This window comes from Pipistrellus hanaki (genome assembly GCF_964339955.1).
Source record: "Pipistrellus hanaki genome assembly, chromosome: 8".
In the NCBI taxonomy this organism is placed as follows: Eukaryota; Metazoa; Chordata; class Mammalia; order Chiroptera; family Vespertilionidae; genus Pipistrellus; species Pipistrellus hanaki.
This window is the reverse complement of record NC_140510.1, coordinates 1,746,003-1,818,091: the sequence shown is the minus strand read 5'-3', so window position 1 is coordinate 1,818,091 and position 72,089 is coordinate 1,746,003.

The window sequence follows — 72,089 nt, the reverse complement described above, 5'->3', positions numbered from 1 at the left end:
CTAAGAACTGACTGGAGAATCTCTTTGAGCTGTTCTAAACAAGTTCTCATCTGTTTACAGTCTTTTTCTCTGAATTATCCATGTTTTCATGTAGTTTCCTATATTCTGCCTTCTGGTCCAAGTATAAGCTTTGCCAACTTTATCAAACAACTTCCTACACACCGTTATGTACTGAGGCAGCTCGGGAACATTGTCTCTCAACTGTGTTATAGAGTGCAGTACTACATTTCAGTGAAGTGTAAGGCTTTCCAAAGCTGCCGAACGTGTTTCTTTCTCTATTTCAATGGTATTCTGCCTTGTATAACACACATTTACCACTCTAGTCTCCTTTAAATAAAGAATATAGGATTCATACAGTGTTTCATGTCATCTTAACTCGAATTAAGGATTTCCCGGACATTAGCTACCTTTTCTACACTAAGAACTGACTTGGAGAATCTCTTTGAGCTGTTCTAAACAAGTTCTCATCTGTTTACAGTCATTTTCTCTGAATTATCCATGTTTTCACTTAGTTTCCTATATTCTGCCTTCTGGTCCAAGTATAAGCTTTGCCCACTTTATCAAACGACTTCCTACACACTGTTATGTACTGAGGCAGCTCGGGAACATTGTCTCTCAACTGTGTTATAGAGTGTAGTACTACATTTCAGTGAAGTGTAAGGCTTTCCAAAGCGGCCGAACGTGTTTCTTTCTCTATTTCAATGGTATTCTGCCTTGTATAACACACATTTACCACTCTAGTCCCCTTTAAGTAAAGAATATAGGATTCATACAGTGTTTCATGGGATCTTTACTCGAATTAAGGATTTCCCGGATCTTAGCTACCTTTTCTACACTAAGAACTGACTTGGAGAATCTCTTTGAGCTGTTCTAAACAAGTTCTCATCTGTTTACAGTCATTTTCTCTGAATTATCCATGTTATCATGTAGTTTCCTATATTCTGCCTTCTGGTCCAAGTATAAGCTTTGCCCACTTTATCAACCAACTTCCTACACACTGTTATGAACTGAGGCAGCTCGGGAGCATTGTCTCTCAACTGTGTTATAGAGTGCAGTACTACATTTCAGTGAAGTGTAAGGCTTTCCAAAGCTGCCGAACGTGTTTCTTTCTCTATTTCAATGGTATTCTGCCTTGTATAACACACATTTACCACTCTAGTCTCCTTTAAATAAAGAATATAGGATTCATACAGTGTTTCATGTCATCTTAACTCGAATTAAGGATTTCCCCGAAATTAGCTACCTTTTCTACACTAAGAACTGACTTGGAGAATCTCTTTGAGCTGTTCTAAACAAGTTCTCATCTGTTTACAGTCATTTTCTCTGAATTATCCATGTTTTCACTTAGTTTCCTATATTCTGCCTTCTGGTCCAAGTATAAGCTTTGCCCACTTTATCAAACGACTTCCTACACACTGTTATGTACTGAGGCAGCTCGGGAACATTGTCTCTCAACTGTGTTATAGAGTGTAGTACTACATTTCAGTGAAGTGTAAGGCTTTCCAAAGCAGCCGAACGTGTTTCTTTCTCTATTTCAATGGTATTCTGCCTTGTATAACACACATTTACCACTCTAGTCCCCTTTAAGTAAAGAATATAGGATTCATACAGTGTTTCATGGGATCTTAACTCGAATTAAGGATTTCCCGGATCTTAGCTACCTTTTCTACACTAAGAACTGACTTGGAGAATCTCTTTGAGCTGTTCTAAACAAGTTTTCATCTGTTTACAGTCATTTTCTCTGAATTATCCATGTTTTAATGTAGTTTCCTATATTCTGCCTTCTGGTCCAAGTATAAGCATTGCCCACTTTATCAAACAACTTCCTACACACTGTTCTGAACTGAGGCAGCTCGGGAACATTGTCTCTCAACTGTGTTATAGAGTGTAGTACTACATTTCAGTGAAGTGTAAGGCTTTCCAAAGCGGCCGAACGTGTTTCTTTCTCTATTTCAATGGTATTCTGCCTTGTATAACACACATTTACCACTCTAGTCCCCTTTAAGTAAAGAATATAGGATTCATACAGTGTTTCATGGGATCTTAACTCGAATTAAGGATTTTCCGGATCTTAGCTACCTTTTCTACACTAAGAACTGACTTGGAGAATCTCTTTGAGCTGTTCTAAACAAGTTCTCATCTGTTTACAGTCATATTCTCTGAATTATCCATGTTTTCACGTAGTTTCCTACATTCATTCTTCTGGTCCAAGTATAAGCTTTGCCCACTTTATCAAACAACTTCCTTCACACTGTTATGAACTGAGGCAGATCGGGAACATTGTCTCTCAACTGTGTTATAGAGTGTAGTACTACATTTCAGTGAAGTGTAAGGCTTTCCAAAGCTGCCGAACGTGTTTCTTTCTCTATTTCAATGGTATTCTGCCTTGTATAACACACATTTACCACTCTAGTCCGGTTTAAGTAAAGAATATAGGATTCATACAGTGTTTCATGGGATCTTAACTCGAATTAAGGATTTCCCGGATCTTAGCTACCTTTTCTACACTAAGAACTGACTTGGAGAATCTCTTTGAGCTGTTCTAAACAAGTTCTCAACTGTTTACAGTCATTTTCTCTGAATTATCCATGTTTTAATGTAGTTTCCTATATTCTGCCTTCTGGTCCAAGTATAAGCTTTGCCCACTTTATCAAACAACTTCCTACAAACTGTTATGAACTGAGGCAGCTCGGGAACATTGTCTCTCAACTGTGTTATAGAGTGTAGTACTACATTTCAGTGAAGTGTAAGGCTTTCCAAAGCTGCCGAACGTGTTTCTTTCTTTATTTCAATGGTATTATGCCTTGTATAACACACACTCACCACTCTAGTCTCCTTTAAGTAAAGAATATAGGAATCATACAGTGTTTCATGTCATCTTAACTCGAATTAAGGATTTCCCGGACATTAGCTACCTTTTCTACACTAAGAACTGACTTGGAGAATCTCTTTGAGCTGTTCTAAACAAGTTTTCATCTGTTTACAGTCATTTTCTCTGAATTATCCATGTTTTCACTTAGTTTCCTATATTCTGCCTTCTGGTCCAAGTATAAGCTTTGCCCACTTTATCAAACAACTTCCTACACACTGTTATGTACTGAGGCAGCTCGGGAACATTGTCTCTCAACTGTGTTATAGAGTGTAGTACTACATTTCAGTGAAGTGTAAGGCTTTCCAAAGCGGCCGAACGTGTTTCTTTCTCTATTTCAATGGTATTCTGCCTTGTATAACACACATTTACCACTCTAGTCCCCTTTAAGTAAAGAATATAGGATTCATACAGTGTTTCATGGGATCTTCACTCGAATTAAGGATTTCCCGGATCTTAGCTACCTTTTCTACACTAAGAACTTACTTGGAGAATCTCTTTGAGCTGTTCTAAACAAGTTCTCATCTGTTTACAGTCATTTTCTCTGAATTATCCATGTTTTAATGTAGTTTCCTATATTCTGCCTTCTGGTCCAAGTATAAGCTTTGCCCACTTTATCAAACAACTTCCTACACACTGTTCTGAACTGAGGCAGTTCGGGAACATTGTCTCTCAACTGTGTTATAGAGTGTAGTACTACATTTCAGTGAAGTGTAAGGCTTTCCAAAGCTGCCGAACGTGTTTCTTTCTCTATTTCAATGGTATTCTGCCTTGTATAACACACATTTACCACTCTAGTCTCCTTTAAGTAAAGAATATAGGATTCATACAGTGTTTCATGTGATCTTAACTCGAATTAAGGATTTCCCGGATCTTAGCTACCTTTTCTACACTAAAAACTGACCGGAGAATCTGTTTAAGCTGTTCTAAACAAGTTTTCATCTGTTTACAGTCATTTTCTCTGAATTATAAATGTTTTAATGTAGTTTCCTATATTCTGCCTTCTGGTGCAAGTATAAGCTTTGCCCACTTTATCAAACAACTTCCTACACACTGTTATGAACTGAGGCAGCTCGGGAACATTGTCTCTCAACTGTGTTATAGAGTGTAGTACTACATTTCAGTGAAGTGTAAGGCTTTCCAAAGCGGCCGAACGTGTTTCTTTCTCTATTTCAATGGTATTCTGCCTTGTATAACACACATTTACCACTCTAGTCCCCTTTAAGTAAAGAATATAGGATTCATACAGTGTTTCATGGGATCTTAACTCGAATTAAGGATTTCCCGGATCTTAGCTACCTTTTCTACACTAAGAACTGACTTGGAGAATCTCTTTGAGCTGTTCTAAACGAGTTCTCATCTGTTTACAGTCATTTTCTCTGAATTATCCATGTTTTCACGTAGTTTCCTACATTCATTCTTCTGGTCCAAGTATAAGCTTTGCCCACTTTATCAAACAACTTCCTTCACACTGTTATGAACTGAGGCAGATCGGGAACATTGTCTCTCAACTGTGTTATAGAGTGTAGTACTACATTTCAGTGAAGTGTAAGGCTTTCCAAAGCTGCCGATCGTGTTTCTTTCTCTATTTCAATGGTATTCTGCCTTGTATAGCACACATTTACCACTCTAGTCCGGTTTAAGTAAAGAATATAGGATTCATACAGTGTTTCATGGGATCTTAACTCGAATTAAGGATTTCCCGGATCTTAGCTACCTTTTCTACACTAAGAACTGACTTGGAGAATTCTTTGAGCTGTTCTAAACAAGTTCTCATCTGTTTACAGTCATTTTCTCTGAATTATCCATGTTTTAATGTAGTTTCCTATATTCTGCCTTCTGGTCCAAGTATAAGCTTTGCCCACTTTATCAAACAACTTCCTACACACTGTTATGAACTGACGCAGCTCGGGAACATTGTCTCTCAACTGTGTTATAGAGTGTAGTACTACATTTCAGTGAAGTGTAAGGCTTTCCAAAGCTGCCGAACGTGTTTCTTTCTCTATTTCAATGGTATTATGCCTTGTATAACACACACTCACCACTCTAGTCTCCTTTAAGTAAAGAATATAGGAATCATACAGTGTTTCATGTCATCTTAACTCGAATTAAGGATTTCCCGGACATTAGCTACCTTTTCTACACTAAGAACTGACTTGGAGAATCTCTTTGAGCTGTTCTAAACAAGTTCTCATCTGTTTACAGTCATTTTCTCTGAATTATCCATGTTTTCACTTAGTTTCCTATATTCTGCCTTCTGGTCCAAGTATAAGCTTTGCCCACTTTATCAACCAACTTCCTACACACTGTTATGAACTGAGGCAGCTCGGGAGCATTGTCTCTCAACTGTGTTATAGAGTGCAGTACTACATTTCAGTGAAGTGTAAGGCTTTCCAAAGCTGCCGAACGTGTTTCTTTCTCTATTTCAATGGTATTCTGCCTTGTATAACACACATTTACCACTCTAGTCTCCTTTAAATAAAGAATATAGGATTCATACAGTGTTTCATGTCATCTTAACTCGAATTAAGGATTTCCCGGACATTAGCTACCTTTTCTACACTAAGAACTGACTTGGAGAATCTCTTTGAGCTGTTGTAAACAAGTTCTCATCTGTTTACAGTCATTTTCTCTGAATTATCCATGTTTTCACTTAGTTTCCTATATTCTGCCTTCTGGTCCAAGTATAAGCTTTGCCCACTTTAGCAAACGACTTCCTACACACTGTTATGTACTGAGGCAGCTCGGGAACATTGTCTCTCAACTGTGTTATAGAGTGCAGTACTACATTTCAGTGAAGTGTAAGGCTTTCCAAAGCTGCGGAACGTGTTTCTTTCTCTATTTCATTGGTATTCTGTCTTGTATAACACACATTTACCACTCTAGTCTCCTTTAAGTAAAGAATATAGGATTCATACAGTGTTTCATGTGATCTTAACTGGAATTAAGGATTTCCCGGATCTTAGCTACCTTTTCTACACTAAAAACTGACTGGAGAATCTATTTGAGCTGTTCTAAACAAGTTTTCATCTGTTTACAGTCATTTTCTCTGAATTATCCATGTTTTAATGTAGTTTCCTATATTCTGCCTTCTGGTCCAAGTATAAGCTTTGCCCACTTTATCAAACAACTTCCTACACACTGTTCTGAACTGAGGCAGCTCGGGAACATTGTCTCTCAACTGTGTTATAGAGTGTAGTACTACATTTCAGTGAAGTGTAAGGCTTTCCAAAGCTGCCGAACGTGTTTCTTTCTCTATTTCAATGGTATTCTGCCTTGTATAACACACATTTACCACTCTAGTCTCCTTTAAGTAAAGAATATAGGATTCATACAGTGTTTCATGTGATCTTAACTCGAATTAAGGATTTCCCGGATCTTAGCTACCTTTACTACACTAAGAACTGACTTCAGAATCTCTTTGAGCTGTTCTAAACAAGTTCTCATCTGTTTACAGTCTTTTTCTCTGAATTATCCATGTTTTCATGTAGTTTCCTATATTCTGCCTTCTGGTCCAAGTATAAGCTTTGCCCACTTTATCAAACAACTTCCTACACACCGTTATGTACTGAGGCAGCTCGGGAACATTGTCTCTCAACTGTGTTATAGAGTGCAGTACTACATTTCAGTGAAGTGTAAGGCTTTCCAAAGCTGCCGAACGTGTTTCTTTCTCTATTTCATTGGTATTCTGTCTTGTATAACACACATTTACCACTCTAGTCTCCTTTAAGTAAAGAATATAGGATTCATACAGTGTTTCATGTGATCTTAACTCGAATTAAGGATTTCCCGGATCTTAGCTACCTTTTCTACACTAAAAACTGACTGGAGAATCTATTTGAGCTGTTCTAAACAAGTTTTCATCTGTTTACAGTCATTTTCTCTGAATTATCCATGTTTTAATGTAGTTTCCTATATTCTGCCTTCTGGTCCAAGTATAAGCTTTGCCCACTTTATCAAACAACTTCCTACACACTGTTCTGAACTGAGGCAGCTCGGGAACATTGTCTCTCAACTGTGTTATAGACTGTAGTACTACATTTCAGTGAAGTGTAAGGCTTTCCAAAGCTGCCGAACGTGTTTCTTTCTCTATTTCAATGGTATTCTGCCTTGTATAACACACATTTACCACTCTAGTCTCCTTTAAGTAAAGAATATAGGATTCATACAGTGTTTCATGTCATCTTAACTCGAATTAAGGATTTCCCGGACATTAGCTACCTTTTCTACACTAAGAACTGACTTGGAGAATCTCTTTGAGCTGTTCTAAACAAGTTCTCATCTGTTTACAGTCATTTTCTCTGAATTATCCATGTTTTCACTTAGTTTCCTATATTCTCCCTTCTGGTCGAAGTATAAGCTTTGCCCACTTTATCAAACAACTTCCTACACACTGTTATGTACTGAGGCAGCTCGGGAACATTGTCTCTCAACTGTGTTATAGAGTGTAGTACTACATTTCAGTGAAGTGTAAGGCTTTCCAAAGCTGCCGAACGTGTTTCTTTCTCTATTTCAATGGTATTCTGCCTTGTATAACACACATTTACCACTCTAGTCTCCTTTAAATAAAGAATATAGGATTCATACAGTGTTTCATGTCATCTTAACTCGAATTAAGGATTTCCCGGACATTAGCTACCTTTTCTACACTAAGAACTGACTTGGAGAATCTCTTTGAGCTGTTCTAAACAAGTTCTCATCTGTTTACAGTCATTTTCTCTGAATTATCCATGTTTTCACTTAGTTTCCTATATTCTGCCTTCTGGTCCAAGTATAAGCTTTGCCCACTTTATCAAACGACTTCCTACACACTGTTATGTACTGAGGCAGCTCGGGAACATTGTCTCTCAACTGTGTTATAGAGTGTAGTACTACATTTCAGTGAAGTGTAAGGCTTTCCAAAGCGGCCGAACGTGTTTCTTTCTCTATTTCAATGGTATTCTGCCTTGTATAACACACATTTAAAACTCTAGTCCCCTTTAAGTAAAGAATATAGGATTCATACAGTGTTTCATGGGATCTTTACTCGAATTAAGGATTTCCCGGATCTTAGCTACCTTTTCTACACTAAGAACTGACTTGGAGAATCTCTTTCAGCTGTTCTAAACAAGTTCTCATCTGTTTACAGTCATTTTCTCTGAATTATCCATGTTATCATGTAGTTTCCTATATTCTGCCTTCTGGTCCAAGTATAAGCTTTGCCCACTTTATCAACCAACTTCCTACACACTGTTATGAACTGAGGCAGCTCGGGAGCATTGTCTCTCAACTGTGTTATAGAGTGCAGTACTACATTTCAGTGAAGTGTAAGGCTTTCCAAAGCTGCCGAACGTGTTTCTTTCTCTATTTCAATGGTATTCTGCCTTGTATAACACACATTTACCACTCTAGTCTCCTTTAAATAAAGAATATAGGATTCATACAGTGTTTCATGTCATCTTAACTCGAATTAAGGATTTCCCCGAAATTAGCTACCTTTTCTACACTAAGAACTGACTTGGAGAATCTCTTTGAGCTGTTCTAAACAAGTTCTCATCTGTTTACAGTCATTTTCTCTGAATTATCCATGTTTTCACTTAGTTTCCTATATTCTGCCTTCTGGTCCAAGTATAAGCTTTGCCCACTTTATCAAACGACTTCCTACACACTGTTATGTACTGAGGCAGCTCGGGAACATTGTCTCTCAACTGTGTTATAGAGTGTAGTACTACATTTCAGTGAAGTGTAAGGCTTTCCAAAGCAGCCGAACGTGTTTCTTTCTCTATTTCAATGGTATTCTGCCTTGTATAACACACATTTACCACTCTAGTCCCCTTTAAGTAAAGAATATAGGATTCATACAGTGTTTCATGGGATCTTAACTCGAATTAAGGATTTTCCGGATCTTAGCTACCTTTTCTACACTAAGAACTGACTTGGAGAATCTCTTTGAGCTGTTCTAAACAAGTTCTCATCTGTTTACAGTCATATTCTCTGAATTATCCATGTTTTCACGTAGTTTCCTACATTCATTCTTCTGGTCCAAGTATAAGCTTTGCCCACTTTATCAAACAACTTCCTTCACACTGTTATGAACTGAGGCAGATCGGGAACATTGTCTCTCAACTGTGTTATAGAGTGTAGTACTACATTTCAGTGAAGTGTAAGGCTTTCCAAAGCTGCCGAACGTGTTTCTTTCTCTATTTCAATGGTATTCTGCCTTGTATAACACACATTTACCACTCTAGTCCGGTTTAAGTAAAGAATATAGGATTCATACAGTGTTTCATGGGATCTTAACTCGAATTAAGGATTTCCCGGATCTTAGCTACCTTTTCTACACTAAAAACTGACCGGAGAATCTATTTGAGCTGTTCTAAACAAGTTTCAATCTGTTTACAGTCATTTTCTCTGAATTATCCATGTTTTAATGTAGTTTCCTATATTCTGCCTTCTGGTCCAAGTATAAGCTTTGCCCACTTTATCAAACAACTTCCTACACACTGTTCTGAACTGAGGCAGCTCGGGAACATTGTCTCTCAACTGTGTTATAGAGTGTAGTACTACATTTCAGTGAAGTGTAAGGCTTTCCAAAGCTGCCGAACGTGTTTCTTTTTCTATTTCAATGGTATTATGCCTTGTATAACACACACTCACCACTCTAGTCTCCTTGAAGTAAAGAATATAGGATTCATACAGTGTTTCATGTGATCTTAACTCGAATTAAGGATTTCCGGGATCTTAGCTACCTTTACTACACTAAGAACTGACTGGAGAATCTCTTTGAGCTGTTCTAAACAAGTTCTCATCTGTTTACAGTCTTTTTCTCTGAATTATCCATGTTTTCATGTAGTTTCCTATATTCTGCCTTCTGGTCCAAGTATAAGCTTTGCCAACTTTATCAAACAACTTCCTACACACCGTTATGTACTGAGGCAGCTCGGGAACATTGTCTCTCAACTGTGTTATAGAGTGCAGTACTACATTTCAGTGAAGTGTAAGGCTTTCCAAAGCTGCCGAACGTGTTTCTTTCTCTATTTCAATGGTATTCTGCCTTGTATAACACACATTTACCACTCTAGTCTCCTTTAAATAAAGAATATAGGATTCATACAGTGTTTCATGTCATCTTAACTCGAATTAAGGATTTCCCGGACATTAGCTACCTTTTCTACACTAAGAACTGACTTGGAGAATCTCTTTGAGCTGTTCTAAACAAGTTCTCATCTGTTTACAGTCATTTTCTCTGAATTATCCATGTTTTCACTTAGTTTCCTATATTCTGCCTTCTGGTCCAAGTATAAGCTTTGCCCACTTTATCAAACGACTTCCTACACACTGTTATGTACTGAGGCAGCTCGGGAACATTGTCTCTCAACTGTGTTATAGAGTGTAGTACTACATTTCAGTGAAGTGTAAGGCTTTCCAAAGCGGCCGAACGTGTTTCTTTCTCTATTTCAATGGTATTCTGCCTTGTATAACACACATTTACCACTCTAGTCCCCTTTAAGTAAAGAATATAGGATTCATACAGTGTTTCATGGGATCTTTACTCGAATTAAGGATTTCCCGGATCTTAGCTACCTTTTCTACACTAAGAACTGACTTGGAGAATCTCTTTCAGCTGTTCTAAACAAGTTCTCATCTGTTTACAGTCATTTTCTCTGAATTATCCATGTTATCATGTAGTTTCCTATATTCTGCCTTCTGGTCCAAGTATAAGCTTTGCCCACTTTATCAACCAACTTCCTACACACTGTTATGAACTGAGGCAGCTCGGGAGCATTGTCTCTCAACTGTGTTATAGAGTGCAGTACTACATTTCAGTGAAGTGTAAGGCTTTCCAAAGCTGCCGAACGTGTTTCTTTCTCTATTTCAATGGTATTCTGCCTTGTATAACACACATTTACCACTCTAGTCTCCTTTAAATAAAGAATATAGGATTCATACAGTGTTTCATGTCATCTTAACTCGAATTAAGGATTTCCCCGAAATTAGCTACCTTTTCTACACTAAGAACTGACTTGGAGAATCTCTTTGAGCTGTTCTAAACAAGTTCTCATCTGTTTACAGTCATTTTCTCTGAATTATCCATGTTTTCACTTAGTTTCCTATATTCTGCCTTCTGGTCCAAGTATAAGCTTTGCCCACTTTATCAAACGACTTCCTACACACTGTTATGTACTGAGGCAGCTCGGGAACATTGTCTCTCAACTGTGTTATAGAGTGTAGTACTACATTTCAGTGAAGTGTAAGGCTTTCCAAAGCAGCCGAACGTGTTTCTTTCTCTATTTCAATGGTATTCTGCCTTGTATAACACACATTTACCACTCTAGTCCCCTTTAAGTAAAGAATATAGGATTCATACAGTGTTTCATGGGATCTTAACTCGAATTAAGGATTTCCCGGATCTTAGCTACCTTTTCTACACTAAGAACTGACTTGGAGAATCTCTTTGAGCTGTTCTAAACAAGTTTTCATCTGTTTACAGTCATTTTCTCTGAATTATCCATGTTTTAATGTAGTTTCCTATATTCTGCCTTCTGGTCCAAGTATAAGCATTGCCCACTTTATCAAACAACTTCCTACACACTGTTCTGAACTGAGGCAGCTCGGGAACATTGTCTCTCAACTGTGTTATAGAGTGTAGTACTACATTTCAGTGAAGTGTAAGGCTTTCCAAAGCGGCCGAACGTGTTTCTTTCTCTATTTCAATGGTATTCTGCCTTGTATAACACACATTTACCACTCTAGTCCCCTTTAAGTAAAGAATATAGGATTCATACAGTGTTTCATGGGATCTTAACTCGAATTAAGGATTTTCCGGATCTTAGCTACCTTTTCTACACTAAGAACTGACTTGGAGAATCTCTTTGAGCTGTTCTAAACAAGTTCTCATCTGTTTACAGTCATATTCTCTGAATTATCCATGTTTTCACGTAGTTTCCTACATTCATTCTTCTGGTCCAAGTATAAGCTTTGCCCACTTTATCAAACAACTTCCTTCACACTGTTATGAACTGAGGCAGATCGGGAACATTGTCTCTCAACTGTGTTATAGAGTGTAGTACTACATTTCAGTGAAGTGTAAGGCTTTCCAAAGCTGCCGAACGTGTTTCTTTCTCTATTTCAATGGTATTCTGCCTTGTATAACACACATTTACCACTCTAGTCCGGTTTAAGTAAAGAATATAGGATTCATACAGTGTTTCATGGGATCTTAACTCGAATTAAGGATTTCCCGGATCTTAGCTACCTTTTCTACACTAAGAACTGACTTGGAGAATCTCTTTGAGCTGTTCTAAACAAGTTCTCAACTGTTTACAGTCATTTTCTCTGAATTATCCATGTTTTAATGTAGTTTCCTATATTCTGCCTTCTGGTCCAAGTATAAGCTTTGCCCACTTTATCAAACAACTTCCTACAAACTGTTATGAACTGAGGCAGCTCGGGAACATTGTCTCTCAACTGTGTTATAGAGTGTAGTACTACATTTCAGTGAAGTGTAAGGCTTTCCAAAGCTGCCGAACGTGTTTCTTTCTTTATTTCAATGGTATTATGCCTTGTATAACACACACTCACCACTCTAGTCTCCTTTAAGTAAAGAATATAGGAATCATACAGTGTTTCATGTCATCTTAACTCGAATTAAGGATTTCCCGGACATTAGCTACCTTTTCTACACTAAGAACTGACTTGGAGAATCTCTTTGAGCTGTTCTAAACAAGTTTTCATCTGTTTACAGTCATTTTCTCTGAATTATCCATGTTTTCACTTAGTTTCCTATATTCTGCCTTCTGGTCCAAGTATAAGCTTTGCCCACTTTATCAAACAACTTCCTACACACTGTTATGTACTGAGGCAGCTCGGGAACATTGTCTCTCAACTGTGTTATAGAGTGTAGTACTACATTTCAGTGAAGTGTAAGGCTTTCCAAAGCGGCCGAACGTGTTTCTTTCTCTATTTCAATGGTATTCTGCCTTGTATAACACACATTTACCACTCTAGTCCCCTTTAAGTAAAGAATATAGGATTCATACAGTGTTTCATGGGATCTTCACTCGAATTAAGGATTTCCCGGATCTTAGCTACCTTTTCTACACTAAGAACTTACTTGGAGAATCTCTTTGAGCTGTTCTAAACAAGTTCTCATCTGTTTACAGTCATTTTCTCTGAATTATCCATGTTTTAATGTAGTTTCCTATATTCTGCCTTCTGGTCCAAGTATAAGCTTTGCCCACTTTATCAAACAACTTCCTACACACTGTTCTGAACTGAGGCAGTTCGGGAACATTGTCTCTCAACTGTGTTATAGAGTGTAGTACTACATTTCAGTGAAGTGTAAGGCTTTCCAAAGCTGCCGAACGTGTTTCTTTCTCTATTTCAATGGTATTCTGCCTTGTATAACACACATTTACCACTCTAGTCTCCTTTAAGTAAAGAATATAGGATTCATACAGTGTTTCATGTGATCTTAACTCGAATTAAGGATTTCCCGGATCTTAGCTACCTTTTCTACACTAAAAACTGACCGGAGAATCTGTTTAAGCTGTTCTAAACAAGTTTTCATCTGTTTACAGTCATTTTCTCTGAATTATAAATGTTTTAATGTAGTTTCCTATATTCTGCCTTCTGGTGCAAGTATAAGCTTTGCCCACTTTATCAAACAACTTCCTACACACTGTTATGAACTGAGGCAGCTCGGGAACATTGTCTCTCAACTGTGTTATAGAGTGTAGTACTACATTTCAGTGAAGTGTAAGGCTTTCCAAAGCGGCCGAACGTGTTTCTTTCTCTATTTCAATGGTATTCTGCCTTGTATAACACACATTTACCACTCTAGTCCCCTTTAAGTAAAGAATATAGGATTCATACAGTGTTTCATGGGATCTTAACTCGAATTAAGGATTTCCCGGATCTTAGCTACCTTTTCTACACTAAGAACTGACTTGGAGAATCTCTTTGAGCTGTTCTAAACGAGTTCTCATCTGTTTACAGTCATTTTCTCTGAATTATCCATGTTTTCACGTAGTTTCCTACATTCATTCTTCTGGTCCAAGTATAAGCTTTGCCCACTTTATCAAACAACTTCCTTCACACTGTTATGAACTGAGGCAGATCGGGAACATTGTCTCTCAACTGTGTTATAGAGTGTAGTACTACATTTCAGTGAAGTGTAAGGCTTTCCAAAGCTGCCGATCGTGTTTCTTTCTCTATTTCAATGGTATTCTGCCTTGTATAACACACATTTACCACTCTAGTCCGGTTTAAGTAAAGAATATAGGATTCATACAGTGTTTCATGGGATCTTAACTCGAATTAAGGATTTCCCGGATCTTAGCTACCTTTTCTACACTAAGAACTGACTTGGAGAATTCTTTGAGCTGTTCTAAACAAGTTCTCATCTGTTTACAGTCATTTTCTCTGAATTATCCATGTTTTAATGTAGTTTCCTATATTCTGCCTTCTGGTCCAAGTATAAGCTTTGCCCACTTTATCAAACAACTTCCTACACACTGTTATGAACTGACGCAGCTCGGGAACATTGTCTCTCAACTGTGTTATAGAGTGTAGTACTACATTTCAGTGAAGTGTAAGGCTTTCCAAAGCTGCCGAACGTGTTTCTTTCTCTATTTCAATGGTATTATGCCTTGTATAACACACACTCACCACTCTAGTCTCCTTTAAGTAAAGAATATAGGAATCATACAGTGTTTCATGTCATCTTAACTCGAATTAAGGATTTCCCGGACATTAGCTACCTTTTCTACACTAAGAACTGACTTGGAGAATCTCTTTGAGCTGTTCTAAACAAGTTCTCATCTGTTTACAGTCATTTTCTCTGAATTATCCATGTTTTCACTTAGTTTCCTATATTCTGCCTTCTGGTCCAAGTATAAGCTTTGCCCACTTTATCAACCAACTTCCTACACACTGTTATGAACTGAGGCAGCTCGGGAGCATTGTCTCTCAACTGTGTTATAGAGTGCAGTACTACATTTCAGTGAAGTGTAAGGCTTTCCAAAGCTGCCGAACGTGTTTCTTTCTCTATTTCAATGGTATTCTGCCTTGTATAACACACATTTACCACTCTAGTCTCCTTTAAATAAAGAATATAGGATTCATACAGTGTTTCATGTCATCTTAACTCGAATTAAGGATTTCCCGGACATTAGCTACCTTTTCTACACTAAGAACTGACTTGGAGAATCTCTTTGAGCTGTTGTAAACAAGTTCTCATCTGTTTACAGTCATTTTCTCTGAATTATCCATGTTTTCACTTAGTTTCCTATATTCTGCCTTCTGGTCCAAGTATAAGCTTTGCCCACTTTAGCAAACGAATTCCTACACACTGTTATGTACTGAGGCAGCTCGGGAACATTGTCTCTCAACTGTGTTATAGAGTGCAGTACTACATTTCAGTGAAGTGTAAGGCTTTCCAAAGCTGCGGAACGTGTTTCTTTCTCTATTTCATTGGTATTCTGTCTTGTATAACACACATTTACCACTCTAGTCTCCTTTAAGTAAAGAATATAGGATTCATACAGTGTTTCATGTGATCTTAACTGGAATTAAGGATTTCCCGGATCTTAGCTACCTTTTCTACACTAAAAACTGACTGGAGAATCTATTTGAGCTGTTCTAAACAAGTTTTCATCTGTTTACAGTCATTTTCTCTGAATTATCCATGTTTTAATGTAGTTTCCTATATTCTGCCTTCTGGTCCAAGTATAAGCTTTGCCCACTTTATCAAACAACTTCCTACACACTGTTCTGAACTGAGGCAGCTCGGGAACATTGTCTCTCAACTGTGTTATAGAGTGTAGTACTACATTTCAGTGAAGTGTAAGGCTTTCCAAAGCTGCCGAACGTGTTTCTTTCTCTATTTCAATGGTATTCTGCCTTGTATAACACACATTTACCACTCTAGTCTCCTTTAAGTAAAGAATATAGGATTCATACAGTGTTTCATGTGATCTTAACTCGAATTAAGGATTTCCCGGATCTTAGCTACCTTTACTACACTAAGAACTGACTTCAGAATTTCTTTGAGCTGTTCTAAACAAGTTCTCATCTGTTTACAGTCTTTTTCTCTGAATTATCCATGTTTTCATGTAGTTTCCTATATTCTGCCTTCTGGTCCAAGTATAAGCTTTGCCCACTTTATCAAACAACTTCCTACACACCGTTATGTACTGAGGCAGCTCGGGAACATTGTCTCTCAACTGTGTTATAGAGTGCAGTACTACATTTCAGTGAAGTGTAAGGCTTTCCAAAGCTGCCGAACGTGTTTCTTTCTCTATTTCATTGGTATTCTGTCTTGTATAACACACATTTACCACTCTAGTCTCCTTTAAGTAAAGAATATAGGATTCATACAGTGTTTCATGTGATCTTAACTCGAATTAAGGATTTCCCGGATCTTAGCTACCTTTTCTACACTAAAAACTGACTGGAGAATCTATTTGAGCTGTTCTAAACAAGTTTTCATCTGTTTACAGTCATTTTCTCTGAATTATCCATGTTTTAATGTAGTTTCCTATATTCTGCCTTCTGGTCCAAGTATAAGCTTTGCCCACTTTATCAAACAACTTCCTACACACTGTTCTGAACTGAGGCAGCTCGGGAACATTGTCTCTCAACTGTGTTATAGACTGTAGTACTACATTTCAGTGAAGTGTAAGGCTTTCCAAAGCTGCCGAACGTGTTTCTTTCTCTATTTCAATGGTATTCTGCCTTGTATAACACACATTTACCACTCTAGTCTCCTTTAAGTAAAGAATATAGGATTCATACAGTGTTTCATGTCATCTTAACTCGAATTAAGGATTTCCCGGACATTAGCTACCTTTTCTACACTAAGAACTGACTTGGAGAATCTCTTTGAGCTGTTCTAAACAAGTTCTCATCTGTTTACAGTCATTTTCTCTGAATTATCCATGTTTTCACTTAGTTTCCTATATTCTCCCTTCTGGTCGAAGTATAAGCTTTGCCCACTTTATCAAACAACTTCCTACACACTGTTATGTACTGAGGCAGCTCGGGAACATTGTCTCTCAACTGTGTTATAGAGTGTAGTACTACATTTCAGTGAAGTGTAAGGCTTTCCAAAGCTGCCGAACGTGTTTCTTTCTCTATTTCAATGGTATTCTGCCTTGTATAACACACATTTACCACTCTAGTCTCCTTTAAGTAAAGAATATAGGATTCATACAGTGTTTCATGTGATCTTAACTCGAATTAAGGATTTCCCGGATCTTAGCTACCTTTACTACACTAAAAACTGACCGGAGAATCTATTTGAGCTGTTCTAAACAAGTTCTCATCTGTTTACAGTCATTTTCTCTGAATTATCCATGTTTTAATGTAGTTTCCTATATTCTGCCTTCTGGTCCAAGTATAAGCTTTGCCCACTTTATCAAACAACTTCCTACACACTGTTATGAACTGAGGCAGCTCGGGAACATTGTCTCTCAACTGTGTTATAGAGTGTAGTACTACATTTCAGTGAAGTGTAAGGCTTTCCAAAGCTGCCGAACGTGTTTCTTTCTCTATTTCAATGGTATTCTGCCTTGTATAATACACATTTACCACTCTAGTCTCCTTTAAGTAAAGAATATAGGATTCATACAGTGTTTCATGACATCTTAATTCGAATTAAGGATTTCCCGGATCTTAGCTACGTTTTCTACACTAAGAACTGACTTGGAGAATCTCTTTAAGCTTTTCTAAACAAGTTCTCATCTGTTTACAGTCATTTTCTCTGAATTATCCATGTTTTCATGTAGTTTCCTATATTCTGCCTTCTGGTCCAAGTATAAGCTTTGCCCACTTTATCAACCAACTTCCTACACACTGTTATGAACTGAGGCAGCTCGGGAACATTGTCTCTCAACTGTGTTATAGAGTGTAGTACTACATTTCAGTGAAGTGTAAGGCTTTCCAAAGCTGCCGAACGTGTTTCTTTCTCTATTTCAATGGTATTCTGCCTTGTATAATACACATTTACCACTCTAGTCTCCTTTAAGTAAAGAATATAGGATTCACACAGTGTTTCATGTGATCTTAACTCGAATTAAGGATTTCCCAGATCTTAGCTACCTTTTCTACACTAAAAACTGACCGGAGAATCTATTTGAGCTGTTCTAAACAAGTTTTCATCTGTTTACAGACATTTTCTCTGAATTATCCATGTTTTAATGTAGTTTCCTATATTCTGCCTTCTGGTCCAAGTATAAGCTTTGCCCACTTTATCAAACAACTTCCTACACACTGTTCTGAACTGAGGCAGCTCGGGAACATTGTCTCTCAACTGCGTTATAGAGTGTAGTACTACATTTCAGTGAAGTGTAAGGCTTTCCAAAGCTGCCGAACGTGTTTCTTTCTCTATTTCAATTGTATTCTGCCTTGTATAACACACATTTACCACTCTAGTCTCCTTTAAGTAAATAATATAGAATTCATACAGTGTTTCTTGTGATCTTAACTCGAATTAAGGATTTCCCGGATCTAAGCCACCTTTACTGCACTAAGAACTGACCGGAGAATCTCTTTGATCTGTTCTAAACAAGTTCTCATCTGTTTACAGTCATTTTCTATGAATTATCCATGTTTTAATGTAGTTTCCTATATTCTGCCTTCTGGTCCAAGTATAAGCTTTGCCCACTTTATCAAACAACTTCCTACACACTGTTATGAACTGAGGCAGCTCGGGAACTTTGTCTCTCAACTGTGTTATAGAGTGTAGTACTACATTTCAGTGAAGTGTAAGGCTTCCAAAGCTGCCGAACGTGTTTCTTTCTCTATTTCAATGGTATTCTGCCTTGGATAACACACATTTACCACTCTAGTCTCCTTTAAGTAAAGAATATAGGATTCATACAGTGTTTCATGTGATCTTAACTCGAATTAAGGATTTCCCGGATCTTAGCTACCTTTACTACACTAAAAACTGACCGGAGAATCTATTTGAGCTGTTCTAAACAAGTTCTCATCTGTTTACAGTCATTTTCTCTGAATTATCCATGTTTTAATGTAGTTTCCTATATTCTGCCTTCTGGTCCAAGTATAAGCTTTGCCCACTTTATCAAAGAACTTCCTACACACTGTTATGAACTGAGGCAGCTCGGGAACATTGTCTCTCAACTGTGTTATAGAGTGTAGTACTACATTTCAGTGAAGTGTAAGGCTTTCCAAAGCTGCCGAACGTGTTTCTTTCTCTATTTCAATGGTATTCTGCCTTGTATAATACACATTTACCACTCTAGTCTCCTTTAAGTAAAGAATATAGGATTCATACAGTGTTTCATGTCATCTTAACTCGAATTAAGGATTTCCCGGATCTTAGCTACGTTTTCTACACTAAGAACTGACTTGGAGAATCTCTTTAAGCTGTTCTAAACAAGTTCTCATCTGTTTACAGACATTTTCTCTGAATTATCCATGTTTTCATGTAGTTTCCTATATTCTGCCTTCTGGTCCAAGTATAAGCTTTGCCCACTTTATCAAACAACTTCCTACACACTGTTATGAACTGAGGCAGCTCGGGAACATTGTCTCTCAACTTTGTTATAGAGTGTAGTACTACATTTCAGTGAAGTGTAAGGCTTTCCAAAGCTGCTGAACGTGTTTCTTTCTCTATTTCAATGGTATTATGCCTTGTATAACACACACTCACCACTCTAGTCTCCTTGAAGTAAAGAATATAGGATTCATACAGTGTTTCATGTGATCTTAACTCGAATTAAGGATTTCCCGGATATTAGCTACCTTTACTACACTAAAAACTGACCGGAGAATCTATTTGAGCTGTTCTAAACAAGTTCTCATCTGTTTACAGTCATTTTCTCTGAATTATCCATGTTTTCATGTAGTTTCCTATATTCTGCCTTCTGGTCCAAGTATAAGCTTTGCCCACTTTATCAAACAACGTCCTACACACTGTTATGAACTGAGGCAGCTCGGGAACATTGTCTCTCAACTGTGTTATAGAGTGTAGTACTACATTTCAGTGAAGTGTAAGGCTTTCCAAAGCTGCCGAACGTGTTTCTTTCTCTATTTCAATGGTATTCTGCCTTGTATAATACACATTTACCACTCTAGTCTCCTTTAAGTAAAGAATATAGGATTCATACAGTGTTTCATGACATCTTAATTCGAATTAAGGATTTCCCGGATCTTAGCTACGTTTTCTACACTAAGAACTGACTTGGAGAATCTCTTTAAGCTTTTCTAAACAAGTTCTCATCTGTTTACAGTCATTTTCTCTGAATTATCCATGTTTTCATGTAGTTTCCTATATTCTGCCGTCTGGTCCAAGTATAAGCTTTGCCCACTTTATCAACCAACTTCCTACACACTGTTATGAACTGAGGCAGCTCGGGAACATTGTCTCTCAACTGTGTTATAGAGTGTAGTACTACATTTCAGTGAAGTGTAAGGCTTTCCAAAGCTGCCGAACGTGTTTCTTTCTCTATTTCAATGGTATTCTGCCTTGTATAACACACATTTACCACTCTAGTCTCCTTTAAGTAAAGAATATAGGATTCACACAGTGTTTCATGTGATCTTAACTCGAATTAAGGATTTCCCAGATCTTAGCTACCTTTTCTACACTAAAAACTGACCGGAGAATCTATTTGAGCTGTTCTAAACAAGTTTTCATCTGTTTACAGACATTTTCTCTGAATTATCCATGTTTTAATGTAGTTTCCTATATTCTGCCTTCTGGTCCAAGTATAAGCTTTGCCTACTTTATCAAACAACTTCCTACACACTGTTATGAACTGAGGCAGCTCGGGAACATTGTCTCTCAACTTTGTTATAGAGTGTAGTACTACATTTCAGTGAAGTGTAAGGCTTTCCAAAGCTGCTGAACGTGTTTCTTTCTCTATTTCAATGGTATTATGCCTTGTATAACACACACTCACCACTCTAGTCTCCTTGAAGTAAAGAATATAGGATTCATACAGTGTTTCATGTGATCTTAACTCGAATTAAGGATTTCCCGGATCTTAGCTACCTTTACTACACTAAAAACTGACCGGAGAATCTATTTGAGCTGTTCTAAACAAGTTCTCATCTGTTTACAGTCATTTTCTCTGAATTATCCATGTTTTCATGTAGTTTCCTATATTCTGCCTTCTGGTCCAAGTATAAGCTTTGCCCACTTTATCAAACAACTTCCTACACACTGTTATGAACTGAGGCAGCTCGGGAACATTGTCTCTCAACTGTGTTATAGAGTGTAGTACTACATTTCAGTGAAGTGTAAGGCTTTCCAAAGCTGCCGAACGTGTTTCTTTCTCTATTTCAATGGTATTCTGCCTTGTATAATACACATTTACCACTCTAGTCTCCTTTAAGTAAAGAATATAGGATTCATACAGTGTTTCATGACATCTTAATTCGAATTAAGGATTTCCCGGATCTTAGCTACCTTTTCTACACTAAAAACTGACCGGAGAATCTATTTGAGCTGTTCTAAACAAGTTTTCATCTGTTTACAGACATTTTCTCTGAATTATCCATGTTTTAATGTAGTTTCCTATATTCTGCCTTCTGGTCCAAGTATAAGCTTTGCCCACTTTATCAAACAACTTCCTACACACTGTTCTGAACTGAGGCAGCTCGGGAACATTGTCTCTCAACTGCGTTATAGAGTGTAGTACTACATTTCAGTGAAGTGTAAGGCTTTCCAAAGCTGCCGAACGTGTTTCTTTCTCTATTTCAATTGTATTCTGCCTTGTATAACACACATTTACCACTCTAGTCTCCTTTAAGTAAATAATATAGGATTCATACAGTGTTTCATGTGATCTTAACTCGAATTAAGGATTTCCCGGATCTAAGCCACCTTTACTGCACTAAGAACTGACCGGAGAATCTCTTTGAGCTGTTCTAAACAAGTTCTCATCTGTTTACAGTCATTTTCTATGAATTATCCATGTTTTAATGTAGTTTCCTATATTCTGCCTTCTGGTCCAAGTATAAGCTTTGCCCACTTTATCAAACAACTTCCTACACACTGTTATGAACTGAGGCAGCTCGGGAACTTTGTCTCTCAACTGTGTTATAGAGTGTAGTACTACATTTCAGTGAAGTGTAAGGCTTCCAAAGCTGCCGAACGTGTTTCTTTCTCTATTTCAATGGTATTCTGCCTTGTATAACACACATTTACCACTCTAGTCTCCTTTAAGTAAAGAATATAGGATTCATACAGTGTTTCATGTGATCTTAACTCGAATTAAGGATTTCCCGGATCTTAGCTACCTTTACTACACTAAAAACTGACCGGAGAATCTATTTTAGCTGTTCTAAACAAGTTCTCATCTGTTTACAGTCATTTTCTCTGAATTATCCATGTTTTAATGTAGTTTCCTATATTCTGCCTTCTGGTCCAAGTATAAGCTTTGCCCACTTTATCAAACAACTTCCTACACACTGTTATGAACTGAGGCAGCTCGGGAACATTGTCTCTCAACTGTGTTATAGAGTGTAGTACTACATTTCAGTGAAGTGTAAGGCTTTCCAAAGCTGCCGAACGTGTTTCTTTCTCTATTTCAATGGTATTCTGCCTTGTATAATACACATTTACCACTCTAGTCTCCTTTAAGTAAAGAATATAGGATTCATACAGTGTTTCATGTCATCTTAACTCGAATTAAGGATTTCCCGGATCTTAGCTACATTTTCTACACTAAGAACTGACTTGGAGAATCTCTTTAAGCTGTTCTAAACAAGTTCTCATCTGTTTACAGACATTTTCTCTGAATTATCCATGTTTTCATGTAGTTTCCTATATTCTGCCTTCTGGTCCAAGTATAAGCTTTGCCCACTTTATCAAACAACTTCCTACACACTGTTATGAACTGAGGCAGCTCGGGAACATTGTCTCTCAACTTTGTTATAGAGTGTAGTACTACATTTCAGTGAAGTGTAAGGCTTTCCAAAGCTGCTGAACGTGTTTCTTTCTCTATTTCAATGGTATTATGCCTTGTATAACAAACACTCACCACTCTAGTCTCCTTGAAGTAAAGAATATAGGATTCATACAGTGTTTCATGTGATCTTAACTCGAATTAAGGATTTCCCGAATCTTAGCTACCTTTACTACACTAAGAACTGACTGCAGAATCTCTTTGAGCTGTTCTAAACAAGTTCTCATCTGTTTACAGTCTTTTTCTCTGAATTATCCATGTTTTCATGTAGTTTCCTATATTCTGCCTTCTGGTCCAAGTATAAGCTTTGCCCACTTTATCAAACAACTTCCTACACACCGTTATGTACTGAGGCAGCTCGGGAACATTGTCTCTCAACTGTGTTATAGAGTGCAGTACTACATTTCAGTGAAGTGTAAGGCTTTCCAAAGCTGCCGAACGTGTTTCTTTCTCTATTTCAATGGTATTCTGCCTTGTATAACACACATTTACCACTCTAGTCTTCTTTAAGTAAAGAATATAGGATTCATACAGTGTTTCATGTCATCTTAACTCGAATTAAGGATTTCCCGGACATTAGCTACCTTTTCTACACTAAGAACTGACTTGGAGAATCTCTTTGAGCTGTTCTAAACAAGTTCTCATCTGTTTACAGTCATTTTCTCTGAATTATTCATGTTTTCACTTAGTTTCCTATATTCTGCCTTCTGGTCCAAGTATAAGCTTTGCCCACTTTATCAAACAACTTCCTACACACTGTTATGTACTGGGGCAGCTCGGGAGCATTGTCTCTCAACTGTGTTATAGAGTGTAGTACTACATTTCAGTGAAGTGTAAGGCTTTCCAAAGCTGCCGAACGTGTTTCTTTCTCTATTTCAATGGTATTCTGCCTTGTATAACACACATTTACCACTCTAGTCTCCTTTAAGTAAAGAATATAGGATTCATACAGTGTTTCATGTGATCTTAACTCGAATTAAGGATTTCCCGGATCTTAGCTACCTTTTCAACACTAAAAACTGACCGGAGAATCTATTTGATCTGTTCTAAACAAGTTTTCATCTGTTTACAGTCATTTTCTCTGAATTATCCATGTTTTAATGTAGTTTCCTATATTCTGCCTTCTGGTCCAAGTATAAGCTTTGCCCACTTTATCAAACAACTTCCTACACACTGTTATGAACTGAGGCAGCTCGGGAACATGTCTCTCAACTGTGTTATAGAGTGTAGTACTACATTTCAGTGAAGTGTAAGGCTTTCCAAAGCTGCCGAACGTGTTTCTTTCTCTATTTCAATGGTATTCTGCCTTGTATAACACACATTTACCACTCTAGTCTCCTTTAAGTAAAGAATATATGATTCATACAGTGTTTCATGTGATCTTAACTCGAATTAAGGATTTCCCAGATCTTAGCTACCTTTTCTACACTAAAAACTGACCAGAGAATCTATTTGAGCTGTTCTAAACAAGTTTTCATCTGTTTACAGTCATTTTCTCTGAATTATCCATGTTTTCATGTAGTTTCCTATATTCTGCCTTCTGGTCCAAGTATAAGCTTTGCCCACTTTATCAAACAACTTCCAACACACTGTTCTGAACTGAGGCAGCTCGGGAACATTGTCTCTCAACTGCGTTATAGAGTGTAGTACTACATTTCAATGAAGTGTAAGGCTTTCCAAAGCTGCCGAACGTGTTTCTTTCTCTATTTCAATTGTATTCTGCCTTGTATAACACACATTTACCACTCTAGTCTCCTTTAAGTAAATAATATAGGATTCATACAGTGTTTCATGTGATCTTAACTCGAATTAAGGATTTCCCGGATCTAAGCCACTTTTACTGCACTAAGAACTGACCGGAGAATCTCTTTGAGCTGTTCTAAACAAGTTCTCATCAGTTTACAGTCATTTTCTCTGAATTATCCATGTTTTCACTTAGTTTCCTATATTCTGCCTTCTGGTCCAAGTATAAGCTTTGCCCACTTTATCAAACAATTTCCTACACACTGTTATGTACTGAGGCAGCTCGGGAACATTGTCTCTCAACTGTGTTATAGAGTGTAGTACTACATTTCAGTGAAGTGTAAGGCTTTCCAAAGCGGCCGAACGTGTTTCTTTCTCTATTTCAATGGTATTCTGCCTTGTATAACACACATTTACCACTCTAGTCCCCTTTAAGTAAATAATATAGGATTCATACAGTGTTTCATGGGATCTTAACTCGAATTAAGGATTTCCCGGATCTTAGCTAGCTTTTCTACACTAAGAACTGACTTGGAGAATCTCTTTGAGCTGGTCTATACAAGTTCTCATCTGTTTACAGTCATTTTCTCTGAATTATCCATGTTATCATGTAGTTTCCTATATTCTGCCTTCTGGTCCAAGTATAAGCTTTGCCCACTTTATCAACCAACTTCCTACACACTGTTATGAACTGAGGCAGCTCGGGAACATTGTCTCTCAACTGTGTTATAGAGTGTAGTACTACATTTCAGTGAAGTGTAAGGCTTTCCAAAGCTGCAGAACGTGTTTCTTTCTCTATTTCAATGGTATTCTGCCTTGTATAACACACATTTACCACTCTAGTCTCCTTTAAGTAAAGAATATAGGATTCATACAGTGTTTCACGTGATCTTAACTCGAATTAAGGATTTCCCGGATCTTAGCTACCTTTTCTACACTAAAAACTGACCGGAGAATCTATTTGAGCTGTTCTAAACAAGTTTTCATCTGTTTACAGTCATTTTCTCTGAATTATCCATGTTTTAATGTAGTTTCCTATATTCTGCCTTCTGGTCCAAGTATAAGCTTTGCCCACTTTATCAAACAACTTCCTACACACTGTTCTGAACTGAGGCAGCTCGGGAACATTGTCTCTCAACTGTGTTATAGAGTGTAGTACTACATTTCAGTGAAGTGTAAGGCTTGCCAAAGCTGCCGAACGTGTTTCTTTCTCTATTTCAATTCTATTCTGCCTTGTATAACACACATTTACCACTCTAGTCTCCTTTAAATAAAGAATATAGGATTCATACAGTGTTTCATTTCATCTTAACTCGAATTAAGGATTTCCCGGATCTTAGCTACATTTTCTACACTAAGAACTGACTTGGAGAATCTCTTTGAGCTGTTCTAAACAAGTTCTCATCTGTTTGCAGTCATTTTCTCTGAATTATCCATGTTTTCATATCGTTTCCTATATTCTGCCTTCTGGTCCAAGTATAAGCTTTGCCCACTTTATCAAACAACTTCCTACACACTGTTATGAACTGAGGCAGCTCGGGAACATTGTTTCTCAACTGTGTTATAGAGTGTAGTACTACATTTCAGTGAAGTGTAAGGCTTTCCAAAGCTGCCGAACGTGTTTCTTTCTCTATTTCACTGGTATTCTGCCTTGTATAACACACATTTACCACTCGAGTCTCCATTAAGTAAAGAATATAGCATTCATACAGTGTTTCATGTGATCTTAACTCGAATTAAGGATTTCCCGGATCTTAGCTACCTTTTCTACACTAAGAACTGACTTGGAGAATCTCTTTGAGCTGTTCTAATCAAGTTCTCATCTGTTTACAGTCATTTTCACTGAATTATTCATGTTTTCATGTAGTTTCCTATATTCTGCCTTCTGGTCCAAGTATAAGCTTTGCCCACTTTATCAAACAACTTCCTACACACTGTTATGAACTGAGGCAGCTCCGGAACATTGTCTCTCAACTGTGTTATAGAGTGTAGTACTACATTTCAGTGAAGTCTAAGGCTTTCCAAAGCTGCCGAACGTGTTTCTTTCTCTATTTCACTGGTATTCTGCCTTGTATAACACACATTTACCACTCGAGTCTCCTTTAAGTAAAGAATATAGCATTCATACAGTGTTTCATGTGATCTTAACTCGAATTAAGGATTTCCCGGATCTTAGCCACCTTTTCTACACTAAGAACTGACTTGGAGAATCTCTTTGAGCTGTTCTAAACAAGTTCTCATCTGTTTACAGTCATTTTCCTTGAATTATCCATGTTTTCATGTATTTTCCTATATTCTGCCTTCTGGTCCAAGTATAAGCTTTGCCCACTTTATCAAACAACTTCCTACACACTGTTATGAACTGAGGCAGCTCGGGAACATTGTCTCTCAACTGTGTTATAGAGTGTAGAACTACATTTCAGTGAAGTGTAAGGCTTTCCAAAGCTGCAGAACGTGTTTCTTTCTCTATTTCAATGGTATTCTGCCTTGTATAACACACATTTACCACTCTAGTCTCCTTCACTTAAAGAATATATGATTCTTACAGTGTTTCATGTGATCTTAACTCGAATTAAGGATTTCCCGGATCTTAGCTACCTTTTCTACACTAAGAATTGACTTGGAGAATCTCTTTCAGCTGTTCTAAACAAGCTCTCATCTGGTTACAGTCATTGTCACTGAATTATTCATGTTTTCATGTAGTTTCCTATATTCTGCCTTCTGGTCCAAGTATAAGCTTTGCCCACTTTATCAAACTACTTCCTACACACTGTTATGAACTGAGGCAGCTCAGGAACATTGTCTCTCAACTGTGTTATAGAGTGTAGAACTATATTTTAGTGAAGTGTAAGGCTTTCCAAAGCTGCCGAATGTGTTTTTTTCTCTATTTCAATGGTAATCTGCCTTGTATAACACACATTTACCACTCTAGTCTCCTTTAAGTAAAGAATATAGGATTCATACAGTGTTTCATTTCATCTTAACTCGAATTAAGGATTTCCCGGATCTTAGCTACATTTTCTACACTAAGAACTGACTTGGAGAATCTCCTTGAGCTGTTCTAAACAAGTTCTCATCTGTTTGCAGTCATTTTCTCTGAATTATCCATGTTTTCATGTCGATTCCTATATTCTGCCTTCTGGTCCAAGTATAAGCTTTGCCCACTTTATCAAACAACTTCCTACACACTGTTATGAACTGAGGCAGCTCGGGAACATTGTCTCTCAACTGTGTTATAGAGTGTAGTACTACATTTCAGTGAAGTGTAAGGCTTTCCAAAGCTGCCGAACGTGTTTCTTTCTCTATTTCACTGGTATTCTGCCTTGTATAACACACATTTACCACTCGAGTCTCCTTTAAGTAAAGAATATAGCATTCATACAGTGTTTCATGTGATCTTAACTCGAATTAAGGATTTCCCGGATCTTAGCTACCTTTTCTACACTAAGAACTTACTTGGAGAATCTCTTTGAGCTGTTCTAAACAAGTTCTCATCTGTTTACAGTCATTTTCCTTGAGTTATCCATGTTTTCATGTATTTTCCTATATTCTGCCTTCTGGTCCAAGTATAAGCTTTGCCCACTTTATCAAACAACTTCCTACACACTGTTATGAACTGAGGCAGCTCGGGAACATTGTCTCTCAACTGTGTTATAGAGTGTAGAACTACATTTCAGTGAAGTGTAAGGCTTTCCAAAGCTGCAGAACGTGTTTCTTTCTCTATTTCAATGGTATTCAGCCTTGTATAACACACATTTACCACTCTAGTCTCCTTTAAGTAAAGAATATAGGATTCATACAGTGTTTCATGTGATCTTAACTCGAATTAAGGATTTCCCGGATCTTAGCTACCTTTTCTACACTAAGAACTGACTTGGAGAATCTCTTTGAGCTGTTCTAAACAAGTTCTCATCTGTTTACAGTCATTTTCACTGAATTATTCATGTTTTCATGTAGTTTCCTATATTCTGCCTTCTGGTCCAAGTATAAGCTTTGCCCACTTTATCAAACAACTTCCTACACACTGTTATGAACTGAGGCAGCTCGGGAACATTGTCTCTCAACTGTGTTATAGAGTGTAGTACTACATTTCAGTGAAGTGTAAGGCTTTCCAAAGCTGCCGAACGTGTTTCTTTCTCTATTTCACTGGTATTCTGCCTTGTATAACACACATTTACCACTCGAGTCTCCTTTAAGTAAAGAATATAGCATTCATACAGTGTTTCATGTGATCTTAACTCGAATTAAGGATTTCCCGGATCTTAGCTACCTTTTCTACACTAAGAACTGACTTGGAGAATCTCTTTGAGCTGTTCTAAACAAGTTCTCATCTGTTTACAGTCATTTTCCTTGAATTATCCATGTTTTCATGTATTTTCCTATATTCTGCCTTCTGGTCCAAGTATAAGCTTTGCCCACTTTATCAAACAACTTCCTACATACTGTTATGAACTGAGGCAGCTCGGGAACATTGTCTCTCAACTGTGTTATAGAGTGTAGTACTACATTTCAGTGAAGTCTAAGGCTTTCCAAAGCTGCCGAACGTGTTTCTTTCTCTATTTCACTGGTATTCTGCCTTGTATAACACACATTTACCACTCGAGTCTCCTTTAAGTAAAGAATATAGGATTCATACAGTGTTTCACGTGATCTTAACTCGAATTAAGGATTTCCCGGATCTTAGCTACCTTTTCTACACTAAGAACTGACTTGGAGAATCTCTTTGAGCTGTTCTAAACAAGTTCTCATCTGTTTACAGTCATTTTCCTTGAATTATCCATGTTTTCATGTATTTTCCTATATTCTGCCTTCTGGTCCAAGTATAAGCTTTGCCCACTTTATCAAACAACTTCCTACACACTGTTATGAACTGAGGCAGCTCGGGAACGTTGTCTCTCAACTGTGTTATAGAGTGTAGTACTACATTTCAGTGAAGTGTAAGGCTTTCCAAAGCTGCCGAACGTGTTTCTTTCTCTATTTCACTGGTATTCTGCCTTGTATAACACACATTTACCACTCGAGTCTCCTTTAAGTAAAGAATATAGCATTCATACAGTGTTTCATGTGATCTTAACTCGAATTAAGGATTTCCCGGATCTTAGCTACCTTTTCTACACTAAGAACTGACTTGGAGAATCTCTTTGAGCTGTTCTAAACAAGTTCTCATCTGTTTACAGTCATTTTCACTGAATTATTCATGTTTTCATGTAGTTTCCTATATTCTGCCTGCTGGTCCAAGTATAAGCTTTGCCCACTTTATCAAACAACTTCCTACACACTGTTATGAACTGAGGCAGCTCGGGAACATTGTCTCTCAACTGTGTTATAGAGTGTAGTACTACATTTCAGTGAAGTGTAAGGCTTTCCAAAGCTGCCGAACGTGTTTCTTTCTCTATTTCACTGGTATTCTGCCTTGTATAACACACATTTACCACTCGAGTCTCCTTTAAGTAAAGAATATAGCATTCATACAGTGTTTCATGTGATCTTAACTCGAATTAAGGATTTCCCGGATCTTAGCTACCTTTTCTACACTAAGAACTGACTTGGAGAATCTCTTTGAGCTGTTCTAAACAAGTTCTCATCTGTTTACAGTCATTTTCACTGAATTATTCATGTTTTCATGTAGTTTCCTATATTCTGCCTTCTGGTCCAAGTATAAGCTTTGCCCACTTTATCAAACAACTTCCTACACACTGTTATGAACTGAGGCAGCTCGGGAACATTGTCTCTCAACTGTGTTATAGCGTGTAGTACTACATTTCAGTGAAGTGTAAGGCTTTCCAAAGCTGCCGAACGTGTTTCTTTCTCTATTTCACTGGTATTCTGCCTTGTATAACACACATTTACCACTCGAGTCTCCTTTAAGTAAAGAATATAGCATTCATACAGTGATTCATGTGATCTTAACTCGAATTAAGGATTTCCCGGATCTTAGCTACCTTTTCTACACTAAGAACTGACTTGGAGAATCTCTTTGAGCTGTTCTAAACAAGTTCTCTTCTGTTTACAGTCATTTTCCTTGAATTATCCATGTTTTCATGTATTTTCCTATATTCTGCCTTCTGGTCCAAGTATAAGCTTTGCCCACTTTATCAAACAACTTCCTACACACTGTTATGAACTGAGGCAGCTCGGGAACATTTTCTCCCAACTGTGTTATAGAGTGTAGTACTACATTTCAGTGAAGTGTAAGGCTTTCCAAAGCTGCCGAATGTGTTTTTTTCTCTATTTCAATGGTAATCTGCCTTGTATAACACACATTTACCACTCTAGTCTCCTTTAAGTAAAGAATATAGGATTCATACAGTGTTTCATTTCATCTTAACTCGAATTAAGGATTTCCCGGATCTTAGCTACATTTTCTACACTAAGAACTGACTTGGAGAATCTCTTTGAGCTGTTCTAAACAAGTTCTCATCTGTTTGCAGTCATTTTCTCTGAATTATCCATGTTTTCATGTCGATTCCTATATTCTGCCTTCTGGTCCAAGTATAAGCTTTGCCCACTTTATCAAACAACTTCCTACACACTGTTATGAACTGAGGCAGCTCGGGAACATTGTCTCTCAACTGTGTTATAGAGTGTAGTACTACATTTCAGTGAAGTGTAAGGCTTTCCAAAGCTGCCGAACGTGTTTCTTTCTCTATTTCACTGGTATTCTGCCTTGTATAACACACATTTACCACTCGAGTCTCCTTTAAGTAAAGAATATAGCATTCATACAGTGTTTCATGTGATCTTAACTCGAATTAAGGATTTCCCGGATCTTAGCTACCTTTTCTACACTAAGAACTGACTTGGAGAATCTCTTTGAGCTGTTCTAAACAAGTTCTCATCTGTTTACAGTCATTTTCCTTGAATTATCCATGTTTTCATGTATTTTCCTATATTCTGCCTTCTGGTCCAAGTATAAGCTTTGCCCACTTTATCAAACAACTTCCTACACACTGTTATGAACTGAGGCAGCTCGGGAACATTGTCTCTCAACTGTGTTATAGAGTGTAGAACTACATTTCAGTGAAGTGTAAGGCTTTCCAAAGCTGCAGAACGTGTTTCTTTCTCTATTTCAATGGTATTCAGCCTTGTATAACACACATTTACCACTCTAGTCTCCTTTAAGTAAAGAATATTGGATTCATACAGTGTTTCATGTGATCTTAACTCGAATTAAGGATTTCCCGGATCTTAGCTACCTTTTCTACACTAAGAACTGACTTGGAGAATCTCTTTGAGCTGTTCTAAACAAGTTCTCATCTGTTTACAGTCATTTTCTCTGAATTAGCCATGTTTTCATGTAGTTTCCTATATTCTGCCTTCTGGTCCAAGTATAAGCTTTGCCCACTTTATCAAACAACTTCCTACACACTGTTATGAACTGAGGCAGCTCGGGAACATTGTCTCTCAACTGTGTTATAGAGTGTAGAACTACATTTCAGTGAAGTGTAAGGCTTTCCAAAGCTGCCGAACTTGTTTCTTTCTCTATTTCAATGGTATTCTGCCTTGTATAACACACATTTACCACTCTAGTCTCCTTCACTTAAAGAATATATGATTCTTACAGTGTTTCATGTGATCTTAACTCGAATTAAGGATTTCCCGGATCTTAGCTACCTTTTCTACACTAAGAATTGACTTGGAGAATCTCTTTCAGCTGTTCTAAACAAGCTCTCATCTGGTTACAGTCATTGTCACTGAATTATTCATGTTTTCATGTAGTTTCCTATATTCTGCCTTCTGGTCCAAGTATAAGCTTTGCCCACTTTATCAAACTACTTCCTACACACTGTTATGAACTGAGGCAGCTCGGGAACATTGTCTCTCAACTGTGTTATAGAGTGTAGAACTATATTTTAGTGAAGTGTAAGGCTTTCCAAAGCTGCCGAATGTGTTTTTTTCTCTATTTAAATGGTAATCTGCCTTGTATAACACACATTTACCACTCTAGTCTCCTTTAAGTAAAGAATATAGGATTAATACTGTGTTTCATTTCATCTTAACTCGAATTAAGGATTTCCCGGATCTTAGCTACATTTTCTACACTAAGAACTGACTTGGAGAATCTCTAAACAAGTTCTCATCTGTTTGCAGTCATTTTCTCTGAATTATCCATGTTTTCACTTAGTTTCCTATATTCTGCCTTCTGGTCCAAGTATAAGCTTTGCCCACTTTATCAAACAACTTCCTACACACTGTTATGAACTGAGGCAGCTCGGGAACATTGTCTCTCAACTGTGTTATAGAGTGTAGTACTACATTTCAGTGAAGTGTAAGGCTTTCCAAAGCTGCCCAACCTGTTTCTTTCCTATTTCAATGGTAATCTGCCTTGTATAACACACATTTACCACTCTAGTCTCCTTTAAGTAAAGAATATAGCATTCATACAGTGTTTCATGTGATCTTAACTCGAAATAAGGATTTCCCGGATCTTAGCTACCTTTTCTACACTAAGAACTGACTTGGAGAATCTCTTTGAGCTGTTCTAAACAAGTTCTCATCTGTTTACAGTCATTTTCTCTGAATTAGCCATGTTTTCATGTAGTTTCCTATATTCTGCCTTCTGGTGCAAGTATAAACTTTGCCCACTTTATCAAACAACTTCCTACACACTGTTATGAACTGAGGCAGCTCGGGAACATTGTCTCTCAACTGTGTTAAAGAGTGTAGAACTACATTTCAGAGAAGAGTAAGGCTTTCCAAAGCTGCCGAACGTGTTTCTTTCTCTATTTCAATGGTATTCTGCCTTGTATAACACACATTTACCACTCTAGTCTCCTTTAAGTAAAGAATATAGGATTCATACAGTGTTTCATGTGATCTTAACTCGAATTAAGGATTTCCCGGATCGTAGCTACCTTTTCTACACTAAGAACTGACTTGGAGAATCTCTTTGAGCTGTTCTAAACAAGTTCTCATCTGTTTACAGTCATTTTCACTGAATTATTCATGTTTTCATGTAGTTTCCTATATTCTGCCTTCTGGTCCAAGTATAAGCTTTGCCCACTTTATCAAACAACTTCCTACACACTGTTATGAACTGAGGCAGCTCGGGAACATTGTCTCTCAACTGTGTTATAGAGTGTAGTACTACATTTCAGTGAAGTGTAAGGCTTTCCAAAGCTGCCCAACCTGTTTCTTTCCTATTTCAATGGTAATCTGCCTTGTATAACACACATTTACCACTCTAGTCTCCTTTAAGTAAAGAATATAGCATTCATACTGTGTTTCATGTGATCTTAACTCGAATTAAGGATTTCAAGGATCTTAGCTACCTTTTCTACACTAAGAACTGACTTGGAGAATCTCTTTGAGCTGTTCTAAACAAGTTCTCATCTGTTTACAGTCATTTTCAATGAATTATTCATGTTTTCATGTAGTTTCCTATATTCTGCCTTCTGGTCCAAGTATAAGCTTTGCCCACTTTATCAAACAACTTCCTACACACTGTTATGAACTGAGGCAGCTCGGGAACATTGTCTCTCAAATGTGTTATAGAGTGTAGAACTACATTTCAGTGAAGTGTAAGGCTTTCCAAAGCTGCCGAACGTGTTTCTTTCTCTATTTCAATGGTATTCTGCCTTGTATAACACACATTAACCACTCTAGTCTCCTTCACTTAAAGAATATATGATTCTTACAGTGTTTCATGTGATCTTAACTCGAATTAAGGATTTCCCGGATCTTAGCTACCTTTTCTACACTAAGAATTGACTTGGAGAATCTCTTTCAGCTGTTCTAAACAAGCTCTCATCTGATTACAGTCATTGTCACTGAATTATTCATGTTTTCATGTAGTTTCCTATATTCTGCCTTCTGGTCCAAGTATAAGCTTTGCCCACTTTATCAAACTACTTCCTACACACTGTTATGAACTGAGGCAGCTCGGGAACATTGTCTCTCAACTGTGTTATAGAGTGTAGAACTATATTTTAGTGAAGTGTAAGGCTTTCCAAAGCTGCCGAATGTGTTTTTTTCTCTATTTCAATGGTAATCTGCCTTGTATAACACACATTTACCACTCTAGTCTCCTTTAAGTAAAGAATATAGCATTCATACAGTGTTTCATGTGATCTTATCTCGAATTAAGGATTTCCCGGATCTTAGCTACCTTTTCTACACTAAGAACTGACTTGGAGAATCTCTTTGAGCTGTTCTAAACAAGTTCTCATCTATTTACAGTCATTTTCCTTGAATTATCCATGTTTTCATGTATTTTCCTATATTCTGCCTTCTGGTCCAAGTATAAGCTTTGCCCACTTTATAAAACAACTTCGTACACACTGTTATGAACTGAGGCAGCTCGGGAACATTGTCTCTCAACTGTGTTATAGAGTGTAGAACTACATTTCAGTGAAGTGTAAGGCTTACCAAAGCTGCAGAACGTGTTTCTTTCTCTATTTCAATGGTATTCAGCCTTGTATAACACACATTTACCACTCTAGTCTCCTTTAAGTAAAGAATATAGGATTCATACAGTGTTTCATGTGATCTTAACTCGAATTAAGGATTTCCCGGATCTTAGCTACCTTTTCTACACTAAGAACTGACTTGGAGAATCTCTTTGAGCTGTTCTAAACAAGTTCTCATCTGTTTACAGTCATTTTCACTGAATTATTCATGTTTTCATGTAGTTTCCTATATTCTGCCTTCTGGTCCAAGTATAAGCTTTGCCCACTTTATCAAACAACTTCCTACACACTGTTATGAACTGAGGCAGCTCGGGAACATTGTCTCTCAACTGTGTTATAGAGTGTAGTACTACATTTCAGTGAAGTGTAAGGCTTTCCAAAGCTGCCCAACCTGTTTCTTTCCTATTTCAATGGTAATCTGCCTTGTATAACACACATTTACCACTCTAGTCTCCTTTAAGTAAAGAATATAGCATTCATACAGTGTTTCATGTGATCTTAACTCGAATTAAGGATTTCAAGGATCTTAGCTACCTTTTCTACACTAAGAACTGACTTGGAGAATCTCTTTGAGCTGTTCTAAACAAGCTCTCATCTGTTTACAGTCATTTTCACTGAATTATTCATGTTTTCATGTAGTTTCCTATATTCTGCCTTCTGGTCCAAGTATAAGCTTTGCCCACTTTATCAAACAACTTCCTACACACTGTTATGAACTGAGGCAGCTCGGGAACATTGTCTCTCAACTGTGTTATAGAGTGTAGTACTACATTTCAGTGAAGTGTAAGGCTTTCCAAAGCTGCCCAACCTGTTTCTTTCCTATTTCACTGGTATTCTGCCTTATATAAGACACATTTACCACTCTAGTCTCCTTTAAGTAAAGAATATAGCATTCATACAGTGTTTCATGTGATCTTAACTCGAAATAAGGATTTCCCGGATCTTAGCTACCTTTTCTACACTAAGAATTGACTTGGAGAATCTCTTTCAGCTGTTCTAAACAAGCTCTCATCTGATTACAGTCATTGTCACTGAATTATTCATGTTTTCATGTAGTTTCCTATATTCTGCCTTCTGGTCCAAGTATAAGCTTTGCCCACTTTATCAAACTACTTCCTACACACTGTTATGAACTGAGGCAGCTCGGGAACATTGTCTCTCAACTGTGTTATAGAGTGTAGAACTATATTTTAGTGAAGTGTAAGGCTTTCCAAAGCTGCCGAATGTGTTTTTTTCTCTATTTCAATGGTAATCTGTTTTGTATAACACACATTTACCACTCTAGTCTCCTTTAAGTAAAGAATATAGGATTCATACAGTGTTTCATTTCATCTTAACTCGAATTAAGGATTTCCCGGATCTTAGCTACATTTTCTACACTAAGAACTGACTTGGAGAATCTCTTTGAGCTGTTCTAAACAAGTTCTCATCTGTTTGCAGTCATTTTCTCTGAATTATCCATGTTTTCATGTAGTTTCCTATATTCTGCCTTCTGGTCCAAGTATAAGCTTTGTCCACTTTATCAAACAACTTCCTACACACTGTTATGAACTGAGGCAGCTGGGGAACATTGTCTCTCAACTGTGTTATAGAGTGTAGTACTACATTTCAGTGAAGTGTGAGGCTTTCCAAAGCTGCCAAACGTGTTTCTTTCTCTATTTCAATGGTATTCTGGCTTTTATAACACTCATTTACCACTCTAGTCTCCTTCACTTAAAGAATATAGGATTCTTACAGTGTTTCATGTGATCTTAACTCGAATTAAGGATTTCCCGGATCTTAGCTACCTTTTCTACACTAAGAACTGACTTGGAGAATCTCTTTGAGCTGTTCTAAACAAGTTCTCATCTGTTTACAGTCATTTTCTCTGAATTATTCATGTTTTCATGTAGTTTCCTATATTCTGCCTTCTGGTCCAGGTATAAGCTTTGCCCACTTTATCAAACAACTTCCTACACACTGTTATGAACTGAGGCAGCTCGGGAACATTGTCTCTCAACTGTGTTATAGAGTGTAGTACTACATTTCAGTGAAGTATAAGGCTTTCCAACGCGGCCGAAGGTGTTTCTTTCTCTATTTCACTGGTATTCTGCCTTATATAAGACACATTTACCACTCTAGTCTCCTTTAAGTAAAGAATATAGCATTCATACAGTGTTTCATGTGATCTTAACTCGAATTAATGATTTCCCTGATCTTAGCTACCTTTTCTACACTAAGAACTGACTTGGACAATCTCTTTTAGCTGTTCTAAACAAGTTCTCATCTGTTTACAGTCATTTTCACTGAATTAATCATGTATTCATGTAGTTTCCTATATTCTGCCTTCTGGTCCAAGTATAAGCTTTGCCCACTTTATCAAACAACTTCCTACACACTGTTATGAACTGAGGCAGCTCGGGAACATTGTCTCTCAACTGTGTTATAGAGTGTAGTACTACAATTCAGTGAAGTATAAGGCTTTCCAAAGCTGCCAAACGTGTTTCTTTCTCTATTTCAATGGTATTCAGCCTTGTATAACACACATTTACCACTCTAGACTCCTTTAGTAAAGAATATAGGATTCATACAGTGTTTCATGTGATCTTAACTCGAATTAAGAATTTCCCGGATCTTAGCTACCTTTTCTACACTAAGATCTCACTTGGAGAATCTCTTTGAGCTGTACTAAACAAGTTCTCATCTGTTTACAGTCATTTTCACTGAATTATTCATGGTTTCATGTAGTTTCTTATATTCTGCCTTCTGGTCCAAGTATAAGCTTTGCCCACTTTATCAAACAACTTCCTACACAATGTTATGAACTGAGGCAGCTCGGGAACATTGTCTCTCAACTGTGTTATAGAGTGTAGAACTAAATTTCAGTGAAGTGTAAGGCTTTCCAAAGCGGCCCAACGTGTTCCTTTCTCTATTTCAATGGTATTCAGCCTTGTATAACACACTTTTACCACTCTAGTCTCCTTTAAGTAAAGAATATAGGATTCATACAGTGTTTCATGTGATCTTAACTCGAATTAAGGATTTCCCGGATCTTAGCTACCTTTTCTACACTAAGATCTGACTTGGAGAATCTCTTTGAGCTGTTCTAAACAAGTTCTCATCTGTTTACAGTCATTTTCTCTGAATTATACAAGTTTTCATGTAGTTTCCTATATTCTGCCTTCTGGTCCAAGTATAAGCTTTGCCCACTTTATCAAACAACTTCCTACACACTGTTATGAACTGAGGCAGCTGGGGAACATTGTCTCTCAACTGTGTTATAGAGTGTAGTACTACATTTCAGTGAAGTGTAAGGCTTTCCAAAGCTTCCGAACCTGTTTCTTTCTCTATTTCAATGGTATTCTGCCTTGTATAACACACATTTACCACTCTAGTCTCCTTCACTTAAAGAATATATGATTCTTACAGTGTGTCATGTGATCTTAACTCGAAATAAGGATTTCCCGGATCTTAGCTACCTTTTCTACACTAAGAACTGACTTGGAGAATCTCTTTCAGCTGTTATAAACAAGCTCTCATCTGTTTACAGTCATTTTCACTGAATTATTCATGTTTTCATGTAGTTTCCTATATACTGCCTTCTGGTCCAAGTTTAAGCTTTGCCCACTTTATCAAACAACTTTCTACACACTGTTATGAACTGAGGCAGCTCGGGGACATTGTCTCTCAACTGTGTTATAGAGTGTATTACTAAATTTCAGTGAAGTGTAAGGCTTTCCAAAGCTGCCGAACGTGTTTCTTTCTCTATTTCACTGGTATTCTGCCTTGTATAACACACATTTACCACTCTAGTCTCCTTTAAGTAAAGAATATAGCATTCATACAGTGTTTCATGTGATCTTAACTCGAATTAAGAATTTCCCGGATCTTAGCTACCTTTTCTACACTAAGAACTGACTTGAAGAATCTCTTTGAGCTGTTCTAAACAAGTTCTCATCTGTTTACAGTCATTTTCACTGAATTATTCATGTTTTCATGTAGTTTCCTATATTCTGCCTTCTGGTCCAAGTATAAGCTTTGCCCACTTTATCAAACAACTTCCTACACACTGTTATGAACTGAGGCAGCTCGGGAACATTGTCTCTCAACTGTGTTATAGAGTGTAGTACTACATTTCAGTGAAGTGTAAGGCTTTCCAAAGCTGCCCAACCTGTTTCTTTCCTATTTCAATGGTAATCTGCCTTGTATAACACACATTTACCACTCTAGTCTCCTTTAAGTAAAGAATATAGCATTCATACAGTGTTTCATGTGATCTTAACTCGAATTAAGGATTTCAAGGATCTTAGCTACCTTTTCTACACTAAGAACTGACTTGGAGAATCTCTTTGAGCTGTTCTAAACAAGTTCTCATCTGTTTACAGTCATTTTCACTGAATTATTCATGTTTTCATGTAGTTTCCTATATTCTGCCTTCTGGTCCAAGTATAAGCTTTGCCCACTTTATCAAACAACTTCCTACACACTGTTATGAACTGAGGCAGCTCGGGAACATTGTCTCTCAACTGTGTTATAGAGTGTAGTACTACATTTCAGTGAAGTGTAAGGCTTTCCAAAGCTGCCCAACCTGTTTCTTTCCTATTTCACTGGTATTCTGCCTTATATAAGACACATTTACCACTCTAGTCTCCTTTAAGTAAAGAATATAGCATTCATACAGTGTTTCATGCGATCTTAACTCGAAATAAGGATTTCCCGGATCTTAGCCAACTTTTCTACACTAAGAACTGACTTGGAGAATCTCTTTGAGCTGTTCTAAACAAGTTCTCATCTGTTTACAGTCATTTTCTCTGAATTAGCCATGTTTTCATGTAGTTTCCTATATTCTGCCTTCTGGTCCAAGTATAAGCTTTGCCCACTTTATCAAACAACTTCCTACACACTGTTATGAACTGAGGCAGCTCGGGAACATTGTCTCTCAAATGTGTTATAGAGTGTAGAACTACATTTCAGTGAAGTGTAAGGCTTTCCAAAGCTGCCGAACGTGTTTCTTTCTCTATTTCAATGGTATTCTGCCTTGTATAACACACATTTACCACTCTAGTCTCCTTCACTTAAAGAATATATGATTCTTACAGTGTTTCATGTCATCTTAACTCGAATTAAGGATTTCCCGGATCTTAGCTACCTTTTCTACACTAAGAATTGACTTGGAGAATCTCTTTCAGCTGTTCTAAACAAGCTCTCATCTGGTTACAGTCATTGTCACTGAATTATTCATGTTTTCATGTAGTTTCCTATATGCTGCCTTCTGGTCCAAGTATAAGCTTTCCCCACTTTATCAAACAACTTCCTACACACTGTTATGAACTGAGGCAGCTCGGGGACATTGTCTCTCAACTGTGTTATAGAGTGTATTACTAAATTTCAGTGAAGTGTAAGGCTTTCCAAAGCTGCCGAACGTGTTTCTTTCTCTATTTCACTGGTATTCTGCCTTGTATAACACACATTTACCACTCTAGTCTCCTTTAAGTAAAGAATATAGCATTCATACAGTGTTTCATGTGATCTTAACTCGAATTAAGAATTTCCCGGATCTTAGCTACCTTTTCTACACTAAGAACTGACTTGGAGAATCTCTTTGAGCTGTTCTAAACAAGTTCTCATCTGTTTACAGTCATTTTCCCTGAATTATCCATGTTTTCATGTAGTTTCCTATATGCTGCCTTCTGGTCCAAGTATAAGCTTTGCCCACTTTATCAAACAACTTCCTACACACTGTTATGAACTGAGGCAGCTCGGGAACATTGTCTCTTAACTGTGTTATAGAGTGTAGAACTACATTTCAGTGAAGTGTAAGGCTTTCCAAAGCTGCCGAACGTGTTTCTTTCTCTATTTCAATGGTATTCAGCCTTGTATAACACACATTTACCACTCTAGTCTCCTTTAAGTAAAGTATATAGGATTCATACAGTGTTTCATGTGATCTTAACTCGAATTAAGGATTTCCCGGATCTTAGCTAACTTTTCTACACTAAAAACTGACTTGGAGAATCTCTTTGAGCTGTTCTAAACAAGTTCTCATCTGTTTACAGTCATTTTCACTGAATTATTCATGTTTTCATCTAGTTTCCTATATTCTGCCTTCTGGTCCAAGTATAAGCTTTGCCCACTTTATCAAACAACTTCATACACACTGTTATGAACTGAGGCAGCTCGGGAACATTGTCTCTCAACTGTGTTATAGAGTGTAGAACTACATTTCAGTGAAGTGTAAGGCTTTCCAAAGCTGCCGAACTTGTTTCTTTCTCTATTTAACTGGTATTCAGCCTTGTATAACACACATTTACCACTCTAGTCTCCTTTAAGTAAAGAATATAGCATTCATACAGTGTTTCATGTGATCTTAACTCGAATTAAGGATTTCCCGGATCTTAGCTACCTTTTCTACACTAAGAACTGACTTGGAGAATCTCTTTGAGCTGTTCTAAACAAGTTCTCATCTGTTTACAGTCATTTTCTCTGAATTATCCATGTTTTCATGTAGTTTCCTATATTCTGCCTTCTGGTCCAAGTATAAGCTTTGCCCACTTTATCAAACAACTTCCTACACACTGTTATGAACTGAGGCAGCTCGGGAACATTGTCTCTCAACTGTGTTATAGAGTGTAGAACTACATTTCAGTGAAGTGTAAGGCTTTCCAAAGCTGCCGAACGTGTTTCTTTCTCTATTTCAATTGTATTCTGCCTTGTATAACACACATTTACCACTCTAGTCTCCTTTAAGTAAAGAATATAGGATTCATACAGTGTTTCATGTGATCTTAACTCGAATTAAGGATTTCCCGGATCGTAGCTGCCTTTTCTACACTAAGAACTGACTTGGAGAATCTCTTTGAGCTGTTCTAAACAAGTTCTCATCTGTTTACAGTCATTTTCACTGAATTATTCATGTTTTCATGTAGTTTCCTATATTCTGCCTTCTGGTCCAAGTATAAGCTTTGCCCACTTTATCAAACAACTTCCTACACACTGTTATGAACTGAGGCAGCTCGGGAACATTGTCTCTCAACTGTGTTATAGAGTGTAGTACTACATTTCAGTGAAGTATAAGGCTTTCCAAAGAGGCAGAACGTGTTTCTTTCTCTATTTCACTGGTATTCTGCCTTATATAAGACACATTTACCACTCTAGTCTCCTTTAAGTAAAGAATATAGCATTCATACAGTGTTTCATGTGATCTTAACTCGAATTAATGATTTCCCGGATCTTAGCTACCTTTTCTACACTAAGAACTGACTTGGACAATCTCTTTGAGCTGTTCTAAACAAGTTCTCATCTGTTTACAGTCATTTTCACTGAATTATTCATGTTTTCATGTAGTTTCTTATATTCTGCCTTCTGGTCCAAGTATAAGCTTTGCCCACTTTATCAAACAACTTCCTACACAATGTTATGAACTGAGGCAGCTCGGGAACATTGTCTCTCAACTGTGTTATAGAGTGTAGAACTAAATTTCAGTGAAGTGTAAGGCTTCCCAAAGCGGCCTAACGTGTTCCTTTCTCTATTTCAATGGTATTCAGCCTTGTATAACACACATTTACCACTCTAGTCTCCTTTAAGTAAAGAATATAGGATTCATACAGTGTTTCATGTGATCTTAACTCGAATTAAGGATTTCCCGGATCTTAGCTACCTTTTCTACACTAAGAACTGACTTGGAGAATCTCTTTGAGCTGTTCTAAACAAGTTCTCATCTGTTTACAGTCATTTTCTCTGAATTATCCATGTTTTCATGTAGTTTCCTATATTCTGCCTTCTGGTCCAAGTATAAGCTTTGCCCACTTTATCAAACAACTTCCTACACACTGTTATGAACTGAGACAGCTCGGGAACATTGTCTCTCAACTGTGTTATAGAGTGTAGTACTACATTTCAGTGAAGTGTAAGGCTTTCCAAAGCTGCCAAACGTGTTTCTTTCTCTATTTCAATGGTATTCTGGCTTTTATAACACTCATTTACCACTCTAGTCTCCTTCACTTAAAGAATATATGATTCTTACAGTGTTTCATGTGACCTTAACTCGAATTAAGGATTTCCCGGATCTTAGCTACCTTTTCTACACTAAAAACTGACTTGGAGAATCTCTTTGAGCTGTTCTAAACAAGCTCTCATCTGTTTACAGTCATTGTCACTGAATTATCCATGTTTTCATGTAGTTTCCTATATTCTGCCTTCTGGTCCAAGTATAAGCTTTGCCCACTTTATCAAACAACTTCCAACACACTGTTATGAACTGAGGCAGCTCGAGAACATGGTCTCTCAAATGTGTTATAGAGTGTAGAACTACATTTCAGTGAAGTGTAAGGCTTTCCAAAGCTGCTGAACGTGTTTCTTTCTCTATTCCAATGGTATTCTGGCTTTTATAACACTCATTTACCACTCTAGTCTCCTTCACTTAAAGAATATATGATTCTTACAGTGTTTCATGTGATCTTAACTCGAATTAAGGATTTCCCGGATCTTAGCTACCTTTTCTACACTAAAAACTGACTTGGAGAATCTCTTTGAGCTGTTCTAAACAAGCTCTCATCTGTTTACAGTCATTGTCACTGAATTATCCATGTTTTCATGTAGTTTCCTATATTCTGCCTTCTGGTCCAAGTATAAGCTTTGCCGACTTTATCAAACAACTTCCAACACACTGTTATTAACTGAGGCAGCTCGAGAACATTGTCTCTCAAATGTGTTATAGAGTGTAGAACTACATTTCAGTGAAGTGTAAGGCTTTCCAAAGCTGCTGAACGTGTTTCTTTCTCTATTCCAATGGTATTCTGCCTTGTATAACACACATTTACCACTCTAGTCTCCTTCACTTAAAGAATATAGGATTCTTACAGTGTTTCATGTGATCTTAACTCGAATTAAGGATTTCCCGGATCTTAGCTACCTTTTCTACACTAAAAACTGACTTGTAGAATCTCTTTGAGCTGTTCTAAACAAGCTCTCATCTGTTTACAGTCATTGTCACTGAATTATCCATGTTTTCATGTAGTTTCCTATATTCTGCCTTCTGGTCCAAGTATAAGCTTTGCCCACTTTATCAAACAACTTCCAACACACTGTTATGAACTGAGGCAGCTCGAGAACACGGTCTCTCAAATGTGTTATAGAGTGTAGAACTACATTTCAGTGAAGTGTAAGGCTTTCCAAAGCTGCTGAACGTGTTTCTTTCTCTATTCCAATGGTATTCTGCCTTGTATAACACACATTTACCACTCTAGTCTCCTTCACTTAAAGAATATAGGATTCTTACAGTGTTTCATGTGATCTTAACTCGAAATAAGGATTTCCCGGATCTTAGCTACCTTTTCTACACTAAGAACTGACTTGGAGAATCTCTTTGAGCTGTTCTAAACAAGTTCTCATCTGTTTACAGTCATTTTCTCTGAATTATCCATGTTTTCATGTAGTTTCCTATATTCTGCCTTCTGGTCCAAGTATAAGCTTTGCCGACTTTATCAAACAACTTCCTACACAATGTTATGAACTGAGACAGCTCGGGAACATTGTCTCTCAACTGTGTTATAGAGTGTAGTACTACATTTCAGTGAAGTGTAAGGCTTTCCAAAGCTTCCGAACCTGTTTCTTTCTCTATTTCACTGGTATTCTGCCTTGTATAACACACATTTACCACTCTAGTCTCCTTCACTTAAAGAATATATGATTCTTACAGTGTTTCATGTGATCTTAACTCGAAATAAGGATTTCCCGGATCTTAGCTACCTTTTCTACACTAAGAACTGACTTGGAGAATCTCTTTCAGCTGTTCTAAACAGGCTCTCATCTGTTTACAGTCATTTTCACTGAATTATTCATGTTTTCATGTAGTTTCCTATATACTGCCTTCTGGTCCAAGTGTAAGCTTTGCCCACTTTATCAAACAACTTTCTACACACTGTTATGAACTGAGGCAGCTCGGGGACATTGTCTCTCAACTGTGTTATAGAGTGTATTACTAAATTTCAGTGAAGTGTAATGCTTTCCAAAGCTGCCGAACGTGTTTCTTTCTCTATTTCACTGGTATTCTGCCTTGTATAACACACATTTACCACTCTAGTCTCCTTTAAGTAAAGAATATAGCATTCATACAGTGTTTCATGTGATCTTAACTCGAATTAAGAATTTCCCGGATCTTAGCTACCTTTTCTACACTAAGAACTGACTTGGAGAATCTCTTTGACCTGTTCTAAACAAGTTCTCATCTGTTTACAGTCATTTTCCCTGAATTATCCATGTTTTCATGTAGTTTCCTATATGCTGCCTTCTGGTCCAAGTATAAGCTTTGCCCACTTTATCAAACAACTTCCTACACACTGTTATGAACTGAGGCAGCTCGGGAACATTGTCTCTCAACTGTGTTATAGAGTGTAGAACTACATTTCAGTGAAGTGTAAGGCTTTCCAAAGCTGCCGAACTTGTTTCTTTCTCTATTTAACTGGTATTCAGCCTTGTATAACACACATTTACCACTCTAGTCTCCTTTAAGTAAAGAATATAGCATTCATACAGGGTTTCATGTGATCTTAACTCGAATTAAGGATTTCCCGGATCTTAGCTACCTTTTCTACACTAAGAACTGACTTGGAGAATCTCTTTGAGCTGTTCTAAACAAGTTCTCATCTGTTTACAGTCATTTTCACTGAATTATTCATGTTTTCATGTAGTTTCTTATATTCTGCCTTCTGGTCCAAGTATAAGCTTTGCCCACTTTATCAAACAACTTCCTACACAATGTTATGAACTGAGGCAGCTGGGGAACATTGTCTCTCAACTGTGTTATAGAGTGTAGAACTAAATTTCAGTGAAGTGTAAGGCTTCCCAAAGCGGCCTAACGTGTTCCTTTCTCTATTTCAATGGTATTCAGCCTTGTATAACACACATTTACCACTCTAGTCTCCTTTAAGTAAAGAATATAGGATTCATACAGTGTTTCATGTGATCTTAACTCGAATTAAGGATTTCCCGGATCTTAGCTACTTTTTCTACACTAAGAACTGACTTGGAGAATCTCTTTGAGCTGTTCTAAACAAGTTCTCATCTGTTTACAGTCATTTTCTCTGAATTATCCATGTTTTCATGTAGTTTCCTATATTCTGCCTTCTGGTCCAAGTATAAGCTTTGCCCAATTTATCAAACAACTTCCTACACACTGTTATGAACTGAGACAGCTCGGGAACATTGTCTCTCAACTGTGTTATAGAGTGTAGTACTACATTTCAGTGAAGTGTAAGGCTTTCCAAAGCTGCCAAACGTGTTTCTTTCTCTATTTCAATGGTATTCTGGCTTTTATAACACTCATTTACCACTCTAGTCTCCTTGACTTAAAGAATATATGATTCTTACTGTGTTTCATGTGATCTTAACTCGAATTAAGGATTTCCCGGATCTTAGCTACCTTTTCTACACTAAAAACTGACTTGTAGAATCTCTTTGAGCTGTTCTAAACAAGCTCTCATCTGTTTACAGTCATTGTCACTGAATTATCCATGTTTTCATGTAGTTTCCTATATTCTGCCTTCTGGTCCAAGTATAAGCTTTGCCCACTTTATCAAACAACTTCCAACACACTGTTATGAACTGAGGCAGCTCGAGAACATGGTCTCTCAAATGTGTTATAGAGTGTAGAACTACATTTCAGTGAAGTGTAAGGCTTTCCAAAGCTGCTGAACGTGTTTCTTTCTCTATTCCAATGGTATTCTGCCTTGTATAACACACATTTACCACTCAAGTCTCCTTCACTTAAAGAATATAGGATTCTTACAGTGTTTCATGTGATCTTAACTCGAAATAAGGATTTCCCGGATCTTAGCTACCTTTTCTACACTAAAAACTGACTTGTAGAATCTCTTTGAGCTGTTCTAAACAAGCTCTCATCTGTTTACAGTCATTGTCACTGAATTATCCATGTTTTCATGTAGTTTCCTATATTCTGCCTTCTGGTCCAAGTATAAGCTTTGCCCACTTTATCAAACAACTTCCAACACACTGTTATGAACTGAGGCAGCTCGAGAACACGGTCTCTCAAATGTGTTATAGAGTGTAGAACTACATTTCAGTGAAGTGTAAGGCTTTCCAAAGCTGCTGAACGTGTTTCTTTCTCTATTCCAATGGTATTCTGCCTTGTATAACACACATTTACCACTCTAGTCTCCTTCACTTAAAGAATATAGGATTCTTACAGTGTTTCATGTGATCTTAACTCGAAATAAGGATTTCCCGGATCTTAGCTACCTTTTCTACACTAAGAACTGACTTGGAGAATCTCTTTGAGCTGTTCTAAACAAGTTCTCATCTGTTTACAGTCATTTTCTCTGAATTATCCATGTTTTCATGTAGTTTCCTATATTCTGCCTTCTGGTCCAAGTATAAGCTTTGCCGACTTTATCAAACAACTTCCTACACACTGTTATGAACTGAGACAGCTCGGGAACATTGTCTCTCAACTGTGTTATAGAGTGTAGAACTACATTTCAGTGAAGTGTAAGGCTTTCCAAAGCTGCCGAACTTGTTTCTTTCTCTATTTCAATTGTATTCTGCCTTGTATAACACACATTTACCACTCTAGTCTCCTTTAAGTAAAGAATATAGGATTCATACAGTGTTTCATGTGATCTTAACTCGAATTAAGGATTTCCCGGATCGTAGCTGCCTTTTCTACACTAAGAACTGAGTTGGAGAATCTCTTTGAGCTGTTCTAAACAAGTTCTCATCTGTTTACAGTCATTTTCACTGAATTATTCATGTTTTCATGTAGTTTCCTATATTCTGCCTTCTGGTCCAAGTATAAGCTTTGCCCACTTTATCAAACAACTTCCTACACACTGTTATGAACTGAGGCAGCTCGGGAACATTGTCTCTCAACTGTGTTATAGAGTGTAGTACTACATTTCAGTGAAGTATAAGGCTTTCCAAAGCGGCCGAACGTGTTTCTTTCTCTATTTCACTGGTATTCTGCCTTATATAAGACACATTTACCACTCTAGTCTCCTTTAAGTAAAGAATATAGCATTCATACAGTGTTTCATGTGATCTTAACTCGAATTAATGATTTCCCGGATCTTAGCTACCTTTTCTACACTAAGAACTGACTTGGACAATCTCTTTGAGCTGTTCTAAACAAGTTCTCATCTGTTTACAGTCATTTTCACTGAATTATTCATGTTTTCATGTAGTTTCTTATATTCTGCCTTCTGGTCCAAGTATAAGCTTTGCCCACTTTATCAAACAACTTCCTACACAATGTTATGAACTGAGGCAGCTCGGGAACATTGTCTCTCAACTGTGTTATAGAGTGTAGAACTAAATTTCAGTGAAGTGTAAGGCTTCCCAAAGCGGCCTAACGTGTTCCTTTCTCTATTTCAATGGTATTCAGCCTTGTATAACACACATTTACCACTCTAGTCTCCTTTAAGTAAAGAATATAGGATTCATACAGTGTTTCATGTGATCTTAACTCGAATTAAGGATTTCCCGGATCTTAGCTACCTTTTCTACACTAAGAACTGACTTGGAGAATCTCTTTGAGCTGTTCTAAACAAGTTCTCATCTGTTTACAGTCATTTTCTCTGAATTATCCATGTTTTCATGTAGTTTCCTATATTCTGCCTTCTGGTCCAAGTATAAGCTTTGCCCACTTTATCAAACAACTTCCTACACACTGTTATGAACTGAGACAGCTCGGGAACATTGTCTCTCAACTGTGTTATAGAGTGTAGTACTACATTTCAGTGAAGTGTAAGGCTTTCCAAAGCTGCCAAACGTGTTTCTTTCTCTATTTCAATGGTATTCTGGCTTTTATAACACTCATTTACCACTCTAGTCTCCTTCACTTAAAGAATATATGATTCTTACAGTGTTTCATGTGACCTTAACTCGAATTAAGGATTTCCCGGATCTTAGCTACCTTTTCTACACTAAAAACTGACTTGGAGAATCTCTTTGAGCTGTTCTAAACAAGCTCTCATCTGTTTACAGTCATTGTCACTGAATTATCCATGTTTTCATGTAGTTTCCTATATTCTGCCTTCTGGTCCAAGTATAAGCTTTGCCCACTTTATCAAACAACTTCCAACACACTGTTATGAACTGAGGCAGCTCGAGAACATGGTCTCTCAAATGTGTTATAGAGTGTAGAACTACATTTCAGTGAAGTGTAAGGCTTTCCAAAGCTGCTGAACGTGTTTCTTTCTCTATTCCAATGGTATTCTGGCTTTTATAACACTCATTTACCACTCTAGTCTCCTTCACTTAAAGAATATATGATTCTTACAGTGTTTCATGTGATCTTAACTCGAATTAAGGATTTCCCGGATCTTAGCTACCTTTTCTACACTAAAAACTGACTTGGAGAATCTCTTTGAGCTGTTCTAAACAAGCTCTCATCTGTTTACAGTCATTGTCACTGAATTATCCATGTTTTCATGTAGTTTCCTATATTCTGCCTTCTGGTCCAAGTATAAGCTTTGCCGACTTTATCAAACAACTTCCAACACACTGTTATTAACTGAGGCAGCTCGAGAACATTGTCTCTCAAATGTGTTATAGAGTGTAGAACTACATTTCAGTGAAGTGTAAGGCTTTCCAAAGCTGCTGAACGTGTTTCTTTCTCTATTCCAATGGTATTCTGCCTTGTATAACACACATTTACCACTCTAGTCTCCTTCACTTAAAGAATATAGGATTCTTACAGTGTTTCATGTGATCTTAACTCGAATTAAGGATTTCCCGGATCTTAGCTACCTTTTCTACACTAAAAACTGACTTGTAGAATCTCTTTGAGCTGTTCTAAACAAGCTCTCATCTGTTTACAGTCATTGTCACTGAATTATCCATGTTTTCATGTAGTTTCCTATATTCTGCCTTCTGGTCCAAGTATAAGCTTTGCCCACTTTATCAAACAACTTCCAACACACTGTTATGAACTGAGGCAGCTCGAGAACACGGTCTCTCAAATGTGTTATAGAGTGTAGAACTACATTTCAGTGAAGTGTAAGGCTTTCCAAAGCTGCTGAACGTGTTTCTTTCTCTATTCCAATGGTATTCTGCCTTGTATAACACACATTTACCACTCTAGTCTCCTTCACTTAAAGAATATAGGATTCTTACAGTGTTTCATGTGATCTTAACTCGAAATAAGGATTTCCCGGATCTTAGCTACCTTTTCTACACTAAGAACTGACTTGGAGAATCTCTTTGAGCTGTTCTAAACAAGTTCTCATCTGTTTACAGTCATTTTCTCTGAATTATCCATGTTTTCATGTAGTTTCCTATATTCTGCCTTCTGGTCCAAGTATAAGCTTTGCCGACTTTATCAAACAACTTCCTACACACTGTTATGAACTGAGACAGCTCGGGAACATTGTCTCTCAAATGTGTTATAGAGTGTAGAACTACATTTCAGTGAAGTGTAAGGCTTTCCAAAGCTGCTGAACGTGTTTCTTTCTCTATTCCAATGGTATTCTGCCTTGTATAACACACATTTACCACTCTAGTCTCCTTCACTTAAAGAATATAGGATTCTTACAGTGTTTCATGTGATCTTAACTCGAATTAAGGATTTCCCGGATCTTAGCTACCTTTTCTACACTAAAAACTGACTTGTAGAATCTCTTTGAGCTGTTCTAAACAAGCTCTCATCTGTTTACAGTCATTGTCACTGAATTATCCATGTTTTCATGTAGTTTCCTATATTCTGCCTTCTGGTCCAAGTATAAGCTTTGCCCACTTTATCAAACAACTTCCAACACACTGTTATGAACTGAGGCAGCTCGAGAACACGGTCTCTCAAATGTGTTATAGAGTGTAGAACTACATTTCAGTGAAGTGTAAGGCTTTCCAAAGCTGCTGAACGTGTTTCTTTCTCTATTCCAATGGTATTCTGCCTTGTATAACACACATTTACCACTCTAGTCTCCTTCACTTAAAGAATATAGGATTCTTACAGTGTTTCATGTGATCTTAACTCGAAATAAGGATTTCCCGGATCTTAGCTACCTTTTCTACACTAAGAACTGACTTGGAGAATCTCTTTGAGCTGTTCTAAACAAGTTCTCATCTGTTTACAGTCATTTTCTCTGAATTATCCATGTTTTCATGTAGTTTCCTATATTCTGCCTTCTGGTCCAAGTATAAGCTTTGCCGACTTTATCAAACAACTTCCTACACACTGTTATGAACTGAGACAGCTCGGGAACATTGTCTCTCAACTGTGTTATAGAGTGTAGTACTACATTTCAGTGAAGTGTAAGGCTTTCCAAAGCTTCCGAACCTGTTTCTTTCTCTATTTCACTGGTATTCTGCCTTGTATAACACACATTTACCACTCTAGTCTCCTTCACTTAAAGAATATATGATTCTTACAGTGTTTCATGTGATCTTAACTCGAAATAAGGATTTCCCGGATCTTAGCTACCTTTTCTACACTAAGAACTGACTTGGAGAATCTCTTTCAGCTGTTCTAAACAGGCTCTCATCTGTTTACAGTCATTTTCACTGAATTATTCATGTTTTCATGTAGTTTCCTATATACTGCCTTCTGGTCCAAGTGTAAGCTTTGCCCACTTTATCAAACAACTTTCTACACACTGTTATGAACTGAGGCAGCTCGGGGACATTGTCTCTCAACTGTGTTATAGAGTGTATTACTAAATTTCAGTGAAGTGTAATGCTTTCCAAAGCTGCCGAACGTGTTTCTTTCTCTATTTCACTGGTATTCTGCCTTGTATAACACACATTTACCACTCTAGTCTCCTTTAAGTAAAGAATATAGCATTCATACAGTGTTTCATGTGATCTTAACTCGAATTAAGAATTTCCCGGATCTTAGCTACCTTTTCTACACTAAGAACTGACTTGGAGAATCTCTTTGACCTGTTCTAAACAAGTTCTCATCTGTTTACAGTCATTTTCCCTGAATTATCCATGTTTTCATGTAGTTTCCTATATGCTGCCTTCTGGTCCAAGTATAAGCTTTGCCCACTTTATCAAACAACTTCCTACACACTGTTATGAACTGAGGCAGCTCGGGAACATTGTCTCTCAACTGTGTTATAGAGTGTAGAACTACATTTCAGTGAAGTGTAAGGCTTTCCAAAGCTGCCGAACTTGTTTCTTTCTCTATTTAACTGGTATTCAGCCTTGTATAACACACATTTACCACTCTAGTCTCCTTTAAGTAAAGAATATAGCATTCATACAGGGTTTCATGTGATCTTAACTCGAATTAAGGATTTCCCGGATCTTAGCTACCTTTTCTACACTAAGAACTGACTTGGAGAATCTCTTTGAGCTGTTCTAAACAAGTTCTCATCTGTTTACAGTCATTTTCACTGAATTATTCATGTTTTCATGTAGTTTCTTATATTCTGCCTTCTGGTCCAAGTATAAGCTTTGCCCACTTTATCAAACAACTTCCTACACAATGTTATGAACTGAGGCAGCTGGGGAACATTGTCTCTCAACTGTGTTATAGAGTGTAGAACTAAATTTCAGTGAAGTGTAAGGCTTCCCAAAGCGGCCTAACGTGTTCCTTTCTCTATTTCAATGGTATTCAGCCTTGTATAACACACATTTACCACTCTAGTCTCCTTTAAGTAAAGAATATAGGATTCATACAGTGTTTCATGTGATCTTAACTCGAATTAAGGATTTCCCGGATCTTAGCTACTTTTTCTACACTAAGAACTGACTTGGAGAATCTCTTTGAGCTGTTCTAAACAAGTTCTCATCTGTTTACAGTCATTTTCTCTGAATTATCCATGTTTTCATGTAGTTTCCTATATTCTGCCTTCTGGTCCAAGTATAAGCTTTGCCCAATTTATCAAACAACTTCCTACACACTGTTATGAACTGAGACAGCTCGGGAACATTGTCTCTCAACTGTGTTATAGAGTGTAGTACTACATTTCAGTGAAGTGTAAGGCTTTCCAAAGCTGCCAAACGTGTTTCTTTCTCTATTTCAATGGTATTCTGGCTTTTATAACACTCATTTACCACTCTAGTCTCCTTGACTTAAAGAATATATGATTCTTACTGTGTTTCATGTGATCTTAACTCGAATTAAGGATTTCCCGGATCTTAGCTACCTTTTCTACACTAAAAACTGACTTGTAGAATCTCTTTGAGCTGTTCTAAACAAGCTCTCATCTGTTTACAGTCATTGTCACTGAATTATCCATGTTTTCATGTAGTTTCCTATATTCTGCCTTCTGGTCCAAGTATAAGCTTTGCCCACTTTATCAAACAACTTCCAACACACTGTTATGAACTGAGGCAGCTCGAGAACATGGTCTCTCAAATGTGTTATAGAGTGTAGAACTACATTTCAGTGAAGTGTAAGGCTTTCCAAAGCTGCTGAACGTGTTTCTTTCTCTATTCCAATGGTATTCTGCCTTGTATAACACACATTTACCACTCTAGTCTCCTTCACTTAAAGAATATAGGATTCTTACAGTGTTTCATGTGATCTTAACTCGAAATAAGGATTTCCCGGATCTTAGCTACCTTTTCTACACTAAGAACTGACTTGGTGAATCTCTTTGAGCTGTTCTAAACAAGTTCTCATCTGTTTACAGTCATTTTCTCTGAATTATCCATGTTTTCATGTAGTTTCCTATATTCTGCCTTCTGGTCCAAGTATAAGCTTTGCCGACTTTATCAAACAACTTCCTACACACTGTTATGAACTGAGACAGCTCGGGAACATTGTCTCTCAACTGTGTTATAGAGTGTAGTACTACATTTCAGTGAAGTGTAAGGCTTTCCAAAGCTTCCGAACCTGTTTCTTTCTCTATTTCACTGGTATTCTGCCTTGTATAACACACATTTACCACTCTAGTCTCCTTCACTTAAAGAATATATGATTCTTACAGTGTTTCATGGGATCTTAACTCGAAATAAGGATTTCCCGGATCTTAGCTACCTTTTCTACACTAAGAAATGACTTGGAGAATCTCTTTCAGCTGTTCTAAACAGGCTCTCATCTGTTTACAGTCATTTTCACTGAATTATTCATGTTTTCATGTAGTTTCCTATATACTGCCTTCTGGTCCAAGTGTAAGCTTTGCCCACTTTATCAAACAACTTTCTACACACTGTTATGAACTGAGGCAGCTCGGGGACATTGTCTCTCAACTGTGTTATAGAGTGTATTACTAAATTTCAGTGAAGTGTAATGCTTTCCAAAGCTGCCGAACGTGTTTCTTTCTCTATTTCACTGGTATTCTGCCTTGTATAACACACATTTACCACTCTAGTCTCCTTTAAGTAAAGAATATAGCATTCATACAGTGTTTCATGTGATCTTAACTCGAATTAAGAATTTCCCGGATCTTAGCTACCTTTTCTACACTAAGAACTGACTTGGAGAATCTCTTTGAGCTGTTCTAAACAAGTTCTCATCTGTTTACAGTCATTTTCCCTGAATTATCCATGTTTTCATGTAGTTTCCTATATGCTGCCTTCTGGTCCAAGTATAAGCTTTGCCCACTTTATCAAACAACTTCCTACACACTGTTATGAACTGAGGCAGCTCGGGAACATTGTCTCTCAACTGTGTTATAGAGTGTAGAACTACATTTCAGTGAAGTGTAAGGCTTTCCAAAGCTGCCGAACGTGTTTCTTTCTCTATTTCAATGGTATTCAGCCTTGTATAACACACATTTACCACTCTAGTCTCCTTTAAGTAAAGAATATAGGATTCATACAGTGTTTCATGTGATCTTAACTCGAATTAAGGATTTCCCGGATCTTAGCTACCTTTTCTACACTAAGAACTGATTTGGAGAATCTCTTTGAGCTGTTCTAAACAAGTTCTCATCTGTTTACAGTCATTTTCACTGAATTATTCATGTTTTCATCTAGTTTCCTATATTCTGCCTTCTGGTCCAAGTATAAGCTTTGCCCACTTTATCAAACAACTTCATACACACTGTTATGAACTGAGGCAGCTCGGGAACATTGTCTCTCAACTGTGTTATAGAGTGTAGAACTACATTTCAGTGAAGTGTAAGGCTTTCCAAAGCTGCCGAACTTGTTTCTTTCTCTATTTAACTGGTATTCAGCCTTGTATAACACACATTTACCACTCTAGTCTCCTTTAAGTAAAGAATATAGCATTCATACAGGGTTTCATGGGATCTTAACTCGAATTAAGGATTTCCCGGATCTTAGCTACCTTTTCTACACTAAGAACTGACTTGGAGAATCTCTTTGAGCTGTTCTAAACAAGTTCTCATCTGTTTACAGTCATTTTCTCTGAATTATCCATGTTTTCATGTAGTTTCCTATATTCTGCCTTCTGGTCCAAGTATAAGCTTTGCCCACTTTATCAAACAACTTCCTACACACTGTTATGAACTGAGGCAGCTCGGGAACATTGTCTCTCAACTGTGTTATAGAGTGTAGAACTACATTTCAGTGAAGTGTAAGGCTTTCCAAAGCTGCCGAACGTGTTTCTTTCTCTATTTCAATGGTATTCTGCCTTGTATAACACACATTTACCACTCTAGTCTCCTTTAAGTAAAGAATATAGGATTCATACAGTGTTTCATGTGATCTTAACTCGAATTAAGGATTTGGCGGATCGTAGCTACCTTTTCTACACTAAGAACTGACTTGGAGAATCTCTTTGAGCTGTTCTAAACAAGTTCTCATCTGTTTACAGTCATTTTCACTGAATTATTCATGTTTTCATGTAGTTTCCTATATTCTGCCTTCTGGTCCAAGTATAAGCTTTGCCCACTTTATCAAACAACTTCCTACACACTGTTATGAACTGAGGCAGCTCGGGAACATTGTCTCTCAACTGTGTTATAGAGTGTAGTACTACATTTCAGTGAAGTATAAGGCTTTCCAAAGCGGCCGAACGTGTTTCTTTCTCTATTTCACTGGTATTCTGCCTTATATAAGACACATTTACCACTCTAGTCTCCTTTAAGTAAAGAATATAGCATTCATACAGTGTTTCATGTGATCTTAACTCGAATTAATGATTTCCCGGATCTTAGCTACCTTTTCTACACTAAGAACTGACTTGGACAATCTCTTTGAGCTGTTCTAAACAAGTTCTCATCTGTTTACAGTCATTTTCACTGAATTATTCATGTTTTCATGTAGTTTCTTATATTCTGCCTTCTGGTCCAAGTATAAGCTTTGCCCACTTTATCAAACAACTTCCTACACAATGTTATGAACTGAGGCAGCTCGGGAACATTGTCTCTCAACTGTGTTATAGAGTGTAGAACTAAATTTCAGTGAAGTGTAAGGCTTCCCAAAGCGGCCTAACGTGTTCCTTTCTCTATTTCAATGGTATTCAGCCTTGTATAACACACATTTACCACTCTAGTCTCCTTTAAGTAAAGAATATAGGATTCATACAGTGTTTCATGTGATCTTAACTCGAATTAAGGATTTCCCGGATCTTAGCTACCTTTTCTACACTAAGAACTGACTTGGAGAATCTCTTTGAGCTGTTCTAAACAAGTTCTCATCTGTTTACAGTCATTTTCTCTGAATTATCCATGTTTTCATGTAGTTTCCTATATTCTGCCTTCTGGTCCAAGTATAAGCTTTGCCCACTTTATCAAACAACTTCCTACACACTGTTATGAACTGAGACAGCTCGGGAACATTGTCTCTCAACTGTGTTATAGAGTGTAGTACTACATTTCAGTGAAGTGTAAGGCTTTCCAAAGCTGCCAAACGTGTTTCTTTCTCTATTTCAATGGTATTCTGGCTTTTATAACACTCATTTACCACTCTAGTCTCCTTCACTTAAAGAATATATGATTCTTACAGTGTTTCATGTGACCTTAACTCGAATTAAGGATTTCCCGGATCTTAGCTACCTTTTCTACACTAAAAACTGACTTGGAGAATCTCTTTGAGCTGTTCTAAACAAGCTCTCATCTGTTTACAGTCATTGTCACTGAATTATCCATGTTTTCATGTAGTTTCCTATATTCTGCCTTCTGGTCCAAGTATAAGCTTTGCCCACTTTATCAAACAACTTCCAACACACTGTTATGAACTGAGGCAGCTCGAGAACATGGTCTCTCAAATGTGTTATAGAGTGTAGAACTACATTTCAGTGAAGTGTAAGGCTTTCCAAAGCTGCTGAACGTGTTTCTTTCTCTATTCCAATGGTATTCTGGCTTTTATAACACTCATTTACCACTCTAGTCTCCTTCACTTAAAGAATATATGATTCTTACAGTGTTTCATGTGATCTTAACTCGAATTAAGGATTTCCCGGATCTTAGCTACCTTTTCTACACTAAAAACTGACTTGGAGAATCTCTTTGAGCTGTTCTAAACAAGCTCTCATCTGTTTACAGTCATTGTCACTGAATTATCCATGTTTTCATGTAGTTTCCTATATTCTGCCTTCTGGTCCAAGTATAAGCTTTGCCGACTTTATCAAACAACTTCCAACACACTGTTATTAACTGAGGCAGCTCGAGAACATTGTCTCTCAAATGTGTTATAGAGTGTAGAACTACATTTCAGTGAAGTGTAAGGCTTTCCAAAGCTGCTGAACGTGTTTCTTTCTCTATTCCAATGGTATTCTGCCTTGTATAACACACATTTACCACTCTAGTCTCCTTCACTTAAAGAATATAGGATTCTTACAGTGTTTCATGTGATCTTAACTCGAATTAAGGATTTCCCGGATCTTAGCTACCTTTTCTACACTAAAAACTGACTTGTAGAATCTCTTTGAGCTGTTCTAAACAAGCTCTCATCTGTTTACAGTCATTGTCACTGAATTATCCATGTTTTCATGTAGTTTCCTATATTCTGCCTTCTGGTCCAAGTATAAGCTTTGCCCACTTTATCAAACAACTTCCAACACACTGTTATGAACTGAGGCAGCTCGAGAACACGGTCTCTCAAATGTGTTATAGAGTGTAGAACTACATTTCAGTGAAGTGTAAGGCTTTCCAAAGCTGCTGAACGTGTTTCTTTCTCTATTCCAATGGTATTCTGCCTTGTATAACACACATTTACCACTCTAGTCTCCTTCACTTAAAGAATATAGGATTCTTACAGTGTTTCATGTGATCTTAACTCGAAATAAGGATTTCCCGGATCTTAGCTACCTTTTCTACACTAAGAACTGACTTGGAGAATCTCTTTGAGCTGTTCTAAACAAGTTCTCATCTGTTTACAGTCATTTTCTCTGAATTATCCATGTTTTCATGTAGTTTCCTATATTCTGCCTTCTGGTCCAAGTATAAGCTTTGCCGACTTTATCAAACAACTTCCTACACACTGTTATGAACTGAGACAGCTCGGGAACATTGTCTCTCAAATGTGTTATAGAGTGTAGAACTACATTTCAGTGAAGTGTAAGGCTTTCCAAAGCTGCTGAACGTGTTTCTTTCTCTATTCCAATGGTATTCTGCCTTGTATAACACACATTTACCACTCTAGTCTCCTTCACTTAAAGAATATAGGATTCTTACAGTGTTTCATGTGATCTTAACTCGAATTAAGGATTTCCCGGATCTTAGCTACCTTTTCTACACTAAAAACTGACTTGTAGAATCTCTTTGAGCTGTTCTAAACAAGCTCTCATCTGTTTACAGTCATTGTCACTGAATTATCCATGTTTTCATGTAGTTTCCTATATTCTGCCTTCTGGTCCAAGTATAAGCTTTGCCCACTTTATCAAACAACTTCCAACACACTGTTATGAACTGAGGCAGCTCGAGAACACGGTCTCTCAAATGTGTTATAGAGTGTAGAACTACATTTCAGTGAAGTGTAAGGCTTTCCAAAGCTGCTGAACGTGTTTCTTTCTCTATTCCAATGGTATTCTGCCTTGTATAACACACATTTACCACTCTAGTCTCCTTCACTTAAAGAATATAGGATTCTTACAGTGTTTCATGTGATCTTAACTCGAAATAAGGATTTCCCGGATCTTAGCTACCTTTTCTACACTAAGAACTGACTTGGAGAATCTCTTTGAGCTGTTCTAAACAAGTTCTCATCTGTTTACAGTCATTTTCTCTGAATTATCCATGTTTTCATGTAGTTTCCTATATTCTGCCTTCTGGTCCAAGTATAAGCTTTGCCGACTTTATCAAACAACTTCCTACACACTGTTATGAACTGAGACAGCTCGGGAACATTGTCTCTCAACTGTGTTATAGAGTGTAGTACTACATTTCAGTGAAGTGTAAGGCTTTCCAAAGCTTCCGAACCTGTTTCTTTCTCTATTTCACTGGTATTCTGCCTTGTATAACACACATTTACCACTCTAGTCTCCTTCACTTAAAGAATATATGATTCTTACAGTGTTTCATGTGATCTTAACTCGAAATAAGGATTTCCCGGATCTTAGCTACCTTTTCTACACTAAGAACTGACTTGGAGAATCTCTTTCAGCTGTTCTAAACAGGCTCTCATCTGTTTACAGTCATTTTCACTGAATTATTCATGTTTTCATGTAGTTTCCTATATACTGCCTTCTGGTCCAAGTGTAAGCTTTGCCCACTTTATCAAACAACTTTCTACACACTGTTATGAACTGAGGCAGCTCGGGGACATTGTCTCTCAACTGTGTTATAGAGTGTATTACTAAATTTCAGTGAAGTGTAATGCTTTCCAAAGCTGCCGAACGTGTTTCTTTCTCTATTTCACTGGTATTCTGCCTTGTATAACACACATTTACCACTCTAGTCTCCTTTAAGTAAAGAATATAGCATTCATACAGTGTTTCATGTGATCTTAACTCGAATTAAGAATTTCCCGGATCTTAGCTACCTTTTCTACACTAAGAACTGACTTGGAGAATCTCTTTGACCTGTTCTAAACAAGTTCTCATCTGTTTACAGTCATTTTCCCTGAATTATCCATGTTTTCATGTAGTTTCCTATATGCTGCCTTCTGGTCCAAGTATAAGCTTTGCCCACTTTATCAAACAACTTCCTACACACTGTTATGAACTGAGGCAGCTCGGGAACATTGTCTCTCAACTGTGTTATAGAGTGTAGAACTACATTTCAGTGAAGTGTAAGGCTTTCCAAAGCTGCCGAACTTGTTTCTTTCTCTATTTAACTGGTATTCAGCCTTGTATAACACACATTTACCACTCTAGTCTCCTTTAAGTAAAGAATATAGCATTCATACAGGGTTTCATGTGATCTTAACTCGAATTAAGGATTTCCCGGATCTTAGCTACCTTTTCTACACTAAGAACTGACTTGGAGAATCTCTTTGAGCTGTTCTAAACAAGTTCTCATCTGTTTACAGTCATTTTCACTGAATTATTCATGTTTTCATGTAGTTTCTTATATTCTGCCTTCTGGTCCAAGTATAAGCTTTGCCCACTTTATCAAACAACTTCCTACACAATGTTATGAACTGAGGCAGCTGGGGAACATTGTCTCTCAACTGTGTTATAGAGTGTAGAACTAAATTTCAGTGAAGTGTAAGGCTTCCCAAAGCGGCCTAACGTGTTCCTTTCTCTATTTCAATGGTATTCAGCCTTGTATAACACACATTTACCACTCTAGTCTCCTTTAAGTAAAGAATATAGGATTCATACAGTGTTTCATGTGATCTTAACTCGAATTAAGGATTTCCCGGATCTTAGCTACTTTTTCTACACTAAGAACTGACTTGGAGAATCTCTTTGAGCTGTTCTAAACAAGTTCTCATCTGTTTACAGTCATTTTCTCTGAATTATCCATGTTTTCATGTAGTTTCCTATATTCTGCCTTCTGGTCCAAGTATAAGCTTTGCCCAATTTATCAAACAACTTCCTACACACTGTTATGAACTGAGACAGCTCGGGAACATTGTCTCTCAACTGTGTTATAGAGTGTAGTACTACATTTCAGTGAAGTGTAAGGCTTTCCAAAGCTGCCAAACGTGTTTCTTTCTCTATTTCAATGGTATTCTGGCTTTTATAACACTCATTTACCACTCTAGTCTCCTTGACTTAAAGAATATATGATTCTTACTGTGTTTCATGTGATCTTAACTCGAATTAAGGATTTCCCGGATCTTAGCTACCTTTTCTACACTAAAAACTGACTTGTAGAATCTCTTTGAGCTGTTCTAAACAAGCTCTCATCTGTTTACAGTCATTGTCACTGAATTATCCATGTTTTCATGTAGTTTCCTATATTCTGCCTTCTGGTCCAAGTATAAGCTTTGCCCACTTTATCAAACAACTTCCAACACACTGTTATGAACTGAGGCAGCTCGAGAACATGGTCTCTCAAATGTGTTATAGAGTGTAGAACTACATTTCAGTGAAGTGTAAGGCTTTCCAAAGCTGCTGAACGTGTTTCTTTCTCTATTCCAATGGTATTCTGCCTTGTATAACACACATTTACCACTCTAGTCTCCTTCACTTAAAGAATATAGGATTCTTACAGTGTTTCATGTGATCTTAACTCGAAATAAGGATTTCCCGGATCTTAGCTACCTTTTCTACACTAAGAACTGACTTGGTGAATCTCTTTGAGCTGTTCTAAACAAGTTCTCATCTGTTTACAGTCATTTTCTCTGAATTATCCATGTTTTCATGTAGTTTCCTATATTCTGCCTTCTGGTCCAAGTATAAGCTTTGCCGACTTTATCAAACAACTTCCTACACACTGTTATGAACTGAGACAGCTCGGGAACATTGTCTCTCAACTGTGTTATAGAGTGTAGTACTACATTTCAGTGAAGTGTAAGGCTTTCCAAAGCTTCCGAACCTGTTTCTTTCTCTATTTCACTGGTATTCTGCCTTGTATAACACACATTTACCACTCTAGTCTCCTTCACTTAAAGAATATATGATTCTTACAGTGTTTCATGGGATCTTAACTCGAAATAAGGATTTCCCGGATCTTAGCTACCTTTTCTACACTAAGAAATGACTTGGAGAATCTCTTTCAGCTGTTCTAAACAGGCTCTCATCTGTTTACAGTCATTTTCACTGAATTATTCATGTTTTCATGTAGTTTCCTATATACTGCCTTCTGGTCCAAGTGTAAGCTTTGCCCACTTTATCAAACAACTTTCTACACACTGTTATGAACTGAGGCAGCTCGGGGACATTGTCTCTCAACTGTGTTATAGAGTGTATTACTAAATTTCAGTGAAGTGTAATGCTTTCCAAAGCTGCCGAACGTGTTTCTTTCTCTATTTCACTGGTATTCTGCCTTGTATAACACACATTTACCACTCTAGTCTCCTTTAAGTAAAGAATATAGCATTCATACAGTGTTTCATGTGATCTTAACTCGAATTAAGAATTTCCCGGATCTTAGCTACCTTTTCTACACTAAGAACTGACTTGGAGAATCTCTTTGAGCTGTTCTAAACAAGTTCTCATCTGTTTACAGTCATTTTCCCTGAATTATCCATGTTTTCATGTAGTTTCCTATATGCTGCCTTCTGGTCCAAGTATAAGCTTTGCCCACTTTATCAAACAACTTCCTACACACTGTTATGAACTGAGGCAGCTCGGGAACATTGTCTCTCAACTGTGTTATAGAGTGTAGAACTACATTTCAGTGAAGTGTAAGGCTTTCCAAAGCTGCCGAACGTGTTTCTTTCTCTATTTCAATGGTATTCAGCCTTGTATAACACACATTTACCACTCTAGTCTCCTTTAAGTAAAGAATATAGGATTCATACAGTGTTTCATGTGATCTTAACTCGAATTAAGGATTTCCCGGATCTTAGCTACCTTTTCTACACTAAGAACTGATTTGGAGAATCTCTTTGAGCTGTTCTAAACAAGTTCTCATCTGTTTACAGTCATTTTCACTGAATTATTCATGTTTTCATCTAGTTTCCTATATTCTGCCTTCTGGTCCAAGTATAAGCTTTGCCCACTTTATCAAACAACTTCATACACACTGTTATGAACTGAGGCAGCTCGGGAACATTGTCTCTCAACTGTGTTATAGAGTGTAGAACTACATTTCAGTGAAGTGTAAGGCTTTCCAAAGCTGCCGAACTTGTTTCTTTCTCTATTTAACTGGTATTCAGCCTTGTATAACACACATTTACCACTCTAGTCTCCTTTAAGTAAAGAATATAGCATTCATACAGGGTTTCATGGGATCTTAACTCGAATTAAGGATTTCCCGGATCTTAGCTACCTTTTCTACACTAAGAACTGACTTGGAGAATCTCTTTGAGCTGTTCTAAACAAGTTCTCATCTGTTTACAGTCATTTTCTCTGAATTATCCATGTTTTCATGTAGTTTCCTATATTCTGCCTTCTGGTCCAAGTATAAGCTTTGCCCACTTTATCAAACAACTTCCTACACACTGTTATGAACTGAGGCAGCTCGGGAACATTGTCTCTCAACTGTGTTATAGAGTGTAGAACTACATTTCAGTGAAGTGTAAGGCTTTCCAAAGCTGCCGAACGTGTTTCTTTCTCTATTTCAATGGTATTCTGCCTTGTATAACACACATTTACCACTCTAGTCTCCTTTAAGTAAAGAATATAGGATTCATACAGTGTTTCATGTGATCTTAACTCGAATTAAGGATTTGGCGGATCGTAGCTACCTTTTCTACACTAAGAACTGACTTGGAGAATCTCTTTGAGCTGTTCTAAACAAGTTCTCATCTGTTTACAGTCATTTTCACTGAATTATTCATGTTTTCATGTAGTTTCCTATATTCTGCCTTCTGGTCCAAGTATAAGCTTTGCCCACTTTATCAAACAACTTCCTACACACTGTTATGAACTGAGGCAGCTCGGGAACATTGTCTCTCAACTGTGTTATAGAGTGTAGTACTACATTTCAGTGAAGTATAAGGCTTTCCAAAGCGGCCGAACGTGTTTCTTTCTCTATTTCACTGGTATTCTGCCTTATATAAGACACATTTACCACTCTAGTCTCCTTTAAGTAAAGAATATAGCATTCATACAGTGTTTCATGTGATCTTAACTCGAATTAATGATTTCCCGGATCTTAGCTACCTTTTCTACACTAAGAACTGACTTGGACAATCTCTTTGAGCTGTTCTAAACAAGTTCTCATCTGTTTACAGTCATTTTCACTGAATTATTCATGTTTTCATGTAGTTTCTTATATTCTGCCTTCTGGTCCAAGTATAAGCTTTGCACACTTTATCAAACAACTTCCTACACAATGTTATGAACTGAGGCAGCTCGGGAACATTGTCTCTCAACTGTGTTATAGAGTGTAGAACTAAATTTCAGTGAAGTGTAAGGCTTCCCAAAGCGGCCTAACGTGTTCCTTTCTCTATTTCAATGGTATTCAGCCTTGTATAACACACATTTACCACTCTAGTCTCCTTTAAGTAAAGAATATAGGATTCATACAGTGTTTCATGTGATCTTAACTCGAATTAAGGATTTCCCGGATCTTAGCTACCTTTTCTACACTAAGAACTGACTTGGAGAATCTCTTTGAGCTGTTCTAAACAAGTTCTCATCTGTTTACAGTCATTTTCTCTGAATTATCCATGTTTTCATGTAGTTTCCTATATTCTGCCTTCTGGTCCAAGTATAAGCTTTGCCCAATTTATCAAACAACTTCCTACACAGTGTTATGAACTGAGACAGCTCGGGAACATTGTCTCTCAACTGTGTTATAGAGTGTAGTACTACATTTCAGTGAAGTGTAAGGCTTTCCAAAGCTGCCAAACGTGTTTCTTTCTCTATTTCAATGGTATTCTGGCTTTTATAACACTCATTTACCACTCTAGTCTCCTTCACTTAAAGAATATATGATTCTTACTGTGTTTCATGTGATCTTAACTCGAATTAAGGATTTCCCGGATCTTAGCTACCTTTTCTACACTAAAAACTGACTTGGAGAATCTCTTTGAGCTGTTCTAAACAAGCTCTCATCTGTTTACAGTCATTGTCACTGAATTATCCATGTTTTCATGTAGTTTCCTATATTCTGCCTTCTGGTCCAAGTATAAGCTTTGCCCACTTTATCAAACAACTTCCAACACACTGTTATGAACTGAGGCAGCTCGAGAACATGGTCTCTCAAATGTGTTATATAGTGTAGAACTATATTTCAGTGAAGTGTAAGGCTTTCCAAAGCTGCTGAACGTGTTTCTTTCTCTATTCCAATGGTATTCTGGCTTTTATAACACTCATTTACCACTCTAGTCTCCTTCACTTAAAGAATATATGATTCTTACAGTGTTTCATGTGATCTTAACTCGAATTAAGGATTTCCCGGATCTTAGCTACCTTTTCTACACTAAAAACTGACTTGGAGAATCTCTTTGAGCTGTTCTAAACAAGCTCTCATCTGTTTACAGTCATTGTCACTGAATTATCCATGTTTTCATGTAGTTTCCTATATTCTGCCTTCTGGTCCAAGTATAAGCTTTGCCCACTTTATCAAACAACTTCCAACACACTGTTATGAACTGAGGCAGCTCGAGAACATTGTCTCTCAAATGTGTTATAGAGTGTAGAACTACATTTCAGTGAAGTGTAAGGCTTTCCAAAGCTGCTGAACGTGTTTCTTTCTCTATTCCAATGGTATTCTGCCTTGTATAACACACATTTACCACTCTAGTCTCCTTCACTTAAAGAATATAGGATTCTTACAGTGTTTCATGTGATCTTAACTCGAATTAAGGATTTCCCGGATCTTAGCTACCTTTTCTACACTAAAAACTGACTTGTAGAATCTCTTTGAGCTGTTCTAAACAAGCTCTCATCTGTTTACAGTCATTGTCACTGAATTATCCATGTTTTCATGTAGTTTCCTATATTCTGCCTTCTGGTCCAAGTATAAGCTTTGCCCACTTTATCAAACAACTTCCAACACACTGTTATGAACGGAGGCAGCTCGAGAACATGGTCTCTCAAATGTGTTATAGAGTGTAGAACTACATTTCAGTGAAGTGTAAGGCTTTCCAAAGCTGCTGAACGTGTTTCTTTCTCTATTCCAATGGTATTCTGGCTTTTATAACACTCATTTACCACTCTAGTCTCCTTCACTTAAAGAATATATGATTCTTACAGTGTTTCATGTGATCTTAACTCGAATTAAGGATTTCCCGGATCTTAGCTACCTTTTCTACACTAAAAACTGACTTGGAGAATCTCTTTGAGCTGTTCTAAACAAGCTCTCATCTGTTTACAGTCATTGTCACTGAATTATCCATGTTTTCATGTAGTTTCCTATATTCTGCCTTCTGGTCCAAGTATAAGCTTTGCCGACTTGATCAAACAACTTCCAACACACTGTTATGAACTGAGGCAGCTCGAGAACATTGTCTCTCAAATGTGTTATAGAGTGTAGAACTACATTTCAGTGAAGTGTAAGGCTTTCCAAAGCTGCTGAACGTGTTTCTTTCTCTATTTCAATGGTATTCTGGCTTTTATAACACTCATTTACCACTCTAGTCTCCTTCACTTAAAGAATATATGATTCTTACAGTGTTTCATGTGATCTTAACTAGAATTAAGGATTTCCCGGATCTTAGCTACCTTTTCTACACTAAGATCTGACTTGGAGAATCTCTTTGAGCTGTTCTAAACAAGTTCTCATCTGTTTACAGTCATTTTCTCTGAATTATACATGTTTTCATGTAATTTCCTATATTCTGCCTTCTGGTCCAAGTATAAGCTTTGCCCACTTTATCAAACAACTTCCTACACACTGTTATGAACTGAGGCAGCTGGGGAACATTGTCTCTCAACTGTGTTATAGAGTGTAGTACTACATTTCAGTGAAGTGTAAGGCTTTCCAAAGCTTCCGAACCTGTTTCTTTCTCTATTTCAATGGTATTCTGCCCTGTATAACACACATTTACCACTCTAGTCTCCTTCACTTAAAGAATATATGATTCTTACAGTGTTTCATGTGATCTTAACTCGAAATAAGGATTTCCCGGATCTTAGCTACCTTTTCTACACTAAGAACTGACTTGGAGAATCTCAGCTGTTCTAAACAAGCTCTTATCTGTTTACAGTCATTTTCACTGAATTATTCATGTTTTCATGTAGTTTCCTATATACTGCCTTCTGGTCCAAGTGTAAGCTTTGCCCACTTTATCAAACAACTTTCTACACACTGTTATGAACTGAGGCAGCTCGGGGACATTGTCTCTCAACTGTGTTATAGAGTGTATTACTAAATTTCAGTGAAGTGTAAGGCTTTCCAAAGCTGCCGAACGTGTTTCTTTCTCTATTTCACTGGTATTCTGCCTTGTATAACACACATTTACCACTCTAGTCTCCTTTAAGTAAAGAATATAGCATTCATACAGTGTTTCATGTGATCTTAACTCGAATTAAGAATTTCCCGGATCTTAGCTACCTTTTCTACACTAAGAACTGACTTGGAGAATCTCTTTGAGCTGTTCTAAACAAGTTCTCATCTGTTTACAGTCATTTTCCCTGAATTATCCATGTTTTCATGTAGTTTCCTATATGCTGCCTTCTGGTCCAAGTATAAGCTTTGCCCACTTTATCAAACAACTTCCTACACACTGTTATGAACTGAGGCAGCTCGGGAACATTGTCTCTCAACTGTGTTATAGAGTGTAGAACTACATTTCAGTGAAGTGTAAGGCTTTCCAAAGCTGCCGAACGTGTTTCTTTCTCTATTTCAATGGTATTCAGCCTTGTATAACACACATTTACCACTCTAGTCTCCTTTAAGTAAAGAATATAGGATTCATACAGTGTTTCATGTGATCTTAACTCGAATTAAGGATTTCCCGGATCTTAGCTACCTTTTCTACACTAAAAACTGACTTGGAGAATCTCTTTGAGCTGTTCTAAACAAGTTCTCATCTGTTTACAGTCATTTTCACTGAATTATTCATGTTTTCATCTAGTTTCCTATATTCTGCCTTCTGGTCCAAGTATAAGCTTTGCCCACTTTATCAAACAACTTCATACACACTGTTATGAACTGAGGCAGCTCGGGAACATTGTCTCTCAACTGTGTTATAGAGTGTAGAACTACATTTCAGTGAAGTGTAAGGCTTTCCAAAGCTGCCAAACGTGTTTCTTTCTCTATTTCAATGGTATTCTGGCTTTTATAACACTCATTTACCACTCTAGTCTCCTTCACTTAAAGAATATATGATTCTTACTGTGTTTCATGTGATCTTAACTCGAATTAAGGATTTCCCGGATCTTAGCTACCTTTTCTACACTAAAAACTGACTTGGAGAATCTCTTTGAGCTGTTCTAAACAAGCTCTCATCTGTTTACAGTCATTGTCACTGAATTATCCATGTTTTCATGTAGTTTCCTATATTCTGCCTTCTGGTCCAAGTATAAGCTTTGCCCACTTTATCAAACAACTTCCAACACACTGTTATGAACTGAGGCAGCTCGAGAACATGGTCTCTCAAATGTGTTATATAGTGTAGAACTATATTTCAGTGAAGTGTAAGGCTTTCCAAAGCTGCTGAACGTGTTTCTTTCTCTATTCCAATGGTATTCTGGCTTTTATAACACTCATTTACCACTCTAGTCTCCTTCACTTAAAGAATATATGATTCTTACAGTGTTTCATGTGATCTTAACTCGAATTAAGGATTTCCCGGATCTTAGCTACCTTTTCTACACTAAAAACTGACTTGGAGAATCTCTTTGAGCTGTTCTAAACAAGCTCTCATCTGTTTACAGTCATTGTCACTGAATTATCCATGTTTTCATGTAGTTTCCTATATTCTGCCTTCTGGTCCAAGTATAAGCTTTGCCCACTTTATCAAACAACTTCCAACACACTGTTATGAACTGAGGCAGCTCGAGAACATTGTCTCTCAAATGTGTTATAGAGTGTAGAACTACATTTCAGTGAAGTGTAAGGCTTTCCAAAGCTGCTGAACGTGTTTCTTTCTCTATTCCAATGGTATTCTGCCTTGTATAACACACATTTACCACTCTAGTCTCCTTCACTTAAAGAATATAGGATTCTTACAGTGTTTCATGTGATCTTAACTCGAATTAAGGATTTCCCGGATCTTAGCTACCTTTTCTACACTAAAAACTGACTTGTAGAATCTCTTTGAGCTGTTCTAAACAAGCTCTCATCTGTTTACAGTCATTGTCACTGAATTATCCATGTTTTCATGTAGTTTCCTATATTCTGCCTTCTGGTCCAAGTATAAGCTTTGCCCACTTTATCAAACAACTTCCAACACACTGTTATGAACTGAGGCAGCTCGAGAACATGGTCTCTCAAATGTGTTATAGAGTGTAGAACTACATTTCAGTGAAGTGTAAGGCTTTCCAAAGCTGCTGAACGTGTTTCTTTCTCTATTCCAATGGTATTCTGGCTTTTATAACACTCATTTACCACTCTAGTCTCCTTCACTTAAAGAATATATGATTCTTACAGTGTTTCATGTGATCTTAACTCGAATTAAGGATTTCCCGGATCTTAGCTACCTTTTCTACACTAAAAACTGACTTGGAGAATCTCTTTGAGCTGTTCTAAACAAGCTCTCATCTGTTTACAGTCATTGTCACTGAATTATCCATGTTTTCATGTAGTTTCCTATATTCTGCCTTCTGGTCCAAGTATAAGCTTTGCCGACTTGATCAAACAACTTCCAACACACTGTTATGAACTGAGGCAGCTCGAGAACATTGTCTCTCAAATGTGTTATAGAGTGTAGAACTACATTTCAGTGAAGTGTAAGGCTTTCCAAAGCTGCTGAACGTGTTTCTTTCTCTATTTCAATGGTATTCTGGCTTTTATAACACTCATTTACCACTCTAGTCTCCTTCACTTAAAGAATATATGATTCTTACAGTGTTTCATGTGATCTTAACTAGAATTAAGGATTTCCCGGATCTTAGCTACCTTTTCTACACTAAGATCTGACTTGGAGAATCTCTTTGAGCTGTTCTAAACAAGTTCTCATCTGTTTACAGTCATTTTCTCTGAATTATACATGTTTTCATGTAATTTCCTATATTCTGCCTTCTGGTCAAAGTATAAGCTTTGCCCACTTTATCAAACAACTTCCTACACACTGTTATGAACTGAGGCAGCTGGGGAACATTGTCTCTCAACTGTGTTATAGAGTGTAGTACTACATTTCAGTGAAGTGTAAGGCTTTCCAAAGCTTCCGAACCTGTTTCTTTCTCTATTTCAATGGTATTCTGCCTTGTATAACACACATTTACCACTCTAGTCTCCTTCACTTAAAGAATATATGATTCTTACAGTGTTTCATGTGATCTTAACTCGAAATAAGGATTTCCCGGATCTTAGCTACCTTTTCTACACTAAGAACTGACTTGGAGAATCTCAGCTGTTCTAAACAAGCTCTCATCTGTTTACAGTCATTTTCACTGAATTATTCATGTTTTCATGTAGTTTCCTATATACTGCCTTCTGGTCCAAGTGTAAGCTTTGCCCACTTTATCAAACAACTTTCTACACACTGTTATGAACTGAGGCAGCTCGGGGACATTGTCTCTCAACTGTGTTATAGAGTGTATTACTAAATTTCAGTGAAGTGTAAGGCTTTCCAAAGCTGCCGAACGTGTTTCTTTCTCTATTTCACTGGTATTCTGCCTTGTATAAAACACATTTACCACTCTAGTCTCCTTTAAGTAAAGAATATAGCATTCATACAGTGTTTCATGTGATCTTAACTCGAATTAAGAATTTCCCGGATCTTAGCTACCTTTTCTACACTAAGAACTGACTTGGAGAATCTCTTTGAGCTGTTCTAAACAAGTTCTCATCTGTTTACAGTCATTTTCCCTGAATTATCCATGTTTTCATGTAGTTTCCTATATGCTGCCTTCTGGTCCAAGTATAAGCTTTGCCCACTTTATCAAACAACTTCCTACACACTGTTATGAACTGAGGCAGCTCGGGAACATTGTCTCTCAACTGTGTTATAGAGTGTAGAACTACATTTCAGTGAAGTGTAAGGCTTTCCAAAGCTGCCGAACGTGTTTCTTTCTCTATTTCAATGGTATTCAGCCTTGTATAACACACATTTACCACTCTAGTCTCCTTTAAGTAAAGAATATAGGATTCATACAGTGTTTCATGTGATCTTAACTCGAATTAAGGATTTCCCGGATCTTAGCTACCTTTTCTACACTAAAAACTGACTTGGAGAATCTCTTTGAGCTGTTCTAAACAAGTTCTCATCTGTTTACAGTCATTTTCACTGAATTATTCATGTTTTCATCTAGTTTCCTATATTCTGCCTTCTGGTCCAAGTATAAGCTTTGCCCACTTTATCAAACAACTTCATACACACTGTTATGAACTGAGGCAGCTCGGGAACATTGTCTCTCAACTGTGTTATAGAGTGTAGAACTACATTTCAGTGAAGTGTAAGGCTTTCCAAAGCTGCCAAACGTGTTTCTTTCTCTATTTCAATGGTATTCTGGCTTTTATAACACTCATTTACCACTCTAGTCTCCTTCACTTAAAGAATATATGATTCTTACTGTGTTTCATGTGATCTTAACTCGAATTAAGGATTTCCCGGATCTTAGCTACCTTTTCTACACTAAAAACTGACTTGGAGAATCTCTTTGAGCTGTTCTAAACAAGCTCTCATCTGTTTACAGTCATTGTCACTGAATTATCCATGTTTTCATGTAGTTTCCTATATTCTGCCTTCTGGTCCAAGTATAAGCTTTGCCCACTTTATCAAACAACTTCCAACACACTGTTATGAACTGAGGCAGCTCGAGAACATGGTCTCTCAAATGTGTTATATAGTGTAGAACTATATTTCAGTGAAGTGTAAGGCTTTCCAAAGCTGCTGAACGTGTTTCTTTCTCTATTCCAATGGTATTCTGGCTTTTATAACACTCATTTACCACTCTAGTCTCCTTCACTTAAAGAATATATGATTCTTACAGTGTTTCATGTGATCTTAACTCGAATTAAGGATTTCCCGGATCTTAGCTACCTTTTCTACACTAAAAACTGACTTGTAGAATCTCTTTGAGCTGTTCTAAACAAGCTCTCATCTGTTTACAGTCATTGTCACTGAATTATCCATGTTTTCATGTAGTTTCCTATATTCTGCCTTCTGGTCCAAGTATAAGCTTTGCCCACTTTATCAAACAACTTCCAACACACTGTTATGAACTGAGGCAGCTCGAGAACATTGTCTCTCAAATGTGTTATAGAGTGTAGAACTACATTTCAGTGAAGTGTAAGGCTTTCC